Source organism: Gossypium arboreum, chromosome 11, assembly GCF_025698485.1.
Source record: "Gossypium arboreum isolate Shixiya-1 chromosome 11, ASM2569848v2, whole genome shotgun sequence".
Lineage (NCBI taxonomy): Eukaryota > Viridiplantae > Streptophyta > Magnoliopsida > Malvales > Malvaceae > Gossypium > Gossypium arboreum.
The window spans coordinates 55587956-55660044 of NC_069080.1; the positions used below are offsets into that span (position 1 = coordinate 55587956).

The following is a 72089-nucleotide window of genomic DNA, read 5'->3' on the forward strand; positions in this document are numbered from 1 at the left end:
TGGTCCATTAAGGTCCATGTGAAGAAGCTAAAGTGGAGTTTTGATTTGAATATATGCCAATAGTTTCTAGGAATCCTTATGTTGCATCATAACATACCAGTCTTTGCTATCCTTAATAATGAATGTACCTCAATTTCTCATACCACAACTTTAGATCAGCCATTCTTGTTTTGTTGCTCCTAGACGACAAATGAACTTTATAGTAGTTTTCAAAAGCCTTAGAACCTTCTTGGATTTCTTCATTCTATCTTGAGGTTACCACACACTTATCCTGTAACAGTCCAATTTTCAGTGAAATCGGAACAGTTGTTTCAGGACCACAAATTCATTTCGAAAAATAAAATTTATTTTTATTTTTATTTTATTACATGATTCATAATATGCTAGAAATGTCATGTGAAAATTCTGATAATAAAATTTTATCGATTTAGTGCTTAATTATAGGATGGACTAAATCGTATAAAATGTAAAAGTTGAATTCTAGTAGCTAGAAGATTAAATAGCTACGGAATTCATAACTTGAGGTCCTTATGTGGTAATTAGACCATTAATAAAAAGATAGTAGATATTTTTGGATGATTCATCCATGGAAAATTAGAAAAAAGCTAAGGACTAAATTGGAAATCAAAATTATTAAAGATGATAAATTAATTAAATAGAAATAAAAATCATTTTTATCATCTTCTTCTCCAAAATATTCCATGGAAACCCTAGGAGAGAGAGAAGAAACTTTCTTGGCCAAATAGGGTAAGTTTTCTTGTCCCATTTTTAATAATTTTGATATTTTTGAAACTGGGATAGCTTAATCTATATATTTGGGGGATCAATTTGAAGAGTTATCAAAGTATAGAAATTAGTTCATGGATGAATTTGCTAAAAAATTGAAATTTATGGTAGAAAATAAAAGGTTGTTGATAGATAAACAACTTTTACAAAGTGATTTTTGATGAAAACATGATTTAGGGACAAAAATGTAAAGTTGTGAAAATTGATGAAAAATTCTAAAATTTATAGGAAATATGTGCTGTAAATTCTACTTTGAAATTCGGTTAGGCTTGGAATATGGAGTCAATAGCATAAATTTCATTTTCCGAGCCTAAGGATGAAATTGGAATTTATGGAAAGTTAGGGGCAAAACGATAATTTGTCCTAGAACGTAAATTGAGTCCAAATGAATATGAAATGTGTGAAATTTATGATTAAAGTTATTTATATAGATCCAAACAACACAAATTCGAGGTTAGATCGAGGAAAAGAAAAGGTTTCGGATTAAGTTGATTTTATACGCGAACTAATGTTGAGGTAAGTTCGTGTAACTTAATTGAGCTTATAAATATGTTAAATTGAATGTTGTGTTTGTATGGAATATGATTTATATTTATGTGAATTATTTTGGATGTTAGAACAAATAAATGAATACATGCTCGGAATTGTGTAAAAAGAAATTAAATTTCGTTTAAACATTGGATTTCGATGGATATGTGATTCCCGAAATGAATGAGGTCTTGCATTTGTTGCTGACAGGATTTAGCTCAAGAAAGTAATCCTTTGACCTCATTTTGAAAAGGATTTAGCCCGGACGGGTAATCCTAATATAAGTCTTTCGAGCATATGTTATGGAATGGATTTAGCCCGGACATGTAATCCAGATCAAACTCTTTAGAGTATATGTCATAAAAAGGATTTAGCCTGGACTGGTAATCTTGACTAAGCTCTATTGAGTATAAATATTGGAGATAGAATTTAGCCTAGATTGGTAATCCTGTTGTTTAGATGTGGCTCGAGAGTGAGCTCTTTGAAATAGTACCTTACGGTACCATTGGGCATGAATTGATGGATATACTGTTTCGTACACTTTGTGTGTATTACCTTAGTATCCATCGAAATTTCAATGATTTAACGGATAAAATATATGATGTGACATGAGAGATATGGGATGAAAAGAATAATGCCTTGAAGGAATATTGCATGATGAGCTCATCTATGTTTACTAGATTGATATGAAGATTTTGTGACTAACATGTTTGATTGAATGCATGTGTTTAGGCAATTTAGCTAAATGACATGTATAGGTGATATTGGCCATATTGGCATGTAAATGTAAATGATTATTGTAATCTAGCTATTGGAATGACTAGTGATGATTTTGTTTTGGTGCATGTATATATGTATTCAAATTTATTTTATGGAGTTAACATAAGTATTTATTATTGATTGATTGAGAAAGGTTAAGTGAGAATGCTTATAAAAAGTAAGTTTAAAAGCACGAATGCATGTAACAATATATCATGTTAGATGTTATAAATTGCTTGGATTGGTTGGTATTTGGATATAAGTTTGGTGTAGGGATTTGGTATGATTTTCGGTGAGAAATGAAGCTAGGAATGACTTTATTTTGTCCACATGGGCATGTGTCTAAACCAGTGTGACTCATGGCCTGGTACATGGGCGCGTAGTTAGGCTATGTGTCCCTTGCACTTTAAATTTGAGAAAACAGAATACTCAGAATTTAGCACACAGGCAGATTCAAAGGCGTGTGTCTCAGCTGTGTGCTCTATACGACCTGGAACTTAGACGTGTGAAACCTGCACCTAATTTCGAAAAGAATTAATTAACCACACGACCTAGCACACGGGTGTGTGGCATGGCTGTGTGCACCACACGTCCGTGTACACAAGTCAGAGAGTTACACGGGTAAGACACGGCCTGTAGCACGGGTGTGTCCCAGGGTCACACAAGCGTGTCCCTTGGACCACACGAGTGTGTGTGCCTTGTAACTTGAAAATTTTTGGAAATTTTGCGAAAAATTCTTAGAGTTTTTGATTAAGTCCCAACTCGATTCTAATGCTTGTATTGGGCCTCAAGGGTCCATTTAAAGGACGTTATGAATAATCTTAGTTAATGAATAGTAATTTACGTGAATTATCTAAAAAATGTTCTAAAAATTTTTGGTAACGCTCCGTAACCCTGTTCTAGCGAAAAATATGGGTCAGGGGTGTTACATATCCTTTATAAAGGTCACAAGCATTTCCTGATCATAAAGTTGACTAATGCTAACAAGGTTAACTTTTAGGCCATCAACTATAAGTGTCCCTTTGCCACAGATCTTCTCCTTTTTCCTATTACCAAAAGTAAGACTGCCCTCATAGCTTTCAATAAAATTACTTAAGAATGAGAGGTTACCAGTCATATATCATCAGTAACCATTGTTATAGTACCATACATCACAATTGAAGCTTTCAGTGATTGGTGTGCAAAAAATAAACACTATTCATCTTTTTCTTCTCCACACAAGTTTTCCCTTTTTTGGAACAGGTTCAGAAGTAGTGGGTACAAATTGTGGCACCGTTTTGTTCCATTGAAGATCTCTGAGCATTTTGAAGAAACGAGGCCTGATATGGCTTGGAACATGATTGCAATGACAAATAATCCTTCTTCTTAAACTTTGATATGTTTAGAGCATTCTCCAATATAGTGGTTAGTCCCTACTTTGACAAACACTTTAGGAGTTTCTTCAATAGCTTTGCCTTTGTCTATGAAGCCTAGTCCTCCTCTCTTTTGATCATTTTTTTAGTTGCTCATCACATTCAATTTTCTGCCGTGCATCTTTTAGTTTTTTTTCAAGCTTTTCAACCCTTTTTAATTGCTCATCAAGCTTCATGAACTTTGCATCTACTTGTCCTTCAAGCATAAAAGCTTCTTAATTTAGAAAATAATTCTCAATTGAAAGCTTTTAGTTAAATTCGCTAAAAAATTTTGTTTTTCCAACATGAGATTGTAGCTTTGAATAACTCCTCATATGCCTCTTTTTCATTGCAATCCATCAATCCACAATCAGAAAAATCTGATCATGAGTTATGAAAGCAACAAAATTTCTCACCTATTGATCATCAAAATCTGATTCTAAGTTGGTTTCCTAATCACCCTAGGTCACACATAAAAACTTTCTTTTGTTCCTTTTTTAGGGTATTAGCACATTCTACTTGGATATGCCCAAAACCATGACACACATGACATTGAATTCCCTATTTGTTTTCTTAGCAAGTTGATTTGACTCAACTTTGGTTTTGCAATTTTTGTTTCGGGTAGCCTTGGATGACTTGAAATGTTTGTTCCATCTAATTTTCTTCTTGGCCATATTTTTGAACCCTTGAGTAAGTAAATTCAATTGTTTTCTTTGATAACAATGTTTTGGTTAATGGACACAATTTTTAACACTAAAAAGGCAATGTTCTTCTTAGGTCTTGATTTACCAGTCTTGGCCTCTTCCATATTAATCTCAAAAGTTTTGAGGGATCCAATTAACTCACCAGTCCTTATTGCATCAGTATCTTTGACCTCCTTGATGATTGTTACTTTGATGCTAAACCTCTCAAGTAATGACCTAAGAACCTTTCTCATAAGTATGGACCTTGACTACTCACTTCCTAAGGCAAAAGCTTAATTGGCCAGGTCATAGAGTTTTGCATAAAACTCTCCAATGGTTTTTGTTTCTTCCATCCCTAGAGTATCAAATTTAGTAGTCAACATTTGGAGCTTAGATTGTTTCACTATATTGGTTCTTTTATGAGTTGTCTCTAGTATCTCTCATGCCTCTTTGGCTTCAGTACATTTAGAGATTCCCCTGAACTCCTGTGTATCTACTCTACAGAAAATATCATAAAGAGCTTTGGAGTTGCCATCCAGTTCATGTTTCTAACCTGAACTCCTGTGCATCTACTCCTTCAACTTCAGCGAATGGATGAGTCCATCTAGTTAAAATGACTCTCCATTCTCGTTCATTAGTTTAATTAATGAAAGCTTTCATCTTAGCTTTCTAGTAAGCATAATTTACTCCATCGAGCATAAGGGATGTGAGACTGAAGAAAATTTTTTTGCAAGCAAGTAAATCAACTAGGATAATCATTATTCGTGTTAAGTGAGAGGCTCTAATACCAAATGTAGAAACAATGAGATACTTTCTTTATAAAATAGAAATGGTGGTTGCAATAGTGCTTGGAACTGTGGCCACAATTTCAACCATGAAACAAATGTGCAAAAACAATAAAGAACACCAAGATTATTCACATAATTTGACCTTAGTCTATGTCTATTGGGCCTTACCCAAATCAATGATCTACTATCTTTCTTGCAGTACAACCAATGATTTAAGTCCTAGCACTCACCAATTTAGCAACCTCACTTGTTGTACAAAGACTAGATCAGTTTGCCACTAAGCTTCCACCTCGAACGTTGAGCTTTGTGATCTATTGTAATTCGATATAGCAAATTAAACTAGTTTTTGTAATTGAGGAGTTTGAATATAAGCATTTTGATAATATTTTAGTATGTGTTCTTAGTTTAGCTAAAATTTAATAAAAAGTGCATATTGAGTATTATTGACCTTAGGGGTCGAATGAGGCCTAAAGGTGAGCTAATATACTTAGTGATTGTGCAGGAGACCATTCAAGGACGTAGAAACTCAGCACTGGTCGTTATGCTGTAACAAAAAAAGTTTAATGTAGCAACATAAGGAGCAGAATACAAGAATCATGAAACTGCCTTTTGTGTCACAATTTGACCATGAGATGTCACAACACACCCTTGAAGCTACCCTAAAACTGATCATACTGCCTTCGATGTCATGACACAGGCACTAGGGTGTCACAACATTTACCTTGCACGGGAAAAACTTATGGCCAGGGGCGTTTTGGTCTACACAATAAAACGTTAACACGAGAACATTAGCTGACCTAAGGTTGAGGACGGCAAAAACCCTAACACTATAAATAGGCTCTTAAAAAACTTGTTTAGAGGAGCTTTGGGGATATTATCAAATTTTCTTTGTAAAATTTAGTTTTTAGTTTTTCCCTTTTCTTAGGTTTTAGATTTCTTTTCAGTTTATTTTTATTACCGTTCGTCGGAGAATCTGATCTGTATATTCTATCAAACTCTTTGTGGATTCTGCGCTCATCAAGTAAATACAACTAGGATTTCTCTTTACATTCTATTCTTGAGTTACTCTTAATGTCTATTTATTTTTATCAAGTTTATTGTGTTTATAAAATCTATGAGGAACTAATCCTCTTATGGGGGATTAGTGAGTGGAAATGTCATTAATTAATTGCGATGTAGGGTTTTCTTAGCGGGTCAGCTGTTTGGGAGAGGAAAAACTTAAACCCTAGGCTTGACGACCCTAGGAAGTCATTTAGGTAGGAATTAACCTAAAATTCACATGGCCTATCCGTGAACACCTTAGCCCCGAATAGATTTAGCGGTGAGGTCGAGAGATAAGTAGTTCTTACCAACTCGATAGTTTAGTGGAAGATCGAGAGATCCTATTAAGGTAACAACTAGTTGATTGAATAGAAACCCAAAATAGGAATTAGTAATGATCCTTAAAGTAAACTAATCACCCATGCTTGATTTGATTGAGTTCAGAGATTCAGTTTTCTGTCATTCTCATTTTATGCATGTTATTTCCTTCCTTAAGTTAATAGGAAATTTATCCCTTTTGTATTTATTTGTAATATGGTTTATTTAAAATACTAATTAGACCTATTTGCATTTAGGTTAGAATTAATCTAGTACTCGCCTCCCCTGGGTACAATCCTCAAAGTAATCACCCACTCCGTTGTGACTATATTACAACCTGACCTGCATACCTGTGAATACCACCTCTGTATTTTATATATTTTAGTTGTAGTATTCATACTCTAGACGTTAGTACATCTGCAGGCGGTCAAGTTATTGGTGTCGTTGCTAGGAAGGCAATGTCACTAAATTGATTTTAATTTTTTTGTTTTAATAGAATAATTAGAAACCTAATAAATTATAGATATAATCTTTATTTTAATTTTTCTAACATCTTTTATTTTCTTTTGGGTTTCAGCGTATGACTCGTAGTAGGGGCATACCTATCGAGCTGGCCACCAATCCAAAAACAACTAATCTATAGGAATCATTGATAGCAACAACAACAACAGAAGTTGCAAAACCTAACATCCAAGGCATTAGCAAAAAATCTTCCACACGAAAATTCATTATTTAACAACATTAATGAACCAAACATCCAAAAATTACCACCTCCACAACTACCTGTAAACCCACCTATGGTGCAAAAAGAAATAACCCTAAGGGATTATACGTTACCCAGTTTGGAGATGGTTCAGGGAAGTATTACCAGGCCAACCATCACGGCTAACAATTTTAATATAAAACTAGCCATGATCTAGATTATTCAAAATAATTTGTAGTCCAAAAGCATAACGATGGAGGACCCAAATCAGCATCTAAAACGGTTCTTTCCACTTTGTGATACATTTAAATATAACGGGTCACCAACGATGCTATTAGTGTTTGACTATTCCTCTTCTCCTTAATTGATAACGCATTCACTTGATTAGACTCACAGGCACCAGGATCTATTACGACATGGAACAAACTTGTGGAGAAAGTTTTACAAATGTTCTTTCCTATCAGCAAAATAGTCCAACTAAGAAGGGATATCGCGACATTTAAAAAGTTAGAAGGAGAAAGTTTTCACGAATCTTGAGAACATTTTAAAACATTGATATAGAGATTCCTACACCATGAATTACTTGAATGGCTAAGGTTGCAAATGTTCTATAACGGTTTGGATGCACACGCATGTTGAGGACTAGATGGAACCGTAGGAGGAGCCCTAATGACTAGGGCATATGAGGATGCGTATGACCTAATAGAAAATATGGCGATGAATTCTTGCTAGTGACCGAACAAAAGATTTACTTATGGCCAAAGACCATCTAAGGTAAAAGTTGTTTAGGAGAATGATAGATACTAGTAAATTATGGACAGACTCAACTGCATAGAGTCCTCATCCAGTGCATCATCAATATATGGAGGAGATAAACCTCTCTTCTATTACATTAATAAACCAACCGATGATGTCAACTACATCTAGAATAGGGGTGGAAACCCTTATTCAAATACATATAATCCCAGATAGAGAGATCATCCAAACTTGAGATGGGGTGGAAACTAGAGAGGAGGTAATAGTTCTAATCCTATGAAAAATGCAAATTATCAACCTCCTTATTTACAGAAACCTTAGAAAAGGGCAAACCCAAATGACCATACTGTATGTGGTCAATGCTTGGATCGGATCGAGGGGGAGATGCAGTCAATGAAGACTGAAGTGAAACAAGTGCAGTCTGAGTGCACAAATACAACAAAAGCATTGATCAGGTTGGAAGACCAGATGAGCCAATTAATGATCAGGATGGGAGACATCAAAAGATAAATTGGCACTGAAATTTCAAACAACATAGAGAACAATCCTCAGGGAGAAGGGAAGGAGCATATGAAGGCGATCGCACTCACTTCGGTAAAGTACTTAGTAGCCCGATAAAACTAGCCCATGAGAAGAATAAACAGGATTCTGAGGACCTTCAAGAGAACCCCCAAGAAATTGATACTGAACCAGAACCAAAGGAGGAAGCTGAGCAGGAGGACGAACCAATCAAGGAACCTACTCTAACAAGGGTACCATTCCTTTCACTGTTAGAAGAAAAAAAAACATGGGATGAGGCAGAATTTGTAAGTTTTCTAAACTTATTTAAATACCTAAATGTTAACTTTCCTCTAATTGATTTAATTGAAAAAGTTCCTAAATATGTCAAGTATTTAAAAGAAATTATGTCTAGATGTAGGAAAATAAAAACAGGAGAGCAAGTTAACGTAAGCACTTCATGTAGTTTGATTATATCCAAATAGATGCCCCCAAAACTAAAAGACCCGGGGAGTTTTACAATACCTATAAGGATAGGGGATATACATTTTAGCAAGACTTTATGTGATTTAGGAGTCAATATTAATTTAATGTCCTTATCTATATATGAAAAACTTCACACTACAATTAGTTGATAGGTCTTTAGTACAACTGAATGGGGTACTTGAAGATGTGTTGGTTAAAGTGTGAAATTTTATCTTCCTAGTGGATTTATTAATTCTAGATTTTGGAGAGGACCGTGAGATTCCCATTTTATTAGGTAGAACATTTTTAGTTACATCCAGGTCCACCATTTATTTAGAGAAAAAATGAATTAACTATTAGAATTAATGGTGAGATAGAAAATTTTAAGTGTGGTCATCAACAAAATGAGGTAAAAAAGGGGACATTAGGGAAACAATGCTTTAAAATATCTATAAAAGTCCCTAATTACCCTGAACCAGGGGAAGTGTTTTCTGTAATCAGTGCAAGTAGAAAAAGAAAGTTTAAAGAACGTGACAAGTGAAGAAACGTGGAGTGGCATCAAGGATGCTGGACAAACATTGATAGAAACAAAATAAGAAGAGCATCCACATGTACATTACTCGAGCTAACGGATGAATTTGGTAGCAAGACTTGATATTTCAAAATTGAATTTTAACTTTATGTATATCTTTTGTATTTTTAACTAACCAATAGCTTAGACTTTAACTTTTATTTAAGTTTTTTGTTTAATAAGAACTGAAACACTTTGAAAGTTGAGAATCGAGGCTGAAACAGAGTTGATGTTGCAACATGGCACTTCCGTGTCGTAACACCGCTTACAAATTCAAAGAAATCGAGAAAATTGGCTCTCTTTCGCGACAAAATAGGTAGAATACCCTAGGGCTAAAAAATTTAAAAGTGTGTCGCGACATCGGTAAACTGACAGGGGTGTCATGACATGGAACCCTTGTGTCACGACATCGCTGTAATTTTCTGCAAGGTTTAATAGACCCATTCACGCAACCCGTTAGCTTGATCCTAATTTTAACTTAGTTCTAACATTAAAATATCCAAAATTTTAAAACCTAAATCACTTTTAACTCATCTTAAACCTTAATCTCCCCTTAAAACTTATCCTAACCACAAAACCTCTCAAAAATCTCTCATTACACTTAAACCCTAATGTAACACCTCTTACCCATATTCAATGCCGGAACAGGATACAAGGCATTACCAGACTTATATCGTAAGCAAACATACAATTTCGAGTCATAAATTCCAACCAAATTAAAAACAATTTGTATTCAATCATAAAGTCCCTAATACGAGCAGATGAGGCCCAAAATACACTTTGGAAGTGGTTTGGAACTAAACCAAGCACTTAGGAAATTTTTTCCATGTACAGGGGTCACACGCCTATGTGGTTTGGGACACGCTAGTGTGGTCACACACGCCCGTGTCCCTAACCCGTGTAACTCTCTGTTTTGCAAAGCATGAACAAATTGAAGTCACACGGCCAAGTCACACACTTGTGTGCTAGGCTATGTGGTTAATTTAATTTTCATAAAATAGGTGCAGGCTACACATGGTCGGGACACACGCCCGTGGTTAAGGCCGTGTCCCTCACACGGCTGAGACACACGCTCGTGTCTCTGCTAGTGTGCTCAATTCCGAGCATTCTGTTTCTCAAAATTAAGGTGCAGGAAACACACAGCCAAAACACATGCCCATGGGGTTGACCGTGTGTCACACACGGTCTAGACACACGTCCGTATGTCTACCTGTGCAGACAAAATAAAGGCTATTTACCAAGCCATTTATCACCCTCATTTGCACATACACACCCATAATCTTATTGGCAAAAATCACGGCATATTTAGGCAGCCAAAACATTCACAAACAAATCCAAATCATGTCATTTCACTATCCACGCTCAATATTTTTACAATATCACATTTTTCCAATCCAAATCATACCAAACTCACATTCTATAAATTCCAATATAGCTATCAATAACATGCATAATTTTACTTAGTTTTCCTAGCATACCAATGAGCCAATCTTAACCATTCAACAACAAAACCATTAAGCCACATTCAATCGTTTACCAAACATTTATAAAGCACATCACACAAGAGATAATTCAACATGCATGCACATATAAATATATATAAGCTTACAACCAATTCAACCAAAATGAGCCAAGTTACATGGCCAAATACCACATCAAACCTTTGATAATTACAAGTCAATACAGTTGACCAAATTTATAACGACACATATAACAAAATGACCAAGTCCCTATACATGCCATATTCTCAAAATGTTTAAAATATCCATACCCAAAATAACAGTTTGATAGTGTGATGCGAACTCCGATAATCTCTAACCCAAGCTAACTTGGTGACACTATAATACATGGAAAATAAAACAGAGTAAGCTATATAGCTTAGTAAGCTCGTATGAAAGAAATAAGCAAACCTTACCATACATTAACATGCAAGTAATATAACATAAGATAATGTAATTTACCAAAATCTCATGATCATAATTCACTTCCATCACAACGTACCTTGAAATCGTCATTTCACGAATTAATAATCACAAGCTTTAAGTACATACCTGTACCATCTCATAATAATTTCATACTTAGTCTCATCATTGTTATACCCAATGAACCATTCAAAATAATAATATCAAATACTTAAGTAAACCTTGCACACAAGGTGCCACATATGTAGCCATAGCTACCTCTATCTCATAACACATATATGCTCGCTCTCGAGCCATTAACGAACCGGCTCACACAAGCTGTCAGTCAAGACATAGCTACTCGGTACTTCTCATACAAGTTTTTAAGTAACCGCAACATATGTCGGTATACTTAGCCACTGGTAAGACGTAAAGGACTAGCACCTGGATCACATAACATAAAACCCTAGTGACATGTCACTTGTATCCTAATTTATTCCTAAGGTTCGATTAGGATTTCTCGCTTACCAAAATGTCATCAGACGTGTCCATAGTGTAACACCCCTAACCCGTATCCGTCGCCGGATTAGGGTTACGAGGCATTACCTAACCATACACAACTTAAGAAAGTCAATTGTTACTATTCATGTTTATCAAATTCTTGCCAATATATTTATGTAATTTAATAAATAGCAACAAGCCATTACTTTAACTCTACATTTGTGCATATTAGTAACAAATATATCATTACACACCAAGCATTTGTTCAAATGCATAAACAAACTTAATATCACTACTATATGGCAAAACTTGACTTTAGTGCAATTTTTTACATATATATTGGGCATATTTTTAACATACTACAATGAACCATTAAAAGCGTACAAAATACAAACCGTTGAATACCCTGTATACATGCTAAGTATCATACATAAATAGCAATCACATAGCCAAGTACTCATACTTATACCAATGGATATATACTATTATTTTACTTATAACTTATCATTTTAACGAATCAAATGGTCATAATTTCAATCATCAAATATATATATATATACAACAATCCTACTATTCTATCACATAAATTAGGTCATAGAAACACTTCTAGATAGTTTAGTCACATAGTTGAATACAATATACTTATCATACCCCATTACCGAATCATATAACCAATATAACGAACATATGAACTTTGTACTAAGCTTACTAAATTGAACTAATTCATAATACAAATCATATATTTCAAAGAAGCCAATATTAATTTATAACTGAAATATTTACATATAAATATATATCGATCAACCATGCTTACTTCATTTAAGCTAATTCATAAAAATATGCATATACAAAACATACCATTATAACAACCTTGCCAAAATGAATGGTCATAAGTTAACCATATTATTACTGTAAATAATAAGCATATACCAAAGCATATATATATATATATATATATATAACATACATATTTATTTAACAAGGAGATTTATCCACAAAATTTCATATCATACCTAATTTACCTTTCAAATATATTCTGAAACATATTTACCATAATATGCCCTGTTAACATTCCTATGCCAAAACCAAATGCATGAAAGCAATAATATTAAGTCTCATAACAAAACCTTATCAAAGCATATCAACCAAGATTGACATATATAGATATGCATATATTTACATATAGACAATAGCCGAACACCAAAATCAAACATGACCATCACCTGAACGAAGCATTAAATCCAAGCTTAACAAAGTAATAAGCCATTTTCGCATGGCTCATATTTACATAAACCAAAATCCAACATTTCAAAATATAATCTAGCATATACATGCCATAGGTTCGAAAATTCAGCTTATAAAATATTGAAGACAGTCGATAGTGTGATGAACTTTGCTGACGACCCCCAAGCTCATAACTAGATCTCGAAATCTATAAAATAGAGGCAAACATAACACACAGTAAGCTATTAAAGCTTAGTAAGTCATAAGAAAATAACAACTCAATGACATTATCAACTTATTTTAACCAAACCAAGTTATACTATCATAGTCACATTTAATCTCAAGTTTAACATTTCATAATTAACATATGCTTTCATAAACAACCTTATCTTAACCGATTGTACATATATACATATTCCAAGTATCATTCAATTTCAAAGACATAACATCATTATATACCTGAATGTATTTACACACGTATACATATACTCATGAATTAAAATATAACATCACCTTCATAAACATAACATATATCTGAATATACTTTGCAAGTGCACATATGTTTACATTAATAACTTATATAATTTGCATCATATATCAATTGGCCAGCTTACCTTATTTTTGAATAGGTAATCGACTAACTTATACATGATCATTTTAGCTCATTTTACACCTTCGTTCACAACTTATCATTGCCCGTTGAACCATTCGAAATTGAATAGGATACTCGGATAATCACATATATCAAACAATGCCAACGTCCTAGACGTGGTCTTACATGCTATCTCATATCAATGCCATTGTCCCAGACAGGGTCTTACATGTAATCACAGTTCAATGCCAACATCCCAGACGTGGTCTTACATGAGAACACATATCGGAAATCCTATGTCATGACATATGTATCCTAGCTATTCCTAAGGTTCGTACGGGACTTTCAGACGTTGTAATTCGGTCGAATCGAACTCGTAAACTTTGTTTCCATGCATATGTACATTCGACTTTCACATATATAATTTCACATAATTTAATTTCAACATATAAGCTCATACATAATTAAAATTAACAATATCTATTTGCTTATAAACTTACCTCGGCCGATGAAAATCGGAACAGGACGGCTAATTGACAACTTTAGTTTTCCCCCGATCCAAATCCAATTTCTTTGGTTCTTGATCTAAACATATTCAAATTAAACTCATTCAAACATATTTTCACTCAATATAGTCCAAAACCACAAATGGGAAAATTACCGTTGTACCCCTAACATTTTGCACTTTTTACAATTTAATCCAAATTACACAAAACACAAAACATGCAAAATTTGCACATACCATGCCTAGGCCAAATACTACCCATGTTCATACAAGTCCATACATTTCATTTATTTTACATTTTAGTCCCTCAATTTATTATTTTTTCAATTTAGTCCTAATTACTCAAAATCATCAAAAATTCCAATACAAAACATGTTAATCTAAAACATATATTTCATATTTCATCAACTAACATCACAAAACTCAAATATTCATTAATGGCATAACTCAAAATATTCATCAAAATAAAAAATTCAAGCATGGGCTTTGTAGATAACATAGCAACTGTAATAGCCCAAAATTGGGTCTAGTTGGAACAGAGGTTTCGGGACCACAAAATCTGAGATATAAATAATTATTTTATGATTATTTTGAGGTCTATGATATGATTTCATGATTGTGTGAAAATTTCGTGAAGAAATTCTATGCATAAAGTGCTTAATTCGAAGTTAGGGACTAAATTGAATAAGTTGTAAAACTTGCATTCTAGAAGTTTCTAGTATGAAATTGATTTGAAATATTAATTAGGAGGTCTTAAATAGCAATTTGACCAATTTCTAAGTTATGGACAAAATTGGACATGGATGGAATTTTGGAAAGTTTAGTAGTAAGGGTATTTTGGTCATTTAGGGGTAAAATGAATTAAAATACAAAATTAAAAGCCAATTTTGCTCATCTTCTTCACCATGGACGTGTATACCAAGGAGACTCCATGGCTAGGGTTTTCAAGCTTCCCAAGCTCAATTGTAAGTCCGTTCTAACCCCGTTTTCAAGTTCTTTACGTTTTTGGAGTCCGTTAACTTGATTTAGCTTATGCTAGCAATAATTCAACCTAGGGTTCATATTTGGAAAAATACCCATAGGTAAAATTTGTGTATTCTGGTGTTTTATGATACAATATGAGGTTTTAAGTTATGTTAGACAACTTGTGCTACTCGGTTTTAAGTGAAAACGAGCAAAAGGGCTTAATCGGTAAAAATACCTAATAGTCATAAGTATATGTTAGAGTGAGAATTTGATGTTGCCATAGAAGGGAAAAGTGATCATCATGTCATAAAACATAAGAATAAGGGATGAAGTTTAATTCCTGAGCCTAGGGGCAAAAGTGTAAATATGCAAAAGTTTAGGGGCAAAATTGTAATTTTTCCAAAGTTTGAGTTAAGGACTGTTTTGAATAGTACATTAGTTAAATAAGTAAAATATGATGTTTTAGGTCCCGGAAAACGAGATTTGAACCTAGAATGAGAGAAAAATTGAAAATTGGGAAAGTTGGTAAAATGGTCGTTTTAATATCAAGGTAAGTTCATATGTATAATAAGCATTAATTTATGAATGTTTCAATGTAAAATTGATATATTTACTATGATCTCCGAGGTGTTGAAAGTATGTAAGTTGGTATGATAATAATACAACAATAATGCTAGTTAAATTTAGTGAATTAATTGAATTATGTTAAATTAAATGATTATGGTGCCAAGTTTATGAATTGATTTAAAAATATGTCTATGGTACATGAAGTGCATTGAATTATCATACATAAATGTGATTTCTATGATTATGGATATTATGGGAAATTGTAAGTTCATATGATTTTTAATAAGACAATGTGTAATTTAATGTTATTGCGTTGATATTAAATGAGATGTAAGTTTATATGTAAGTAATACATCACTATTACTTGTATTATGATATTTTATAAAAATATTAGAAATATGTTTGTGGATAATTACTTGATTGGTGAAATTTTTGGAAAAGAGAGAGAAATCCCGGTTGAACCTTCGGAAAGATTGGATGATATAGATGGTATGTAGCTAGGTCACATGTATAGTGCTGAGTGCACACCATGTGTACAAGAGAGCTACAAGACATTATGATGTAGCTAGGTCGCATGGGTGATACTATGTGTACACTATGTAGACAAGAGAGCTACGGGATATATGTAGTTAGGTCGCATGCGTGGTTCCAAGTGAAGGACACCATGTAGACAAGAGAGCTACGAGATAAACTGGCTAGGTCACATGGGTGGTACTAAGTGTTCACCATGTGTACAAGAGAGCCGAACTATATGATGGGTGGAGCTATGTGCTGAAACCACCAAGTATCGAGGATTGATCCGAAGTGTTCAACTGGAGACTCTCTATGTATTGCTTTGTGAGTTTTGTGATGAATAAGTGCAGGAACTTGGTTATGTGAATGATGTGTTCATTAAGTGACCAGGATGTGGTAAGGTTATAAACAAGTAAGTTATACATGAGGATGATTTTATGGTGACCTTGTGATCATGGGCCTATACTTGTGATGTATGAAATGTGGTGAAAATGATTTGTGATATGTATGTTAAAATGAGGTTAATACAAAGAAAGTGTGAAAGAGTGAATTAGCAATAAAACTGTTTTGGACAGTAGCAGTGACGTGATTTTGAAAAATCACCAAAAATAGTATCAATTGAATCACAGACTGAATAAGATATAAAATTAAATCTTAATGAGTCTATTTTCATATAAAAGAAATATAGAAAGCAAAGGAGTTCTATATTTTGAGATATTTATGTTTTTGTGAGACTGATTCAGAATGATTACGTGATCCTCTGTTCTGACTTTGGAAAATCACAAAAATTTGGAGAAAAACAATTAGAGGCTCAAAATTATATTTTTAAAATCCATAATGAGTCTATTTGCAAGATAAATCAACAAGAACATTATCCGAGTTCTGTACTGTGAGATAATTATTTTTTAGTGAAGAGAGGTCAGAACTGTCAGAAAGTGAAACAGGGGAAATTTTAATGAATAAACTGTACTAATTGGATAGACCAAAAATTATGAAAATTTTATGGTGGAAAGATATGTGAGTATAGTTTCAGGGGAAATTTATGGATCTTAATTTGGAGCTCTGTAGCTCGAATTATAAATAATTAAGTGACTATGACTCGTGTGGACAGTTTGATGTGAACATTTATTAGTAAATTGTGAAATCGTACTTACAAGAATGCTATATACATTAAGGATGTGGAATGGAGAGGAGGAGGGGGAAAATAAATATATGTGGAATACATGAAAACTATGGTATATGAAATATTGATATAATGAAATAAATGATATGTGTTTATAAGAAAACAAAAAGAGAATGTTATGTATCATGACATGTATATATATATATATATATATATATATATATATATATATATGACTAGTCTCAATGTAATGCTTGTTGGGTATGGAAATGAATTGAAATTGTGACAGCCCAAAATTGACCCTAGTCAGGAAGTGGTTTCGGGACCGCTAAACCGAGTCACCGAAATGTTTGAACGTAATATTTATTGTCTAGAATATGTAATTATGAATGTGTGAAAATTTCAAGCTTCGATTTAGCCGATTGCATGTGAATTCAGTTAGTAGGACTTGTGTGACACTTTTGAAAAGTGATAGGCTAATCTATAAGGACCTAATAGTGCATGTAGTCAAAGGGGAGGACTTGCATGTCAAATTCCCCCAAGTTCTAGTGGCGGCCATGACAAGGAATCATGGGCAAAACATGTCCTAGACATGTTATGTTGGTACATCATGGGAGAAAAGAAATAAACAAATAAGTATGGGTAATAAAGAATGAAAAAAAAAATGTGTGTGAGTGAACCCCCCCTTTTGCCGTGAGTTGAAGAAAAGCAAAGAAAAAAAATTGTTCATCTTTTCTCATTCTTTTTGGCCGAAAATACTAAAGAAGAAGGAAGGAATTTTGCTTCATGCTTGGTTTGGAAGAGGATTAGGAGGAGGCTTGGCCATACTAGTGTCTAGATTAAGGTGTGTTTGATGTTGTGCCATGAGATTCATGCATGTTTTTGGTTGCTAACTTGATGTTGTTATTAGCCCATGGTTCAAATCTTTGTTATATCATGGGGATGGTATTTGGCCAAGGTGGATTTTGTGTAAATGCCATTGCATGTTAAATATGAAGCTTGCTAATGATATATGTGATGGTGGATTGATGGCTCTTGGACTTTCTTTTTAGTATTTTTGAGTAAGACATTAAGTTCTTTGTTTAATCACGACCAAAATTATGGTGTTGTGACGTATTCGGCCATGGTACATTCATAAGTATGATTTATGCTCATTGCATGGAAAGTAAGATTTGTGTTTTGGATTTATGTTCATGTTTAATTATAATCAACTTGAGATTCGGCTCTAGCATATATATATGTATATATGTTTGCACATGATGTATTGGTATGACATATATACTATCTCAAGGTATATACTTACTTATGATGATGTTTGGTTATGAAGGAAATGATAGATGTGTATTGAGTTACAATATGGAATGCATTAGTTAGTAGAATGTATGCTGTTTTTTTTTGTGTGTGGTATTAAGTGTATAATTGGCCTCAACATGGACATGCATATTCGCCACATGAGGGGAATTGGTGTGCATGCATTCGGTTAGAGGCAAACATATTGATGCCTATTCTTGGCTTAGAAAATTCGCTAAGGAGAGTACTAACTAATGTGTTGAGTTGATTCATGATTTCGCACCTCACGTGACTTTAATGTCTAATGAAAATATGTGGGCTAAGTACCTTGAATTCCTCTTCGATGCTCAAATGATTAAATCAATTTATTTGTTAAATTAAGCTCAAGAGCAAAGGGGAGCTAAATCCGATAAAGGGAAGGAAAAAGTAGTTGAATAGCCGTCGAAATTGTTCGACAACATCCGAGGTAAGTCTTCGAGTAATGACCCTACTTGAATTATATTGAAATCATGCTCCTTGTGTGTGGCTATTGAGCCGAAATTGTAAAGGTTTGATAAATATTTTGTGTTTGAGCCTTAGTAACGAAAATGAAATATGGATGTGTCGTGATTATTGATATATGTGTACATGAGCATTTGAATGATATCCGGGCTAAGTCCCGAAGGCATTTATGCTAGTGATTATGTCCGGGCTAAGACCCGAAGGCATTCGTGCGAGTTGTTATATCCGGGCTAAGACCCGAAGGCAATGGTGCAAGTTACCAAATCCGGGTTAAGACCCGAAGGCAATTGTGCTTGTGGTTGTATCCGGTTAAATCCCGAAGGTACGTGACTCGGAAATGAGCAATCTTGCTGTAAAATTTCAGTTTATACACTTGTGAAAATTCCAGCAATGAGGTATGTTCGTATGTGCTTGAATTAGTTGAGTCCTTACAAGTGAGTATTCGCTCAGTTGATAAACGAGCTACCGGCCTTTGGCTAAGTTGTTCTTTTGTGTATGAACATAAGGGTCGGTAATGTGAAGTAAGTATGATTATGAGAATGTGTATTAATAGAGTGATTCATTTAGCTATGTGAATGTAATACTTTAGTCAAAGCTGATTTCATTGCTTGAGACTTACTAAGCATTAAAATGCTTACCCCGTTGCTTTGGCTCTCTGTTTTATAGGTTTCGCTCGTTAGCTATCGGATTCGGGATCATCGAAGTCGAAGTCATCCACACTATCAAAGCCCTCATTTTGGTACAATTTTGGTTGAACTTTGAAATGGCATGTATAGGACTACCCTTTTGTTGTAGGTCATGTACCTTTCAGTTTTGTGTAAACTTGGATAGCCATGCGAAAATGGCTTATATACGTTTTTAGCATAGTACTATAATCGTTTGTATGTTGATCATTACGAGGTATGGAATTGTTTTGAACGATTAGCCATTGGAATGGTTAATCATGATCACACTTTGTGCTATGTATGCAAAAAGGGCCAATTGAATCATGGAAATCATGAAATAGGTAAAGCCTACCTTAAAGGCAGATGCTGACAGCAGCAGTGACGTAGATGTGAAAAATCACTAAAAATAGTAGGAATGGTATTAAATAGTGAATAAATTATGTAAATGAACCTTGACGAATCTACTTTCACATGGAAGAAACGAAACGGTCATATGAGTTATATGTTAAGAGATATTAAAGTTCTCGTGAAACAGGGCCAGAACGGTTTCTGGATCCCCTGTTCCGACTTTGGAAATTCATTTTAAATTAACCAGAGATAATTAGGAGTCATTCCATATATGTATAGATTCCTCTCTGAGTCTAGTTTCTATAGAAACAAACGGCAACAGTATTGAAGACCTGTATAGGAAGATATCCAATTCGTAATGCATAAAGGTCAGTGTAGTCGAACCCTGGAATAGGGGAGACTTTAAATAATAAACTGTACTAATTGGCCCAACCAAAAATTCTAGAAAAAAATCTGTAGATGGACATATGAGTCTAGTTTCGGGGAAAAATTACAAAACTGATTTTCGATTTTTGAAACTCAAGATATGATTTTTAAGGCTACAGTGATGCAGTAACCAGCTTGTCTGGAAATTTTTAAATGGACAGTGGAAATGATTAAGTCAAGTTTGTGTGCACCTTGTGTTCGACTCCAGTAACGGACTCGGGTACGGGGTGTTACAGAAATGTTTCAGGCAAACATGTTATTCTACGCATCTGAATCGTGGTATTTTATAAAGATATGATCTAGCTTTAAATATGAATGCTTGATGATTAAGCTGAAGATATTTGGTAAGATGATAATCTTGGCATAAATGTATAAGTGGTACTATAATAAACAAGGTAAAATGAGTATGAGAGACACATGTATGATGACATACAAATGCTATGTTTGTGGTTTAATTGAGGATGTTTAATCATTAAATGAATACCATGTTATATGCTTTTGATTTTGTATAAGTGTGTAAGAGATCAAGGTTGACCAAAGCTTGGAAAATAGCCTAGGTATATTCCACACAGGCAGAGACACGACCATGTGTCTCAGTCGTGTATGGAACACGACTTTGGGACACGGGCGTGTGGAGCCTTAAAGCATGAAATTTCTAAGATTTTCGTAAGTTCTCGGTTTAGTCCCAAACCCTTTCTAAAGTATGTTTTGAGCTCTGTAGACTCAAATAAGGGACTATGTGTAAGAGAATGAACGCTTTGAAATATGACTAAAATTTTATGGCTCGTATTTTAGTTTAATGTTTGTATGTTTGTCTGGTAACGCCTCGTACCTTAGCCCGGCCTCAGATACGGGTAAGGGGTGTTACAGAAACGATCTCAAAAACGTAAAAATTATCAAAAACCGAACTAAAACTCACCTTGAATCAAGCTTTAATAATGTCGAATGCCCTAAGCTTTAATTTCTTTCCTTTTCTTTTAGGTTTCAGCAAGAACAAAGTATGAACACTTATGTTTTATTTTATGTTTTATATTATTATTACATATTATTCATTTTACTTATTTAACCATAATCTCATGGTCAAATTGCATTTTAGATACCTCAAATTAATAAGACAATAGCAATTCGGCCTTTATACATATAACCATCAAATTTTCATTTTATGCTATTAAGTCTTTTTATTTAATCGGACACTCAAACGAAAAAATTAAACCACGAAAATTTCACACATACAAATTCACACATAATAAACACAGAAAATAATTTTTAAATATTTTTCTTACTCGGATTCATGGTCCCGAAACTACCGTTTCGAATAGGGTCTAAATCGGCCTGTTACACATAGAGACATTTATACAATTCATACAATATTAAAGCATTAAAAATACAATTATAATAAAGCTTATTTAACATACGAACTTACCTTGGTTACAAAAACAGCCAAAGGGATCTATTCATCAATTACTTTATTTTTCCCCCGGTCTAGACCCGAACTTTATTTTTATGATCTATAATACCACATTTAACTTATTTAATCATCACATTATTCAATCCAGACCAAAAACAAATTATGAAAAAATTTACATTTTTACCCCTAACTTTTTGACATTTTACAATTTAGTCCCTAGGCTAGTAAAATAAATTTCTTTCAATTTCATCAATACCCAAGCTTAGACAAATATTATTTGTACTCATAACAGCCCACATGTTTTATTTGTTCACACTTTTCTACACATTTTATAGACTTTTACAAAAAAAGTCCCTATTTAACATTTTTATCAAGAATCACTTTACAAACGTTGTTTAACTAACAACGAACATGCATTTTTTACCATCAAACATCAAAATAAAAATATATTCAACATAATTAAAATTTTATACTTTAACTTTCTTTCAAATTAGTCCTTGAAATAGCTAAATCAAGTTACAACGATCTCAAAAATATAAAAATCATTAAAAATGGGACAAGAACGAACTTACAATCGAGCTTGAAAGCTTGGCCAAACCCTAGCTATTTCTTCCCTTGAAATTTTTGGCTATGGGGGACTAAATTGAAGAAGATGGACACTTTTATTTGTTAATTTTGTCTTTATTAACCAAATTATTAAAATACCCTTAATGCATAACTTTGAAATTTCACCTAACCATGTCTAGTTTTGTCCATCCTAGGTATAATGGTCTAATTGTCATTTAAGGACCTCTAATTAAAGGTTCATAACAATTAGACACCTTTAACTTATAGGATTCACTTTTTGCACATATTGCAATTAAGTCCTTCTAGTCAAATTGGGCACCCAATCTATAAAATTTCTTAACGAAATTTTTACACAATTATTTTATCATACTGTAGACCTTAAAATAAAAATAAAATAAATATTTCTACTTCAGATTGGTGGTCCCGAAGCTACTGTTCTTATTTGACCCAAAAACGAGCTGTTACAACTCTCCCCCTTTTAGGGATTTTCGTCCTCGAAAATCTTACCTGAAAAAAGGTTAGGGTACTGTTTTCTCATAGCTTCCTTGGGTTCCCACGTAGCCTCTTCGACCCGTGTCGTTGCCACAAAACTTTCACTAGAGCTATGTTTTTATTTCTCAACTGTTTAACCTCTCGAGTTAACACTTTGATCGGTTCTTCACCGTATGTCATATCGGGTGTAATCTCAATATCTGTAGGGGAAATTAAATGCAAAAGATCTGATCGGTATCGTCGTAACATCGATACATGAAACACATTGTGGATTCTTTCTAATTCCGATGACAAAGCTAGTCGATATGCCGCTGGCACTATTCTTTCAATAATTTCATATGACCCAATGAAACAAGGACTCAACTTGCCTTTGTGACCAAATCTAAGAATTTTCTTCCATAGAGACACTTTCAGAAACACTTTATCACCAACCTAAAATTTGTTATCCTTCTGTTTCAACAATGTACAATTCAACTAGTTTATCAAGTGAATAATCGGTACGTACTAGAACGAAATGAGCCAATTTTGTCAATCTATCAACAACGACCCATACATTATCATTCTTCTTCGGAGTCAGAGGTAACCTCGTTACGAAATCCATCGTAACTCTATCCCATTTCCACTCGGGTATAGTCACAAACTGAAATAAAACTGAAGGCACTTGATGTTCGGCTTTCACTTGTTGAAAAATCAAGCATCTCGTTACAAACCCTGAAATGTCTCGTTTCATGCCTGACCACCAATACACTTTCTTCAAATCATTATGCATCTTTGTACTTCCAGGATGAATAGATAAACAACCATTATGTGCTTCATAAAGAATTTTCTAAATCAGTTTAGTATCTCTCGGTACACAAATTCTACGTCGGAACCTCAAACAATCATCGAATCCAATTTAATATTTTGAATCACTATTCGATTCGCATTGAACTCTTTTCGCTTGCAACTCATTATCACCTTTCTGAGCTTCGCAAATTTACTGAAGAAACACCGGTCTAGCTTTTAACTCGGCCAGAATTGATCCATCATGAGATAAAGTTAACTAAGTATTCATTTCCCTCGAAGCAAACAAAGTCTTTCTACTTAAAGCGTCTTTGACTACGTTCGCTTTCCCCATGTGATAGTCGATCACTAATTCATAATCTTTCAATAGCTCGAGCCATCTTCGTTGTCGCAAATTCAAATCTTTCTGAGTCATCAAATACTTTAAACTCTTGTGATTAGTAATGAAGTAACACTTCTCACCAAATAAGTGGTGCCTCTAAATTTTTTAAAGTGAACACAATAGCAACCAATTCCAAGTCGTGTGTCGGATAATTCTTTTCATGCGGTTTCAACAATCTCTAGGCATAAGCTATCACTTTATCATCTTGCATCAACACACAACCAAGACTGTTCAAGGATGCGTCACTGAAAATCACAAACTCTTTCCTCGACTCAGGTTGCACTAATACCGGTGCCTCAGTCAACAATGCTTTCAATTGTTCAAAACTCTTTTGACATTTCTCAGACCTCTCAAATTTCACATCACTTTGTAACAATCTGGCCATAGGTGTAGCAATCATCGAAAATCCCTTAACAAAACATAGATAATAACCATCCAAAGCCAAAAAGCTTCTAACTTCGGATACATTCCTCGATGGTTTCAAATCAACAACTGCTGAAATCTTACTCGGATCAACCCGTATACCTTTCCCTGAAACAATGTGTCCCAAATATCTAACTTCTCGGAACCAAAACTCATTTTTGTTGAATTTAACAAACAATTTCTTATCTCTTGAAGTCTGCAATACAATTCTTAAATTTTTGGCATACTCAAACTCATCTCGGGAATAAATCAGGATGTCATCAATAAATACAACCACAAAATTATCTAAATACAGTCAGAAAATTTGATTCATCAAGTCTATAAAAACTGCAGGAGCATTTGTTAATCCAAAAGGCATAACAAGAAATTCATAATGCCCTTACCTCGTTATAAATGCAGTCTTCGACACATTCGACTTTTTAACTCTCAACTGGTAATAGCCTGATCTCAAGTCTATCTTCGAGAACATTGTTGTCCCTTTCAACTGATCGAACAAATTATCAATTCTTGGTAAAGGATACTTGTTCTTGATAGCAACCTTGTTAAGCGAACAATAATCTATACAAAGTCTCATGGATGCGTCTTTCTTTTTGACGAATATCACTGGTGCACCCCAAGGCGAAAAACTCTGTCTCGCAAAACCCTTATCTGTCAACTCTTGCAACTGAAACTTCAATTATTTCAATTTGGTTGGAGCCATTCTATCAGGGGCTATCGATATCGATGAAGTTCGCAATACTAAACAATAGTGAACTAAACCTCTCTGATCAGCGGTAATCCAGGCAACTCTTCCGGAAACACATCCAGGTATGCACAAACTATCGGCACAGATTCGATCTTCAATTCAGACACTTTTGTATTCAATACATACGCAAGATAAGCTTCACAACCCTTTCTCACATACCTCTGAGCTGACATCGACGAAATCACAATAGGAAATTCACCCAACTCATCCGGTTCAATCCGAAGAATTTCATTATTTTGACATTTCAATTCAATAATCTGTCGTCTACAATTCATTACGACATCATGTAGAGTCAACCAATCCATTCCAAGAATAACATTGAACTCATCAAATGATAAAAGCATTAAGTCAGCCGGAAAACAGTTACCCCGAATAACTAAAGGACAATTCTTGCAAACTTTATTAACTAAAACATATTTTCCTAAGGGGTTTGACACTTTAATCACAAAATTAGTAAACTCAATAGGCAAATTCTTACTAGATACCAAATTCATGCAAATATAAGAATGAGTCGATCTAGGATCAATCAATGCAACTACATTAGTATCATAGAGAGAAAATGTATCAGTGATAACATCAGGGGATGACGCATCCTCGCTAGCACGAATAGCGTAGGTTCTAGCAGGTGCTCTAACCTTTGATCTCGTAGTTAAATCTTTTGTTACACCTTTACTATTGTTTTCATTTCCCGTATTTCTCGGTGGCCTCCCTTTAGTGGCAGTGTTGCTCGGTCTTGCATTCTGAAAACTATCTTTTTCAGTCATTTTAGGGAAATCTCGAATAAAGTGATCTTGGGAGCCATATTTAAAGCATCTCAATTATTAATTCTACATTCATCGGGATGTCATCTACCACAGTGTTGACATTTAGGTCTATTAGACCTAGCATTACCAACACTGCCTATTGACGTAGTTTGGGCCTTAGAACCCGAATATTGCTTCCTACGATCCCTGTTAGGATATCCAGTTGAAACACTCGAACCAGTATACAAATCCCTCGATTTCTTTGATAAAGACTGAAATGACTTATTCAGCGATCTCTTTCTCAAATCTCTAGTATCAAGCTCAGCGTTTCTCTTTTCTTTGCTCAACTCTTCAGTTTTACAAGCTCATTCGACTAGCAGAACAAATTCTTTCAACTCTAAAATCCCAACTAGCAGTCTGATATCTTCATTCAACACATTCCCGAGCATAATTACTGAGCCTAACAAACTCTCACTCATATTCAGTCACAGATATACGACCCTGTTTCAGCTCAAAAAACTCTTTGCGCTTCTAATCAATGAACCATTGACTGATATATTTCTTTCTGAACTCATCTTGAAAGAATTCCGAGGTAACCTTTTCTCTCGATACCATTGATATTAAAGTATTCCACCACTAATATGCCAAGTCTCTTAGAAGTGATATAGCACATTTCAAAAACTCATCCGGTGTGTAAGTAAGCTCATTAAATACCCTGATAGAGTTCTCAAGCCAAAGTTCTGCTCTCTCGGGATCATTTTCAACATTTGATCTAAATTCTTCAGCCCCTTATTTTTGAATTTTATCAACTAGAGGCTCGTTCAGTTTTAATAATTCCACACTTTGGGGAGCTATAGGAACCGATTGGGCGTTAGGTAGGGGTGGAGGATGTTAGGCAGTCAGATTCATTTGAACAAACTCGGCAAACCACTGGTTCATCCTTCGACAGAAGCCTCCCCTAGCTTCTCCTCCCTAACTAACAGTTACTGGTCTACTCTCAGATGGCGCTGTCCCTTGGGCGGGAGCCAACACATTACTTTCAACATCAACAGCTACCTCTCGGTTGGGATTTATTTACTAGATGAAAACACAATTTAAATAGTCAGGAGTCATCACACTATCAAATACTATATATGCCATGTATAGATAGACTTTTACACACACTACGTCAGTCTGAGAATCGACTAAACTATAGCTCTAATACCACTAAATGTAACACCCCTTACCCGTATTCAACGCCGGAATAGGATACAAGGCATTACTAAACTTACATCGCAAACAAACATACAATTCTAAGTCATAAATTCCAACCAAATTAAAAATGATTTGTATTCAATCATAAAGTCCCTAATACGAGCCTACAAGGCCTAAAACATACTTTGGAAGTGGTTTGGGACTAAATCGAGCGCTTAGGAAATTTTTTCAAAACTTAAAAAATTTTTACCATGTACAGGAATCATACACCCATGTGGTTTGGGACACGCCCATGTGGGCAGGTCGTGTGGTCACACACGCTTGTGTCCCTAACCTTTGTAACTCTCTGTTCTGCAAAGCATGAACAAATTGAAGTCACAAGGCCAACTCACACACCCGTGTGCTAGGCCGTGTGGTTAGTTTAATTTTCATAAAATAGGTGCAGACTCCACACGGTTGGGACACATGCCCTTGCTTGAGGCCGTGTCCCACACACGGCTAAGACATACGCCCATCTCTTTGCCCATGTGCTCAATTTCGAGCATTCTGTTTCTCAAAATTAAGGTGCAGGGGACATGGCCAAAACACATGCCCATGGGGCAGATCGAGTGTCACACACGGTCTAGACACACGCCTGTGTGTCTACCTGTGTGGGCAAAATAAATGCTATTTACCAAGTCATTTGTCACCCTTATTTGCACATACACATCCACAATCTTAATGGCATAAATCATGGCATATTTAGGTAGCCGAAACATTCACAAACAAATCCAAATCATGTCATTTCATTATCCACGCTCAACATTTTTACAACATCATATTTTTCCAATCCAAATCATACCAAACTCACATTCTAAAAATTCCAATATAGCTACCAATAACATGCATAATTTTACTTAGTTTTCCTAGCATACCAATGAGTCAATCTACCTTTCAACAACAAAACCATTAAGCCACATTCAATTGTTTATCAAACATTTATAAACCACATCACACAAGAGATAATTGCACATGCATGCATATTTAATATATATATATATAAGCTTGCAACCAATTCAACCAAAATGAGCCAAGTTACATGGCCAAATACCACATCAAGCCTTTGATAATTACATGTCAATACATTTGGCCAAATTAATAACGACACATATAACAAAATGACCAAGCCTCCATACATGCCATATTCTCAAAATGTTTAAAATCATTGGTACCCAAAATGAAAAATAAAACGGAGTAAGCTATATAGCTTAGTAAACTCGTATGAAAGAAATAAGCAAACCTTACCACACATTAACATGCAAGTAATATAACATAAGATAATGTAATTTACCAAAATCTCATGATCATAATTCACTTCCAGCACAACATACCTTGAAACCGTCATTTCACGAATTAATAATCACAAGCTTTAAGTACATACCTGTACCACATTTGATACTTAGTCTCCTCATTGTTATACCCAATGAACCACTTGTAATAATAATATCAAATACTCAGGAAAACCTTGCACACAAGGTGCCACATATGTAGCCATAGCTACCTCTATCTCACAACACATATATGCTCACTCTCGAGCCATTAACAGGCTTGCTCACACAAGCTGCCAGTCAAGACGTAGCTACTCGGTGCTGCTCACACAAGCTATCAAGTAATAGCAACATATGATGGTATACTCAGCGACAGGTAGGACGTACAGGACCAGCACCCAGATCACATAACACAAAACCCTAGTGACATGTTACTTGTATCCTAATCTATTCATAAGGTTCAATTGGGATTTCTCGCTTGCCAAAACGTCGTCGGACATGTTTATAGATTCGTTTATACAATTCATACAATATTAAAGTAATAAAAATACAATGGTAATAAAGCCTATTTAACATACGAACTTACCTCGGTTACAAAAACGGCCAAAGGGATCTATTCGTTAATTACTTTATTTTTGCGCCGATCTAGACCTGAACTTCATTTTTCTTGATCTATAATACCACATTTAACTTATTTAATCATCACATCATACAATTCAGCCCAAAAACATATTATGATAAAATTTACATTTTTACCCCTAACTTTTTGACATTTTACAATTTAGTTCCTAGGCTCGTAAAATGAATTTCTTTCAATTTTATCACAACCCAAGCCTAGCTGAATACTATTTGTACTCATAAAAGACCACATTTTTCATTTTTTCACACATTTCTAACATTTTATAGACTTTTACCAAAAAGTCCCTATTTAACGTTTTTATCAAAAATTACTTTACAAACATTGTTTAACTAACAACGAACATGCATTTTCTACCATCAAACATCAAAATAGAAACATATTCAACATGAGTAAAATTGTATACTTTAGCTTTCTTTCAAATTAGTCCTTGAAATACCTAAATCAAGTTACAATGATCTCAAAAATATAAAAATCATTAAAAACGGGACAAGAACGCACTTACAATCGAGCTTGAAAGTTTGGCCAAACCCTAGCTATGTCTTCCTTTAAAATTTTTGGCTATGGGGGACTAAATTGAAGAAGATGGACTTTTTATTTGTTAATTTTGTTTTCCATCCAAAGGTATAATGGTCTAATTTCCATTTAAGAACCTCTAATTAAAGGTTCATAACAATTAGACACCTTTAACTTATAGAATTTAAATTTTGCACCTATTGCAATTTAGTCTTTTTAGTCAAATTGAGCACCCAATCGATAAAATTTCTTAACGAAATTTTTACACAATTATTTTATCATATTGTAGACCTTAAAATAAGAATAAAATAAATATTTCTACTTCAAATTTTTGGTCCTGAAACCATTGTTCTGATTTGACCCAAAAACGGGTTGTTACACCGAATTTGTATTTTCTACTATCTTTTGTGTGCAAGTGGAAAGGACCAACATCCACAATGAGCAAAGCTTTCATAAGGAATTCAAAGAAATTAATTGAGGTTAAGGTTCCTAACTTATTTCTACAGTTTCATTGGTTACATTGCATGATTGGTTGTTAGTTTTTAGAATATGATCAACTGAATATCCCACCTAGGAAATCTAAAAACAAATATACAAGAACCACAAATAGTTTTGAATCCTTTAAAATTTTGAAACCACAATGCCAAAAAATATTTCCTCGAGCTTCAACGTAAAACCTTTATTCAGGAAAGAGGATTCAAACCATCAATGGTTCTGTAATAGGCCATTTTTGGTAAAATCAGAACAGTGGTTTCGGGACCACAGGTCTAAGTTCGAAAATAAAAATTATATTAATATTATTTTATGATCTGTAGTATGATAATAATGTCGTATGAAAATTTTGTAAAGAAATTTTACTGATTACATGTTTAATTTGATAACGGACCAAATTGCACAAAGTGTAAAAGTTGAGTTCTAATAGCTAAAAGGATTAAATAGCTATAGAAATTTAAAGTGAAGGTCCTTATATGGTAATTAGACCCTTAAAAATGCTTAGTTGTTAAGGATGATGATTCATCCATGGAAAATAAAATAAAGAAAAGAATGAAATTGGAAAGATAAAAATAAAAGGTGATAAATTAATTAAATAACAAAATATCATCATTTTATGTCATCTTCTTCCCCAAATTGCATGGAAACCCTAGGAAAGAGAAAGAAAGCTTTCTTGGCTAATTAGGTAAGTATTCAAGTCCCATTTTTCATAATTTTTATATTTTTGAGATCGGGATAACCTAATCTAGCTATTTTGGGGATTAATTTGTAAAGTTATCAAAGTATGAAAATTTTTCCATGGATGAATATGCTGAAATTTTGAAATTTATAGTAGAAAATGAAAGATTGTTGATAGATAAACAACTTTTATGAAGTAAACTTTGATGAAAACATGATTTAATGACTAAATTGAAAAGTTGTAAAATTCATGTAAAAATTTTGAATTTTATGAAATACATGTGCTGTAAATGTTACATGTAAAAATCGTCTAGGCTTGGAACAAGGATTAAATTGCCTGAATTTCATGTTCCGAGCCGAGGGACGAAATCATCATTAATTAAAAGTTTAAGGGCAAACTAGTAATTTTTCCTAAGATGTTACTTGGAATGAATTTAGTTTAAATTTTATTAAATTGATGTTAAATTTTCTCATATAGATCTGGATAGACCAAATTCAGAGTTAAAACGAGGAAAAGAGAAAATGTCAGATTAGTAGATTTTATTTACACGAACATTTGTCGAGGTAAGTTCGTGTAACTAAATTGTGTGTATTTATATGCTTGAATTAAATGTTGTGTATGTGAATTGTATAAATATCATATATGTATGACATTGAAAACATATCCGACAAAATCCGATAATAGATAATGCCCGATAAATGATAAATGATAAAAATGTTACTTTTATGCTTGAAATGTATGAGAAATGTGTTTATTTGAGTATTGTGAATATTATAAATGTATGAAATAATCACATGCCTGATAATGCCTGAAAATGTTAAATCATGTTTGAAAAAATGAAAGTAGATGGATACATTATTTTCCTGTATTAATATTAAGGTCCTGCATATGTTGCGAACGAGATTTAGCTTAGACGAGAATCCTAATAAAATCCCTCTCGAGCATCATATTATATATTTCCTGCGAGCACCTGATCGGTAATGATTTAGCATGTGTTGCGCACTACCATAGCTCTTTTTGAGCGTCTTGATATGCGATCGGTTGTGATCCTGCATATAATGCGAACAGAAACGCAGCTCTTCATGACCACCTTGTTAAGCTCACTTGAACTCTCTGCTACCTTATCCAGTGCTTCCTAATAGTATCTCTTCAGAGATATCTAATAAGCTCTATGAGCTTCCTGAGTAAAACTCTTATGAGTTTCCTAATCAGCTCAGATAAGTGCCCTGTTACATGGTTACATAGCTCATCTGAGCAACCTGATATGTGGCTCGAGAGTGTGCTCTCTGGTTATGTGCCCTAACAGGTACCCCTGATTATGAATTGACGGATCCTGATTTGTACACCTCGAGTGTACTACCTGTGTATCCATCAATATTTCAAATAAATTCAACGGGAAAAAATCCTGACATGAGAAGATATGAATAGGAAATAAACTATTACAAGTATCTGGCAAAAATACATGAAAATGATGATACATGATATATGGAAACATAAGATGATGATATCTGTACATGAAATAAATTTGATGAATACGTTTACATCTTGAGTATACTATTTGTGTGACATTGATATTTCGAATGATTTAATAAGTAAAGTTCTGACATGGAATAATCTGAGCTTGAGATGAATTATTATGAAATTGAACTTGAAATACAGGGATATGATTTGTACATGTTACATGAATACATGATGTGAAAAGCATATGAATAAATTTGATTATTGTTGAGCCTATATATGTTTCTTGATGTTATAGTGGAATGTATAACTAACACGGGTGATGAGGATATGTGTTAGGGCTCGTGATTCAGTTAATTGAATATGCCTTTTATGTTTATATTGAATTTAAATGAATGGTAATTTTATTACCATATTATACGAACTTACTAAGCATAATATGCTTACTCTATTTTATTTTCCCCAGTTCAATAGTAATTCAGAAGCTTGTTGGATTGGAAGCTTGGCAAAGATCACTCACACTATCTATTAGCCCATTTTAGTATAGAGTAAATCAATTATGGTTATAATGGCATGTATAGGTTATTTAGCCAATAATGACATGTAAATGTGTTGAATGAAACTAGCCATTGGAATGGCTTGTGTTTGACATATTTTGATATGTTTATAAGTGGATCTATCATGTTTGAAAATGAATGTGACCATGCATGTGTACATTTGGTAAATAAATAAATATGAAAGATAGATTAACATGATAATAAATGGTTATTTGTGGTAAGGGTACATTGGTTGTATGTGATATTATGTCATGTTTAAGACATGATTTGGACTTGTTTTGAAAGCTTTGAAATGGTTTGTGAATGTGTTTAAGTGTTGGTGTAGGTGTAGGTGAAAGACAAGAAGGATGAGAAATGTGGCTTGGAAAATAGCCTATTTTCGTCCACACAGGTAGAGAAACGGGCATGTGTCTCAGCCGTGTGTGACACACAGCCTAGCACATGGACGTGTGACCCGGCCATGTGTCCCCTGCATCTTTAAAATGTCAAAACAAAATGCTCAGAATTGATCACACGGCCTAGCACACGAGCGTGTGCCTTGGCCGTGTGACCCTTACACCTACACACGGCTTAGCACACAGGGATGTGACTTGGCTGTGCGACCCAAGTCAGAGAGTTACACGGCCTAAGACATGGGCATGTCCCTAGCGGTGTGAGCCATATGACCTGACGACACAGGTGTGCGACCCCTACACCTAGGAAAATTTTTGAAATTTCACGAAAAATTCTCTGAGTACCTGGTTTAGTCCCGACCTAATTCTAATGCATGATTTGGGCCTCGAAGGCTTATGTAAGGGAATATATGATGAAATTTGAATGAAATCTGATATGATTACTAAAGAGTTATGAAATGTCTATTATTTGTTCTTTAAACTCCGGTACTGCTTCGTAACCCTGTTCTGGCGACGGATTCGGGTTAGAGGTGTTACAGGTTCTTTGCAATGAAATTTGGTCTTTAGTACGATATCATAAATAGGAGCATTTCTGCAGAATTCCAAATGAAAACAATGTTATTCCTTTTGAGTAAGAATTTTACGCTGTTCTTAGGGACGAGGAAATTCGGAGACCACATGGTGTCATATGGAAAACGATAACGGTATGAGGTAAGGATGTGTCATTCTCTCCAAAAAGGATTTGTAAATATTACGATGCTCCATATTAGACTCTAATTTTGTTTAGAAAACATTGATCTAATAAGATTTCAAGATATCAATGTGGATAGCATTGTCAAATATTTAACTGAAAATCAAGGTGAATGGAACCTCCAGCCAAACCGAACTTTTGACCAATTTCAATCAAGCTATAATATTCCCATTAGTGAAAATGCAGATGCAATCTATTTGCACTAAAATTACACTTGCTTTTTGATGTTTCTAATGTCAATACGTTCTGAGCTATTTTGTTATATGACATTTTAAAGAAGAAGCAGATATGCATAGGTTAATAGATCCACCAAAGTATGAAGTGTTGTGTTAGTGGCCAAAAGGTCAGGATTTTCTTCCCTCATATTGTGACAACACTTTGCAAAAGTGTAGAGGTTCCAATAGAAGTGAACGAGTAGTTCATGAGCCCAAAAAAAGCTTAATAGGCTATTTTATGTACATTTAGTACGTAGAACTCAATCAAAAGCATATTATAAATTGGAATCAAAGGAGAAAATAAAAGATAGATGTCCTAGATTTGCTTAAAAGAAAAGCAAAACTGACATCTAGACAGGAAAGGAGCAAGAGCAGTGGTGCACAAATAGACGGAATGATAAGATAGATGCAAGAAACAGACCCTATTCTTTAAGAATTTTCAAGGTGAAACAACATGAAAGTACCTAATTATCCGCCAAATATGTTTGGCCCAATGCATAGCTATCATGAGACAAAAGAGCAAGGAAATGAGGAAAGAGATGAGAGTGACGAAGAATGAGAAGAGGAATGAGGGGACATGGATTTTGAGGAAGATAAGGATGATTAGACTAAAATTTTAATTTTTATTTGAAATTGTAATAATCTTGGATAATTTTAATTTTTATCATTTTAAGAGTAGATTAACATTAGGCTTTTATATTTGCTTTGTTTTTTGTTTCAAGTTTTCTGTGTAGGAACCTTACATAAAAGGAGCATAACATTTTCAAACTTATAACGAACAAGGATGGAAGCATCAGCATTAGACCATTGCAATGTCACAATCAATCAGGTAACTTCTTTCCTTATCTATTCAGGGTTGCACATTAGCAACAATGTGATATCTAAAGTGGGGGGGGGTAACATAGGGAATTTTCTTTATTGTCAATTGTGTGCTTGAGCTTGTAGAAATACAAATGATTGGTTAGGAGCATGTAAATAGGTTGATCGCGTTTACTATAAATTTGGCACGATAGTGAATGATTTTAATTTTTTTATTATTAGACTACTAAGTTCTATATATTACGCTATAAATAGGCATTGAGTAATTGAATATACCAAATGATATAGAGAATACAGGGAAATGAGCATGTTAGTATGTATGATAAGCTATTAAATTTATGATTGTTTGATTGATTAAATTTGTAAATATTGAAATACCTAGAGATGACCTAAGGCATTGTTTGGTATACAACTAGAGCCAAAAAGGTAACCTTGTTTATTCATCCTTAGTACCTATTTTTGAGCCAGAAAACACTTCCTGATAAACCTTCATACAAAACCTGAGCTAAAAATGTTAATGTGTATTTACCATTTTTCTTTGGTCCTGAATTGTATGACTATAGATGTCTAGCCATACGTATTGAGGATTAAGTAGATATATTTTTGTAAAAACAGAGTGAAATAAGAAGGATTAGTGTGATATAGTGATTATAGGTTAGCCAATATGTGCAACAAAAAAAAAAGAAAAAGAAAATCAAAACGAATAGAAAAAGAACTTGAAAAGTAAAAGAATTTATGAGTGAAATGTATTGGAAAGAAGAAAAAAAAAAGAAAGTCACAAAAGTAGAAAAACTCGTGAGCTAGCCATAGTTGTTGTATTGGGCTGTGACTTCCTATATGGAGAAATAAGAAAGGTGAGAGAATGAGAAATAAGGTGGTGAGTAGGTACAGGTTACTAAGGGGGGAAGTGTAACACCCCTAACCCGTATCCATCGCCGGACTAGGGTTAAGCGACATTACCAAACATATCAAAACACTTCGCAATCATTTCACAAACTTCATAGCATCATAGTCAAACATCAACATAAGTCCCTTTATTAGGTCAATAAGACCTTAAACATGCATTAGCAAGAGGTTGGGACTAAACCGAACATGTTCACAACTTTCAACACTTAGGAAATTTTTCTATTTTGTTAAGGTCACACGCCCGTGTGACCAGGCCGTGTGCCTTACACGGGTATCAGACACACCTATGTGAACCAGCCGTGCCAAAACAGGGTGATCATACTGACTTTCACCCATGGCCCATAGACACGCTCGTGTACTATGGCCGTGTGATACTTAGCTAGCTACTGACTTATGCCTACGGCCATATGACACACCCGTGTGTCAAAGCCGTGTGATTTTTAAGAGGTTACTGCCAAACAAACACGGCCATAAAGCACGCCGGTGGCTTTTGACTGTGTGGCATAATGCAGGCTTGGTTTAAGCCAACTTGCCACCCCATTATGGGTCACCCTACAAACAAGGAATCAAGCATAAATGTACAACCCAATCGACCATTCTTTAAGCTAAAACATACATCATTCATGCCATAATATTATCAATCATTTACATACTTATAAATCTTACCTTTTTATACTAGAACATAATGTAAGATTATATCAAAAACATCATCCATTCTTATACCATGAACTTTCCAAACTTACCTTCTCCTTTATCTAATTGATACATGCCATAATTCCAAATTAAATCACATATAAAAAGCCATTATCAAATATGAGTTCAAACAGAAATTAGCCAAAACTCATGTCTAACTATATACATCACAAAACTTACTTCACAACTACTAGCCTATACATGCCATACTTCAAATATTTACATTTTTAAAAGTACCAAAATGAGATCGATAGTGTGGTGACAATCCTCGACTATCCCTGAGCCTTCAGTAGCTACGATAACTGTAAACAGACAGAAATCACATAGAGTAAGCTTTCAAAAGCTTAGTAAGCTCGTACTCAAAACATTCATGATATATGAACATAAAATGATAACCTATGACTATTCGCACAATTTCAATCCATATAACTATATCAACTCAATGAGATTCATATACATAACATCATCTACCACTTAGGCAATGTACATACTTGAAGCTTCCCGTACTTATTCACTTTTGTACTTACCTCATGTTGAATGTTATAAGACTTTCCATAAGTTTTTTGTATTTTATATATTAGCACACTTAGTGATATAAGGTTAGCTGAAGCTAAATATTTTCGTACACTTAGTGCCATCTCAAATAACCGAGACTAAGTCGGTATCGCACACTTAGTGCCAAAGCTAGTTTAAATCGAACACTTAGTGCCAAAACTTCCGTTTCATCACCATAATATCCAATTCGATTATATACAACCTATGTATAATACATACATCAAAACATACTTAACATCATATTTTAAGTACGAACTTACCTCGTACTCGAAATTTGTTGACTCAGACTGTCTACTCAATAACCTTCGACTTTCCTCGATCTAAGTCCAAATTCTTCCATTCTTGATCTAAATGTATTCAAAATTAACCCTTTTATTCACCAAATAATTCAATTCAATCCATAAACACATATTTAGGGCATTTTACAAACTAGCCCTCACATTTTCACATTTTGACACTTTAGTCCCTATTTCATAAATTCACAAAATACACAAAATTTGTTTGCACACAAGCTTAGTCGAATTTTCATGGCTCTCATACAAGTCCATACATTTCATTTATTTCACATTTTAGTCCCTCAAAATAACATTATCATAAATTAGTCCAATTTGCTCAAATTCATCTAAAATCCAAAGACAAAACATATAAACCTAACATCATGCTTTCATATTTCATCATTTAACAACACAAAACTCATGAATTCATCCATGACACATTTTCAAATCATTAACAGAATCAGAAATTGAGGCATGGGCTTTATAGTACACTTAGCAACAATCATAAAAACGTAAAAATTATCAAAAACCGAAGCAAAAACATACCCGAATTAAGCTTCCAACTAGCCGAACCCTAGAACTCTTTATCTTTTCTTTTGTTCTTCAATTTTCGGCACAAACAAAGCATAAAATGCCTATTTTCAAGTTTTGTTATAACATATATTAACATATTAAACATTTGACCATTATAACCTTTATTAAACCATTATAATTTCACCTAACACATGCCCTTTTATGTCCATTCAAACTTCCAATGGTCAATTAACCACGTAAGGACCTTTACTCTAGAAAGCCAACTCAAATAAGCACTTAAACATCTAGCACATAGCTTTTATATTTTATGCAATTTGGTCTTTTTTTTGCAAATTAAGCACACAAACAGTTAAACTTTCACTCGAGACTTTCACATGCATCAATCCACTTATCAAATACATGGAAATTAATATTAAAATATTTTTCTAACTCAGATTTGTGGTCTGAAACCACTATTCTGACTAGGATCAAAACCGAGCTGTTACAGGAAGAATAGGGAACAAGATGATATGCCAAACTATTTTCATGCTTGAAACCATTTTGATGCTTCCTGTTTTTAAATTCCATACCTATCTTAAGCTTCAAAATGCTACAAACTAAAAATTTCTATGTGATCTAGGTAGACTTATTCATGAATTGACATCATATTAAGTAATTGCATTAATGATTGTTTGTATTCTTCCAGGATAATCAAAATACATGTATAATTTGTTAATGGACTCATATATTTGAAAACCTTAATGACTGTGTACTTTGTAATATACTGAACTTAGGTGTTTGATATTAAGGGTGGCAAGTCATTTATATATCATGTCAAGATTATGTACAAATATGAAAATGCTTAGTTATGGACTCCAAAACCAATCTTTGTAATCTACTTGCTTAAGGGTCATCTTTTATTTTTATTTTTGTTTTCAATTCGCCTTGCTTTAGGGCAAGCAATGAATTAAGTGTGGGGGAGTTTGATCACTCGTAATTCGTTTTAGCATATTAAACTAGTTTTCGTAGTTAATGAGTTGAAATATAAACATTTTCATTATATTTTAGTATGTTTTCCTAGTTTAGTTTAAATATAATAAAAAGTGCATTTTAAGTCTTTTATTCACCTTAAGGGTCGAATAAGGCCTAAAGGTGAGCTAAAAATATAGTTAGTGTGCAGGAGACCATTCAAGGGCATAAAAACTCAATACTGGTCGTTGTGTTGCAACACGAGAAGTTTAATGTTGCAACAAACGGAGCAAAATGGAATAATCACAAAATTGCCTTTCGTGTCGTGACATAGCCATGGGATGTCGCAACACACCCTTGAAGCTACCCTGAACCTAAGCATACTACTTTTGATATCACGACACAAGCACTAGAGTGTCGCGACATCAACCTTGCATAGAAAATACTTAAGAGCCAGGGGCGTTTTAATCTGCACAATGAAAAGTTAACACGAGAACATTACCTGACCTAGGGTTGAGGACGAAAACAACCCTAACTCTATAAAAGGATTTTAAAACCCTTGTTGAGGGGACCTTTTGGGATATTATCAAATTTTCTTTATAAATTTAGTTTTAAGCTTTTCCCTTAAGTTTTAGATTTATTTTCAGTTTATTTTAATTAGTGTTCGTCAAAGAATCTGATTTGTATATTCAATCAAACTCTTTATGGATTCTGCATTAATCAATTAAATACAATCAGGATTTCTCTTTACACTCTATTCTTGAGTTACTCTTAATGTCTGTTTATTTTATCAAGTTTATTGTGTTTATGAAATCCATATAGAACTAATCCTCTTATGGGGGATTAGTGAGTTGAAGTGTGATTAATTAATTACTATGTAGAGTTTTCTTAGCGGATCAGCTGTTTGGGAGAGGAAGAACTTAAACCCTAGTTTTGACGATCCTAGGAAGTCATTTAGGCTGGAATTATCCCAAAATTGTTATGGCCTATCCGTGAACACCTTAGCCCCAAATCGGTATGAACTGTGAGGTCGAGGGATCAGCAGTTCTTGCTGACTTATTAGTTTAGTAGAAAATTGAGAGATCATGCGAGGGTAACGACTAGTTGATTAAATAGAATCCTGAAATAAGAATTACTTATGATCATCAAAGCAAACTAATCACCAATGCTTAGATTTGATTGAGTTTAGAGATTCAATTTTCTGTCATTCTCATTTTATGCAAGATTCACCTATTTGGCTTCAGTACACTTAGAGATTCCCATTAACTCTTGTGCATCTACTCTACAGAAAATATCATAAAGAGCTTTAGAGTTGCCATTAGTAGTCCATTCTTTTTTAGAGGTCCAAGTTGCCTCGAGCTTGGGGATTTTTACTCCTTTAACTTCAGTGAATGGATGAGTCCATCTAGTTAAAACAACTCTCCATGCTCATTCATTGATTGACTTAATGAAAGCTTTCATCTTAACTTTCTAGTAAACATAATTTACTCCATAGATCATAAGAGATGTGAGACTGAAGAACATTCCACTGCAAGCAAGTAAATCAACTAAGATAATCATTATTCATGTCAAGTGAGAGGCTCTAATACCAAATGTAGAAACAATGGAATACTTGCTTTGAAAAATAGAAATGGTGGTTGCAATAATGCTTGGAACTGTGGCCATAGTTTCAACCACGAAACCAAATGTGCAAAAACAATAAAGAACACCAAGATTATTTACGCAATTTAACCTTAGTCTACGTCTATGGGGCCTTACCCAAAGTAATAATCCACTATCTTTCTCACAATACAACCAATGATTTAAGTCCTAGTACTCACCAATTTAGCAACCTCACCGTTGTACAAAGATTAGATCAGTCTCCCACTAAGCTTCCCCCTCGAAAGCTTAGCTTTGCAATTCAAGAAACTCTCTTGATTGTTTACAAAAACTGCATGTTTCTAACTTGAACAAATTTGTGCTCTATCAAAACTCTCAATCTCTCGATTACTCTCAGTTACCCTTTAACCTAAACAAAACTTAAGTTTATATACTACTCTCAGTTACGTTTTCTTTTTCAATTGTCTAGGTTGCCTCAGGCTTGGGAGTTTTTACTCCTCCAACTTCAGAGAAGGGATGAGTCCATCCAGTAAAAAAAACTCTCAATGCTCGTTCATTAGTTAACTTAATGAAAGCTTTCATCTTAGCTTTCTAGTAAGCATAATTTACTCCATCAAGCGTAAGAAGTGTGAGACTGAAGAAACTTCCATTGCAAGCAAGTAAATTAACCAGGATAATCACTATTCGTGTTAAGTGAGAGGCTCTGACACCAAATGTAGATACAATAGAGTACTTGCTTTGTAAAACAGAAACGATGGTTGCAATAGTGCTTGGAACTGTTGACACAGTTTCAACCACGAAACCAAATGCGCAAAAATAATAAAAAACACCAAGATTATTTACGTAATTCGACCTTAGTCTACGTCTACGAGGCCTTACCCAAAACAATGATCAACTATCTTTCTCACTGTACAACCAATGATTTAGCAACTTCACCATTGTACAAAGACTAAATCAGTTTCCCATTAAGCTTCCTCCTCGAAAGCTTAGCTTTGCAATTCAAAAAACTCTCTTGGTTGCTTACAAAAAATGCATGTTTCTAACTTGAACAAATTTGCTCTCTATCAAACTCTCAATCTCTCGATTACTCTCAATTACCCTTTAACCTAAACAAAACTTAAGTTTATATACTACTTAAGTTTCACTTACATAAGAGTTATAATCTAATTACTTTTCTATGAAGTAAAGCTAAAAATCAACTTGAGATAATACTTCCATAGGAGTTTTTGATTTAATCCAAAATCTTCAAAGATAGAAAATAATTTTACTTTTTCCGCAAGTAACTTGACTTAATCTACAAAAAACCAATCTTCAAGTCTTTAACTTTGACTCAATTGGACTTCATGTGTTGAGCTTTACTCGTCCAATTAACATCAAAACAAATAGCCCAATGATTTTGTTTTAAAATTTGTCAACTCTTCAAATAAGTATATCAATAAAACAGTGACTAAAATTGTGGCTTGGCTACTGTTTCAACCACAAAACAATCACAAAATTAATCTTGCCTTGAAATATGTGATAGATTCTCCATCTGTAACTCTCGAACACAAAATGCAATCTTCAATTAGTAATCGTCCACCAACTCAAACTTATTTCTTCAAGCAAATGCTTGACTCTTGTGCAAACTGCAACAAAATTACTGATTGAATTGCTAAGAGAGCAATGAATCAGATTGCCCCTATAATTCGACTGCTTCTCTCCCTGATAATTATCCTCTTTGTTTGTTAACTTCATTTAATGAAGGAAAACCGTTGCAAAATTTTTAGAAAAAGAGGGATGATGATTGATGTTCAACACATCATTTTCATGACAATGCCAAGCACTCTCCATCTTCAACAACAAGCACCGTAATCATTTTCGCATTTATTGTAAAAGATATAGAAAAGTTACATTGAATGCAACGGCAGTTCATCTTTGTCAACGAATCAGACTTCCATCTTTTGGCACTGCCATTTCTGCAGACCTGAGCTTTCAATAATTCATACAAACATTATTGGACTGACAATGCCAGAATTGGGAAGATAATAATATGCTTAAATCACTCACCATACTTTCAAAGACAAAGCCAGTTCAGCAGGATAATTTGATAGATCTTATAACTTCAGAAAAATACATTGAAGCAATCTGCACGTCAGCTTTAAATTTAGGTTTTCTATTTCCCATATCAGAACATGTAATTAATTAGCTGCCCCTTGCAAATTAAACTAATGCAATGTATAATATACAAACAGATATACCACACCCTTCAAAATTTGATATTAAGAATGTAAAATAAAAAACCTGATAATAGGAGACAAATCCAATTAAATCATGACCTACAGCACATGTTGCTCTTTGCTGGAATTTCTTGCGCTGGACCTGGAATGACTATCTTCTTGCCTGCTAGAGACGTGGGGTTGCCATTCCCCTGATTCTCATCAGCAACCAGGTTCTTCTTGTTCACGATGTTGAAGATCTCCGTAAGCACAGTCATGAAGGCAGTCTCCACATTAGTTGCTTCAAGAGCCGAGGTCTCCAAGAAAAATAGTCCTTCCTTTTGAGCAAATTCTTTGGCATCCTCGGTTGGAACTTCTCGCTGGTTTTCAAGGTCACTTTTGTTCCCGAGCAGGATAATAACAATGTTCTTGTCGGCATGGCCACGCAACTCTTCCAGCCAACGAGGAATGTGATCAAAGGTCTGACGTTTTGTTATGTCATACACCAGCATTGCTCCGACAGCACCCCTATAGTATGCACTCGTAACAGCTCTGTATCTGTTCAACATAAGAGAAGCAAGAGAATTAGGTAAAAAGTATTAGTTGATGGCTAGATTCTTATATGCAGGCTGGACCATTATAACGAAAAAGAATCCCCATAACCAAATAATAAGTGCCCTAGATGGAACCAATGGGGTAACCTGTACCAAAACCAGATATAACTTATTAAACATTACGTCTCAAAAGTCTTGATTCAATACCTACCGGTTGAATGATTAAAAGCTAAACAAATCCAGGCAGTTGATTGACCACTTATTTAACACGAAGGGATTGCAACCAAAATGGCTCAAATTAAAGTTGAATGATGAAATCATTGCCCTGCTTACCAAAATAGCATGCTTAACATGGAACATTAGATATCTACAGTTTCTGTAAAATTTGAATCCTAATCTGTTTATTATACGCATTAAATCCAAGCATTAGTTTCCAAATCTTAATCCCAATTAATTAAATCATCCATCATATTTCTGAATCCACTAAATATCTGCATTTAGTAAGTATAAAAATATTTTTCAAAGAAATGGATAATGGATTTGGATATTATCCGCAAAAATGAAGCCGACTCAAACTATGGATATCAAAAATTAATATCTGAATATTAATTAGAATGTATGAATCTGAATATTATTCAAATTTACAGCAAAAAAGCAAGTTGGATAACTGCAAATATCCAAATCTGCATTATCCATTGCTAAAATTTGAACTTCTACGCCAAGATTTGTAAGAAATGCGATGAGATCGAGGATCTACTAGACTATGATGCTTTTTACCAAACTGTTCCAAGTGACACAATCAAATCGAGCACTAAGATCCAACTAAGCACCATGTAAATTTTTTTATCCAGATCATCATCATAAGTTAAAAATAAATATCAACAGTAACTATATCATTTATCTATCAAACATCCAATCCAATCCTGATCGAAATTGAAAACATTTTCACCTCCGAACTAACACAATCATGGTAACTAACTAAACCATGTCTTGTCGGTGAACAGTAAATCTAGCAAACAAGCGCTCAGTACCAGGATTCTGAAATCCTTTTACATTTTCAAACAGCTTTTCTTTGAAAGCTTATAATTCTGTCCACAAACTACAGATCTATGAAAGAACAAGAGAAAAGAAGACGATCCCTATAGAATGAAAAACCCAAAAAGCTTTCAGCAAAAAGGAGAAATAAACAAATCTTCATGAAAAGTTAAAAAGCTTAGTAGTAGTAGTAGTAGTAGTAGTAGTAGTAGTAAGAAAAAAAGTACCGTTCTTGACCAGCAGTGTCCCAGATCTGAGCCTTGACACTCTTGTGTTCAATAACAAGAGTTCTAGTCTGAAACTCAACTCCAATGGTGGCCTTGGAATCTAAACTAAACTCATTTCTGGAAAACCGAGCAAGAATCTGAGACTTACCGACGGCAGAGTCACCAATCAAGACTACTTTGAAAACGTAGTCAATCTTCTGGCTTGGGTCCCCATACCCTCCTCCACTAGCCATTTTCCCTTCTAATTCTACTTCTAAGTCTTGTTTATTTCACTTGATTTGGTTTTGTTTTGTTTTGTTTCGGCCTGAAATATAGCTAAGAGCCGAAGGACACAGTTGGTAACGTTGAGTTTTAGATTATTGTCTTGTGAAAGGCAAAGTGAAAGTCTAAAATCTAAATAATTGATGAGAAAGACAATTTGTTCATTAGGAAGGAGAGGAGGGATTCGGTGGATCAGGATTTAGACTACATATGAGATGATAATCCAGTGAGTAGCAGACATTAATCCGTTTGCTTTCAACCAACCAAATATAAACCCTTTTTGTAATTTCATACATTTAAGGTGAAGTTTTTAGATTATGTAAGTTCACAATTATATTATAAGATATATTAAAATATTTAAAAAATAAACATTTAAAAAAAGACACATGACGATTTTTTGATAACTTGTAAAATAAAAAATACATTAAACTTTTTATACCATTATTGTATTTTATAATTTAAAATTTTAAATTAATTTAAATTAATACTTTTAAATATAATGAATTTACAAATAATATAAATTAAACCTTTATAAGTAATTGACAAATAATATATTAAAATCGCATATGTTATTAAAATATTTTTAAAATAGTATTAAAATTAATAAATATTAAACTTATACATATATGTTAAAATATAAAATTAATAAGTAAATTATAGATTTAAAGAAATCGAAAAATAAATATCTTTTTCATAAAAGCAATCTAGGAGTTCAATAGTCATATATAAAAATTGACAAAATTATTTCATATTTGAAATTAAAGTTTTATTACATTTTCATATAAATTTAACTGAGAGATAAAGGTAAATAATTTTTAAAAACAAGTAAATGTTAAGCTTACTTTTAATTAATTTTTAAATACATGAGTAAAAATAATGAATTTATTAAATTATAGTTATACTTTTTATATAATATATTAATTTGCATACTTGTGTGATAAACCTATTTGATTGTTTATATAAACATTTCAAAACATATGGTGCTATAAACGTGTGAAAAAAAATTTAAAATGTTTTTCACTTATTGAAATACATTTTCACTTAATATTTCATATACGTAATTTTTAGATAATATTATATTAGGTTTATAATTTTTTAAAAATTACTTCACAATATTTTAAATAAAATTTACAACACATTTTCAAAAAATAATTGTCTAATTATAAAATCAAATGATTTAAAAATCATTAGATATATGTCTATATTAATAAAAAATTATCTATTAAAAATTTGTTTTCATCGTCGTTAGTTACCTTAGATGATTAATCATGCACTAATTAAGTATTGCGTCAATTAATTACAATTTCAATCAGTTTAAATAACTAATTCATTAGTTACCTTACAATTGTAATGAAAGAATAACTTGGTCATGGTTTTACTTAATCAAACATCTTACCAAGGCCCATAACCACACAAACACAATTTTAATAACTCAAGTAGATGAAATGCAATCAACCTAACACAAATTAAATTCAAGCCATATCAAATAAATAAACTATTCAACATGACAAATATTCATAGACATGTTTATCATAACAACAAAAAAATTAAAAGGACAGGGAACAAGAATCAAATCTGGTATTTTCTCATTAGCTTGACTAGTTTGCTCTACTCCTCCTTCTCTGCTTGTTCTTGTCGAACCGGGGCTTCTACAAACACTTGAATACTGCTTGAAATGGTGGTTGATTGACTCTTTTTCAAGAGGTGAAATCAGAAAGGAAACAGGGGAAGAAAATGAAGAACAATGGAAGGGAATTAAGAGAGAAAAATGAGAGAGAAGTGAAGAGATGAGAAGGGTTGAGATGTGTTTGAAGTGAGCAGCCAAGGGGGTATCTATAGGTTGAAAAGGCTGCTAAAAATAGCCAAAATAAGCAGCCAAAGACTCCCCCCATGGCCGGCCACACATGTGGCATGTTTGAAGATTTCAAATATGTTATTTTAAGGTAGAGGCAAATCTAGAAAGGCATAAATAGTGGAGGGGTTTGAATGCAATTTAGAGGAGTCTTTAAGGGCCATTTTGCAAGCCAAATAATCAGCCAAGCAAGCTGATTGGGTCAGCATGTGGACGGTTTTGGGCTTCCCAATGTTCGGTTAGATCGATTTTCTCCGTTCAAATCAACTGGGTCCCTTTTCATAATTAATTAATAATAATTTATTTAATCCAAATTAAATTGGATTAAAATGAAAATTAATTATATTATGAATTAATACACATAATTTGGACCGTCTTAGGTTGAAAAATTAAGTAACCTTGATGCTTCAAAATTGCTTCTCAGTTTTGCGCTTCTAACAGTGTCCGTTGAGCTATTTTTCGCCCTTTGCCCGAATCTGTCGAAAAGAATTAAAATTAATCAAAATTTGATATAAAATTAATTAAAATTAAACATGTTCATATTTTGAGTGTAATTTAATTATTTTATAATAATTATATATTTTTCTACAAGAATTTTATCGAAATTGCATGAATTTGAGTTAAAAAGGGCATGAAAAAATGTGTATATTTTTGTGTTTCCACACCCCCAAACTTAATTCATTGCTCGTCCTGAGTAATGCACAAATTTGAAAAGAATTTATCAGAAAACACCTTTGAAAAATGTGTATATTTTCGTGCTGCAATCATTAAGTTTAATTTATGCCTTCATATATTGAACATAACAATTTCTCTCCACTAATGTAGGTAGCATAGAAACTTGAATCAATAGTTCTTTTAAATAGGTTGTAACATGGCTAAGCTAGGGGTAGGTAAAAGATAGATAAATTTAGGCTAAAAACTCTAGACTCAGCTTGAATCGGACCTTTGAAATAATTACCTTCAACACACCAACTTATTTCGCTTTCACATGCTCTTTTATACATCTATTTCTTTCGAGTACATATGCTCTCTTTTTTTTCTTTTTTTTTTAATTTCACGAGTATTTTGCTGTATGTATTACAATTTTTTGAGCATTTGATACTTCTTTTCAACTCCCCCAAACTTGTTTCAAAGAATATTATGAATAGTACCGAGTCTAGTGTTTGGGACAATTTAAAGATAATTGAGAGAAAAGTGATGGCTAAATATTGCAAAGGTTCAAATAAAATTAGGCTATATAGTCTCAAAGTTGGGTTTCAAAGGATAAAAATTCATCAAGGTAGGCTTGAAAGGCTCAAATGGTCCAAACAAAAGTTGCCTAAATCATTTTCAACATTCCATGCTTCCTAGGATTTCGCCTCAAGAAACTACTAAGTCAATTTTAGAGACTTAAACTTTCATGCATGCTTAACTTTCCTAAGGAACTAAAAATTTTATGGTATGATTTGCATGCTTTATTAAAAATACATTCATGTCATATTTCAGTTAACATAACAATTATTGAAATAATCAAACTTTATTTATATTGAAGTTTAGCATATTTAACAAAATTTCAAATTTTTGAACAAAATATAACCTAATCATAACTGAAAGAAAAATTTATTCTGAGTGGAAATAATTTCAATTTTTTGATCCCCCTGCTTAAGATGAACAATGTCCTCATTCTTAAAAGTGAATAGATACTATACACCAAATAGGATTCTAGAAAAGAGGAGGTGAGTCAATTTGTCTGCTTAAGTACCAAGCTCTCTCTAGATCCAATCGTAGACATGTATATATCTATTGCCACACTTTGTACTTTGTACTTCGCAACTTGTTCATTTTTATTTATGATTTTAACCTCTTGTTTTATTATGTGAAAATAAAAATTACTAATAAAACCTAATCCTATTAAATAACCTAAGAACGGAAATAAAATAAAGTCAAGATCCACCTTTTTTATTTATTTGCAGATCCCTTCGAATTTGACTTATCTTTTGCTCCGTTGTCTTTGTTTTTGCATGAATCACTTCGTTCCCTCTTCGATAGTGGACTCCATGGTTCAAATATGAAATTTGGAAATTCAGTCACAAAAATAAATGGGTCATTGTATATTTTCGTAAGAACACTTCTCATTGAGTCATCCTATTTTTTTGAATATCTCCAGTAAGCTTGTTGCTGCCACTGCATATGTTGCATGATGTCCATCAATTTTGACAACTCATCTTAAAGCTCTGAGCGAGGCGATTGAGTCCTGAAGATTGAAGTTGCGATGTCAAGTTCGGTTACTAGTTCTATTGGTTCTACCTTATCAGGGATTACAACTAACTGCCTTGGTTTGATCTCTGTGGGATCTTCTTCTTCTTTTTCTTCATGATCCTCGCTCTTTTCAACTTGTTGCTGTAGGAGTCTCCAGTTATTCGGTAGAGGTCCCAATGTATGATTGTGCCCTGGCTATAACTTATCTTTTTTACATTTGCAAGAATTTTAGCTTTCAAGAATTTTACATTTGCCAGAACGTCTAGCGACACAATTCTGCATTTCTGTCATGATATTTTTCCCACATCAATGGTTTTTCCATTTAAAATCGAGTATAATAAGACCATTCACTCTAATGAAATTATAGTCCCATGTGAAATGGGCATAAGGCTGAATCGAATGAAATAGAACCATACCTTCGCTAGTGGTGTCAAATATTCTCTGCGACAAGTGTGAATTCCTTGCTTTGACACAGTCCACTTAGAACATGGAACTATAAGTTCCTCAAGAATTTCTTGCAGATTTTCAAACTCAATATTGCCCATCAAGGAAGAATATTTGTCGTCTCCAAAATCAGGTAATTCAAAGAATTCATTAATAGCGCTTGAGGTTATTGGTGCCTTGATTCTGCGAACAGAAATTCTTGTCAATTCGCTTGATGTCAAATTCGTGTACAAATTCACAAACTAACTCCTCATCTACACTAGGTCTTTTCTCACAAAATAACTCCCAATTGAGAGCTTCAACAATTTGTCGAATGTGCGCCATGAAATCAATGTAGTTGCTTTCTTTCAGCGTAAAGCCTTTTTCTGGGTGCATCTGTTGATTCTTGAAAATGCTTTCGTATCTTGCTTTGGCTTATTCAGAGTGAAATTTATTTTGTGATTCGTCAATTTGGGCAAAGACACGAGTTCTCTTGCGAGGCATGATTAACGTGAACATAAGATGGAAACAAATATTTTCTCAAAAATTTAATTAGTATAAAATATTAATAACTCAATAAATTGAAAATTTAAATAATTAAATAAAATAAAAATTTAGGAGAAAAATTTGTCTTACCACATTTTTATAAAAATTAAGAGCTCATAGCAAATAAATATAAAGAAAAAAGGGTTGGCTTAGGGATGGTTGTAGGGTGTCTTGATGATGTGGTGAAATAGGCAAGGGTGTTGGTGCGAGCAGATATGCGGGCAGTAGGCAGCACTGTCAGGGGGATCCTTGCGCGAGCAGCAGGGCATGCCTGTGTCGCGCGAATGCATGGAAGTGGGTAGCAAGAAGGTGCATCGAGCCGGCCTGACTAGCTACTGAAGTTGGATTTGTGGCAAGTGCAGCAACAAAGAGTAGGCTACTGGTGCGCACAGTGTGCATGGAGGTTGCTAGGTGCGTGCGTGAGCTGCTGGTCGAATAGGGCTGTTGCTAGGTGTGAGGGTGATGTACGGAGCTGGGCAGTGTTGTGGCTAGAGAGTTTGGCATTAGGTGATTTGGTACTTGGTGGGTTTTGGATGCTAAGATTGATGGAGGGATAAGTGAAAAAAAAGAGACAAATATGGGTGAAATTTATAGTGAAATGAGTAGGAGTTTAATTAGAATTCTTAGAACAAATTAATAATTAAGATATTCCAAGTTCCAATTCTACATAGATTTAACAACAATTAATAATTAATATAATGCATATTAAATTATTATTTGCTATTAATTTATTAAAATAAAATACTTATTAAATAAAATATTATCAAATTTAAACTAATCCTAATTTATGCAAAGTTGATAATAATTAATATATATTATGATAAATATAATTATATATTAATGATTATCATCTTATTTATTAAATTAAATTAAAAAATTTATTCTTGATGCCTTTTGAAAATAATTACGAGAAGAGAAATCTAATTTTTAGTATTTACAAAAAGAGCAACCAAATTTTGAAAATAGTTCAATTAAGTACTTGACTTAAAAAAAATTTGAAATTGAGTTGCAATTTAAAACTTGGATCAAAATTGACCATTTTATTTAAAAACTTAAAAATTTATTTTTTCGTTTAGGGGATAATTTCTTAGAAGATTATGTTAAAATCAATTCCCAAGAAAGATTGGAGGGGTCACAAGCAGTCCCACTTAAGTTCCAATCTCCTAGACAGAATTTATTTAAACATGCTAATCCCGAAAATATACCCTAAATCATTTATTAAAAAAAGAAAAACAAGAAAAATTAAATATCTGATAAAATGAATGAGATTTTATCTCGTTCAATTTTATCTCCCCAGTAATGTTTTAAGTGCTGATTATTGACTCAAAAATTACCTCCCTTACTTTGAAGTTCGAACACTCCATATGGATAAACTTGGTGAATCATAAATGGACTGGACCAATGTGACTTTAACTTACTTGGAAAGAACCTTAATTTGGAATTGAATAACAAGACTTGCTAACCTGCTTCAAATTCTTGAACCTGAATGTGATTGTCATGCCATCTCTTAAGTCTTTCCTTGAGTAATTTGGCATTCTTGTATGAGAACATTCAGAATTCTTCTAGCTCATTGAGTTGGAACATCTGTTTCTCTTTAGCAAGCTTAAGATCCAAGTTGAGTTGTTGGAGAGCCCAGTAAGCTTTGTATTCTAACTCTAAGGGCAGATGACTGGCGTTCCCAAAGACCAACCTATAGGGTGACATCCCTATAGGTAACTTGTATGCTGTCCTGTAGGCCCATAAAGCATCGTCCAATCTTTTAGGCCAATCTCGTTAGTTCGGGCAAACTGCATCCACAAGTATGCCTTTGATCTCTTTGTTTGCTAGTTTAGCTTGCCCATTTGTCTGCGGGTGGTAAGCTGTGGAAATCTCGTGCTTCACTCCATTCTTGTCGAGTAGCCATTTCAACCACTTGTTCATAAAATGAGACCCTTCATCACTGATGATGGCTCTTGGGGTTCCAAACCTTGTGAACACATACTTCTGCAAAATCTTCATCACAACTTTAGCATCGTCCGTCGAATATGCCTCAGCCTCAACCCACTTAGACACGTAGTCTACTGCTACCAATATGTACTTGTGACCAACAGATGGAGGGAAAGGGCCGAGAAAGTCAATACCCCAAACATCAAATAATTCTACCTCAATGATGTTTGTTTGAGGCGTCTCATTTCTGTTTGTGATGTTTCCAACCTTCTGACATTGATCACAGCTCCTTACATAGCATACACATCTTTAAATAATGTTGGCCAAAAGAATCCTGCTTGTAATACTTTGGCCGCAGTACATGTACATCCGAAGTGTCCCCCACTGGGAGCTGAGTGGTAATGATATAGAATCTTATTTACTTCATCTTCTGATCATTTGATCTGCACTCTTTTTAAACAAGTATGGTTCTTCCTAAAAAAAGTACTTCACATCATGAAGAAACTTTTTCTATTGATGATATGTCTTATCAATCTACATCAAACCACAAGCTAAACAGTTAGCAATATCAACAAGCCAAGGGGTATTATAGGCATGATTTGCCTTTAGTATGTGTTCATCTGGAAATGTCTCCTGAATGGGTACAAGTGGAGCATTCCCTTCTCACAGCTCCAATCTAAACAAGTAGTCTGCTACTTGGTTTTTTACTCCCTTTCGATCTTGAATTTCTAGATCGAACTCTTGAGGTAGAAGTACCCATCAGATCAATCTCGACTTACCTTCTTTCTTGGAAAGTAAATACTTAATTGCCGAGTGGTCCGTATAGATAGTCATTTTGGTACCTACAAGATAAGATCAAAACTTGTCAAAATCAAACACAATAGCAAGTAACTCTTTCTCTATTACCGTATAATTCAGTTAAGCTCCTGTCAGAGTCTGACTTGCGTAGTAGATGGGATGAAAAACTTTGTTCCTTTACTGGCCCATGACAGCTCCTATCGTGAAGTCACTTGCGTCACATATTAATTCAAATGGAAAATCCCAGTCAGGTGTGACGATTATGGGTACCAAAACTAATCGACTCTTCAAATCTTTGAAAGCTCTTAAGCACTCCTCATCAAATTTAAACGTCGTGTCCTTTTCCAATAATTTGCATAAGGGTTTAGCAATTTTGGAGAAGTCCTTGGTAAATCTTCGATAGAAATCGATGTGGCCCAAAAAGCTTCTAACACTCTTTAAATGTTAGAGGTAAGAGTTTTTCAATAATGTCTACCTTTGCTTTATCTACCTCGATTCCATGTCTCGTTATCCGATGCCCTAGAACAATACCTTCTCATACCATGAAATGGCACTTTTCCCAGTTGAGTACGAGGTTTGTTTCTTCGCATCGCCTTAGTACCTTGGCTAGATTGGCTAGACAATCATCATATCTATCTTCAAATACTAAAAAATCATCCATAAAGACTTCCAAGTATTTCTCAACCATATTAGTAAAAATAGACATCATACATATTTGAAATGTAGCAGGTGCATTACATAAACCAAATGGCATGTGTCTAAATGCGAATGTACTGTACGGGCAGGTGAATGTTGTCTTGTGTTAATCTTCCAATGCTACTGTAATCTAATTAGACCCTGAGTATCCATCGAGAAAACAGTCTTACTCATGAGCTGTCTGAGATGGGGTAAATTATACCTGCATCTAACCACTTGATGATATCTTTCTTTACCACGTCCTACATGATGGGGTTCAGTCTTCATTGTCCATCAATTGTCCCTTCCTCTCCATCTTCCAGGATGATCTTGTGCATGCATACAGATGGGCTAATACCGCGAATAACAGTTATGGTCCGTCCAATAACCTTCTTGAATTGTTTCAATACTAGGATGAGTTTCTCTTCTTGCTTAACGGTTAATTCCACTAAAACAATCACAGGCAAAGTATAAGTGTTACCTAAATAAAAATATTTTAAATGTGAGGGAAGTACCTTCAGTTCTGATTTAGGTGGCTCCTCAATTGATGCTTTTGGTTGGGCATAATCCTTATTCTCTAACTCCAAAGATTCAAAATGGGATTGCAGATTAAATCCCCTTTGATTAGCTTCTAGCAAAGCTAAGTATTCATCCTCCTCTTCATTATTTGGAAGGTCTGATGTCAAAATTTGTTCCAATGGGTCCTCAGCACAGTTGAGTTTCTATTCCATGATTAATTCCTATAAATCGAACACTATAGAACAATCATTAATTGTGTCAGGAAATCGCAGAGACTTAAAAACATTAAATGTTACCTGATCGTCCTGAACATGCATAGTAAGCTCGCCCTTCCACTAAGGGTCCTTCCAATTGCTAGGAAAGGCCTTCCTAAGATGATTGGCACTTCTTTTTCTGCTTCAAAGTCTAGAATAACAAAGTCAGTAGGAAAAATAAATTTGTCTACACGTACCAATACATCCTCGATTTTTCCTTCTGGATGTGCTAAAGATTGATATGCTAATTGAAGTGTAACCGGAGTAGGTCTAACTTCACCTATCCCAAACTTCCTAAATATTGACATGGGCATCAAGTTGATACTCACACCCAGATCACATAGTGTCTTACCAAAATATGTTGCTCCAATGTTGTAAGGTATGGTAAAACATCTAGGATCCTTCAACTTTGAGGGTAGTTTGTCTTGAAGATATGCACTGCATTCCTTTGTCAGGGCTACCGTTTCAAATTCTCCAAGTCTTCATTTTTTTGACAGTATATCCTTCATGAATTTGACGTGGTTTGGTATTTGTTCAAGAGCTTCAACCAACGAGATGTTGACATGAAGTTGCTTGAGTACGTCTACGAACTTCTTGAATTGAACTTCCTGCTTCTGCTTCTGAAGTCTTTGAGGGTAGGGTGGTGGAGGCTTCTTTATTGGAACTGGTTGATTCTTCTTCTGTGGCAATTCTAACGAAGTTGTTAGTTTATCAGAATTATAAGGTTTAGAAATTACCTTATCAAATTTTACAGATTCAACTTCTGGTGAAACTGAAATTCCAACAATTGGTTGAACTTCCTCTGAATCTTGAGCATCAGCTAGCTCATTTTCAACTTCGACTGTGTTGGGCTCTAATGTCTTTCTGCTCCTCAATATCAACTCTTTACAATGTTCATTCCCTAGATTCCTCGGATTCTCCGTATCACTAGGTAAAGCACTTTATGGTTGGTTTCTGAGTTCAGTTGCAAGCCGATCCATTTGGTTTTGCAGGTTTCTCAATGTAGCTGTTTGGCTTTGGATTAAAGCATCATTCTTGGCTATATATGCCTTCAAAAAGTTTTCTAAGTTATTAGATGGTTTAGCTTGAGGTTGTTCTGAACTTTTTGGGTAAAAATAGGTGGTTGGGTTGGTCTAGGTTGGGCGTATGTGTTACTGGGTCTAGCCCCTTGGTTACTCTAGGAGAAAATAAGGTGGTTTCGCCACGATGGGTTATAGGAATTGGATCATAATCCTTGCCTTACTCAATTTTGGTTCTAGTTACCCATGTAATACACGAATTCTGGGTTCGATAGACATTCTTTGAACAGATGTCCTTCCCAACAATAGACACTTGCTATATTTTCAAATTGATTCGGTGGCTGTGCTACAAAACTATTAAACCAATTAGTGGTAAAATTTTTAAGCATTGAGGATACCTGAGGTGCAAGTGAAATAAGAGCGTCTACTTCATGTATTCCAGTGACTCGTTTTCCTAACATTGCGTGATTGGTTGGCCATTGATAATTGTTACTGGCAATCCTCTCGATGATTTCATAACCCTCATTATAAGACACCGTTAGTAGAAGGGTCCACTACCATCCTTGTGTGAGCATGGAGACCACTATAAAATGTCTCAAGTTGGATGCAATGTGGGATTCTGTGGTGAGGGCACTTTCGTAATAATTCTTTCTACCTTTCCCATGCCTTACACAAGGACTCATCATCTATTTGTTGGAAAGGGGTGATCTCGTTCCTTAACTTAGCATTCTTGCTAGGCGAGAAATACTTCATGAGGAATATTTTTGCTAACTCTTTCCATGTGAAGTTTGAATTTGGTGGCAATGAGTTCAACCAGGCTCGAGCTTTATCCCTTAGTAAATATGGGAATAGCTTCAATCATAGTGTATCTTTGGGTACTCTGGCTAACTTAAAAGAATCGCTCACATCCATGAACAATCTTAAGTGCAGGTGAGGATCTTCGGTAAGCATTCCTGCAACAATCCTTACCCGTGTCCAATGCTGGGATAGGATACAAGGCATTATCGGACTTAAACATACACATTCATACAAAATCAGGCCATAAAATTTTGACCAAATTAAAACTATTCACTAACATGCATATCATTCCTTATATAGCCTACAAGGCCCCAAACATACTTTGGAAGCAATTCGGGATTAAACTGAGAATTTTGAAAGTATTTGGACGACTAAGAAAATTTTTCTTGTTTTGGAAAGTCACACGTCCGTCTGGGTAGGCCGTGTGCTCACAAACGCCCGTGTGACTTGGGACACGCCCATATCCTCAGCCCGTGTAACTCTTTGACTATGACATCATGTAAAAAATATGGTCACACTGCCAAGACACCCGCCCGTCTCCGTAGACCGTGTGGCAAATTAAATTCCAAAATTAGGTGCAGACTTCACACGGCCTGGGCACACGCCCATGTTTTGAGGCTGTGTCTTTCACACGGCCGTATCTCAGCCCATGTGTTTACCTCTAAGCATTCTGTTTTGCATTAATTAGGATGCAGGGGACACACTGCCAGTTCACACACCCAAGGAGCAAGCCGTGTGTCATACACGGTCTAGACACACGCCCATGTGTCTACCCGTATGGGCCACTTTAAGGCTATTTTCCAAGCCAAATGCCACCCTTATTTGTTCAAACACATAAAAACAAATAAATAATATTGCTTAGACATGTATGCATGCATTTTCATCTCATCTTATACACACACATGACGTTCATCAACATTCAATCATCAATAACCATAGGCCATATCATAATGGAATTGGCACATACATACATAGATAAATAGGTTTGCAACTCAATAATCATTATGAACCATGTCTCATGGTCATACACAAAATGTATCAACTATCATTATAAGCCAACACATTTGGCTAGACCAATATGACATATAACAAAAAGACCAGGTCCCTATATATGCCATACTCAAAATGTTGAGATTAATTATACCCAAATAATCTAATCGATAGTGTGAACGTGCCTCCGGCACACTTGGATTCCCGAGCTAGCTTGACAATACTATATAAAAAAATGGCAAAGAGAAGGGGTAAGCAATAAGCTTAGTAAGCTTGTATGTAATTAATAAGTAATAAGAATATGCATTTCCATATACATACATAACATAACTTGACTCATCTCATTCTCAATAATCATTGTAGTCATACGCTACCTTATTCAATTTACATAATATTCAATAGAACTAAATATCATAATTTCTTTATTCTCCTCTTACCGAGCTTGGTGTACATACCTGTACCCTTTCAACATGATCATACCTCGTCATTTCTCTGACACATCCTTGGACTGCCCGTTGAACCGTTTGGAATACTAATGGATGCTCAGGAAAGCCCGTTCACATAATAAGTTGCCAACGCCATATCCCAGATATGGTCTTACATGTGATCACCACTCGATGCCAATGCCATGTTCCAAACATGGTCTTACATGGAATCTCATATGTCGATGCCAATACCATGTCCCATACATGGTTTTACATGGGATCTCATATCAATGCCATATCCCAGATATGGTCTTACATGATAACACATACCGATTCTGATGCCATATCCCAGATATGGTCTTATACGGGATCTCATCAACCCAAATGTCGTGTTATTTGTACCTTAAGTATTCCTAAGGTTCAACCGGCTTTCATCACCTCAATTCTTTTTCGAAAAATATCAATAATACTCAAAAAGACAAATATCAATTCATGCAACATTAAATGTTAAATACATAATAGAATGCTATACCAATTACACACAAACTTACCTCGGTACAAAATATGGACAACTAATTTGATTTAGTCCAAGATCTTGCTCTTCCCCCGATTTAGGCCCGGACTCCATTTTTCTTGATAAGTAGAGGGTTTATTGTGCTGAAAATTTCAAGCTTCCATGGGGGGTTTTTCTTCTTAAAATTTTAGTGGAAAAAGGAGGAGAAGAAGATGACCATTTGATTTTTATTTTATTCATCTAGCTTTTGTCATCAAAATACCAACCCTACCAACTTTGAATTTTTTACTTTTATTCTCTATGTAGATCCATTCACACATATAATGGTCTATTTACTCATTAAGGACCTTAACTTTTAAGTTCTATAGCTATTTAACACATTTAGCTAATAGAAAACAACTTTTACATCTTACGCGATTTGGCCCTTTTTTACAAATTAAGCATTTAAACGAGTAAAATTTTTTAACTAAACTTTTACACAATCATATCATCGTGCTGTAGACCTCAAAAGAATATTAAATTTTATGACCTCAGATTTGTGGTCTTGAAACCACTGTTCCAACTAGGCCCAAAATCAGGATGTTACATCTCTCCCCCTTTAGGGATTTTCGTCTCCGAAAATCTTACCGGTATAGAGGTTTGGATATTGTGCTCTCATTGTCCTCAGGTTCCCATGTGGCCTCTTTAACCCCATGTCATTGCCATAACACTTTTACAAGGGAAATACTTTTATTTCTTAATTGTTTGACTTCCTAGGCCAAAATCTTAACCGGTTCCTCACCATAAGTCATATCCGGTCATATCTCAACCTCCGTAGGTGTAATCATATGTGAAGGGTCTGATCGGTATCGGCACAACATAGATACATGGAACGAATCATGGATCATTTCCAATTCAGATGGCAAAGCCAATCAATATGCTACCGACCCTATCCTTTAAGTAATCTCATACGGTCTAATATAACGGGAACTGTAACACCCCTTACCCGTACCCGAGGCCAGGATAAGGTACGAGGCGTTACCAGACAAACATACAAACATTAAACTAAAATACGGGCCATAAAATTTCATTCATATTTCAAAACGTTCATTCACTTACATATAGTCCCTTATTTGAGTCTACGAAGCCCAAAACATAATTTAGAAAGGGTTCGGGACTAAACCGAGAACTTACAAAAATCTTGAAAATTTCATGATTTAAGGCTCCACACGCCCGTGTCCCAAAGTCGTGTTCCATACACGGCTGAGACACATTGTCGTGTTTCTGCCTGTGTGGAATATACCTAGGCTATTTTCCAAGCTTTGGTTAACCTTAATCTCTTACACAGTTATACAAAATCAAAAGCATATAACATGGTATTCATTTAATGATTAAATATTCTCAATTAAACCACAAACATAGCATTTGTATGTCATCATACATGTGTCTCTCATACTCATTTTACCTTGTTTATTATAGTACCACTTATACATTTATACCAATATTATCATCTTACCAAATATCTTCAGCTTAATCATCAAGCATTCATATTTAAAACTAGATCATATCTTTATAAAATACCATAATTCAGATGCGCAAAATAACATGTTTTCCTGAAACATTTCAATTCAACTCCATACCCAACAAGCATTACATTGAGACTAGTCATATATATATAGATATACATGTCATGACACATATTACTCTCTTTCTATTTTCTTATAAACACATATCATTTATTTCATTATATCAATATTTCATATACCATAGTTTCCATTTATTCCACATATATTTATTTTCCTCCTCCTCCTCTCCATTCCACATCCTTAATGTAATAGCATCCTTGTAAGTACGATTTCACAATTTACTAATAAATTCTCACATCAAACTGTCCACATGAGTCATAGTCACTTACTTATTTATAATTCGAGCTACAGAGCTCCAAATTAAGATCCGTAAATTACCCCTGAAACTAGACTCATATATCTTTCCACCATAAAATTCTCATAATTTTTGGTTTAGCCAATTAGTACAGTTTATTCATTAAAATTTCCTCTGTTTCACTTTCTGACAGTTCTGACCTCTTTTCACTAAAAATTAATTATCTCACATTATAAAACTTGGATAATGTTCTTGTTGATTTATCTTGAAAATAGACACATTAGGGATTTTAAAAATATAAGTTTAATCCTCTAATTATTTTTATCCAAATTGTTTTGATTTTCCAAAGTTAGAACAGGGGATCACGTAATCATTCTGAACCAGTCTCACAAAAACATAAATATCTCAAAATATAGAACTTCTTTTCTTGCTCTGTTTCTTTTATCTGAAACTCATTAAGCTTTAATTTGATATCTCATTAAGTCTCTGATCCAATTTCTACTATTTTTGGTGATTTTTCAAAATCACATCACTGCTACTGTCCAAAACAGTTTTATTGCTAATTCACTCTTTCACACTTTCTTTGTATTAACCTCATTTTAACATACATATCGCAAATCATTTTCACCACATTTCATACATCACAAGTATAGGCCCATGATCACAAGGTCACCATAAAATCATCCTCATGTATAACTTACTTGTTTATAACATTACCACCTCTTGGTCACTTAATGAACACATCATTCACATAACCAAGTTCCTGCACTTATTCATCACAAAACTCACAAAGCAATACATAGATAGTCTCCCGTTGAACACTTTGGATCAATCCTCGATACTTGGTGGTTTCAGCACATAGCTCCACCCATCATATAGTTCGGCTCTCTTGTACACATGAATACTCAGTACCACCCATGTGACCTAGCCAATTTATCTAGTAGCTCTCTTGTCTACATGGTGTCCTTTACCTGGAACCACGCATGTGACCTAGCTACATATATCCCGTAGCTCTCTTGTCTACATGGTGTACACATAGTATCACTCATGCGACCTAGCTACATCATAATGTCTTGTAGCTCTCTTGTACACATGATGTGCACTCAAAGACCATACATGTGACCTAGCTACATACTATCTCATCATCCAATCTTTCCAAGGTTCAACCGGATTTCTCTCTCTTTCCAACAATTTCACCAATCAAGTAATTATCCACAAACATATTTCCAATATTATTATAAAATATCATAATACAAGTAATATTGATGTATTACTTACATATAAACTTACATCTCATTTAATATCAAGGCAATAACATTAAATTACACATTGCCTTATTAAAATCATATGAACTTACAATTTCCCATAATATCCATAATCATAGAAATCACATTTGTGTATGATAATTCAATGCACTTCATGTACCATAGACATATTTTAAATCAATTCATAAACTTGGCACCATAATCATTTAAATTAACATAATTCAATTAATTCACTAAATTTAACTTTCAAATATAAATTACAAACATTATTAACAGATTATTATCATACCAACTTACATACTTTCAACACCTCGAAATCATAATAAATATATCAATTTTACATTGAAACATGCATAAATTAATTCTTATTATACATATGAACTTACCTCGATACTAAAACGACCATTTTACCAACTTTCCCAATTTTTGATTTTTCTCTCATTCTAGGTTCAAATCTCGTTTTTCGGGATCTAAAACATCATATTTTATTTATTTAATTAATGTAATATTCAAAACAGTCCTTAACTCAAACTTTTGCAAAATTACAATTTTGCCCCTCAACTTTTGCATATTTACACTTTTGCCCCTAGGCTCGGGAATTAAACTTCATCCCTTATTCTTATGTTTTATGACATGCTGATCACTTTTCCCTTCTATGGCAACATCAAATTCTCACTCTAACATATACTTATGACTATTAGGTATTTTTACCGATTAAACCCTTTTACTCGTTTTCACTCAAAACCGAGTAGCACAAGTTGTCTAAGATAATTTAAAACCTCATATTCTATCATAAAACAGCAAAATAAACACATTTCACCTATGGGTATTTTTCCAAATATGAACCCTAGCTTAAATTATTGCTAGAATAAGCTTAATCAAATTAAGGATTCCAAAACGTAAAGAAGCTGGAAAAGCAGGGTTAGAACGGACTTACTATTAAGCTTGGAAAGCTTGAAAACCCTAGCCATGACTTCCCCCATGCTAATTTCGGCCTCTATGAAAAAGATGAGTCAATTTTGGCTTTATTTTCCCTTTTTATTTCTTTTAATTACCAAATGGCCAAAATGCCCTTCCTTACTAAACTTTCAAAAATTCCATCCATGTCCAATTTTTGTCCATCACTTAGAAATTGGTCAAATTTCTATTTAAGACCTCCTAATTAATGTTTCAAAGAAATTTCATACTAGAAACTTCTAGAATGCAAGTTTTGCAACTTATTCAATTTAGTCCCTAACTTCAAATTGAGCACTTTATGCATAGAATTTCTTCATGAAATTTTCACACAATCATGCAATCTATCATAGACCTCAAAATAACCATAAAATAATTATTTCTATCTCGAATTTTGCAGTCCCGAAACCTCTGTTCCAACTAGACCAAATTTTGGGCTATTACAGGAACTCAACTTGCCTTTCTGACCAAATCTGAGAACTTTCTTCCACGGGGACACATTTAGAAATACCTTATCACCGACTTGAAACTTAAATCCTCTTCATTTTAAATCCGTGTACTTTCAAGCAATCTCGAATCACCTTTACTTTCTCCTCGGTTTCTTTGACTAAGTCGACCCCATGAATCTGATTTTTTCTGAGTTCAATCCAATATAATGGTGTTCGACACTTATGCCCATACAATGCCTCAAAAGGAACCATTTTCAAGCTCGACTAAAAATTGTTATTATAGGAAAATTCCACCAGCGACAAGTACTTTTCCCAACTTCCTTGAAATTCAAGAACACAATATCGGAGCATGTCTTCAATCTATATTACTCTCTCTGACTGACCATCAGTTTGCAAATGGAAAGCGTCGGTCTAGCTCTCAACTCTGCTAGTATTGAACCATCATTGGACACAATCAACTGAAGTCAAATAAGGATTTCCTACTCAGTGCATTGGCGACAATGTTCGCCTTACCCAGGTGATAGTCAATCACCAACTAATAATCTTTTATCAAGTCTAGCCACCTTCGTTGCCGCAAATTCAAATCTTTTTGAGTCATCAAGTACTTTAGGCTCCTGTGATCGGTGAATACCCAACACTTCTCACCATACAAGTGATGTCTTCGAATCTTTAATGCAAACACAATGGCGGTTAGCTTTAGGTCATGTGTCGGATAATTTTTCTCATGTGGTTTCAATTGCCTCGAAGCATAGGCTATCACTTTCCCTTCTTGTATAAGCACACAACCTAATCCACTTAAGGACGCATCACTATAAACCACAAATTCTTTTCCTGGCTCGGGTTGCACTAATGCTGGAGCCTCAGTCAACAATGCTTTTAATTTCTCAAAACTCTGTTGGCACTTTTCTGACCATTCGAACTTGATATCTTTTGCAACATTATTTTCATCAGAGAGGCAATCATGGAAAATCCTTTAATGAACCTTCAGTAATAGCTGGCTAAACCTAAAAAGCTTCTAGCCTCAGATACGTTTCTCAGCAGTTTCCGATCAACAATGGCCGAAATCTTACTCGGATCAATTCATATCCCATCACCGATACAATATGCCCCAAAAATCTGACTTCTTTAAACCAGAACTCACTTTTGCTAAACTTAGCAGACAACTACTTATCTCTCAAATGTTAGAAAACAATTCGTAAGTGCTCGGCATGTTCAGACTCATCATGAGAATAAATCAAGATATCATCAATAAACACCACAACAAATTTATCCAAATAAGGTCAGAAAATTCGGTGCATTAAATCCATGAAAATCGCAGGAGCATTCGTTAGGCCAAAAGGCATTACCAAAAATTCATATTGACCATACCTCGTCCGAAATGCGGTTTTCGGCACTTCCAAGTCCTTAACTCTCAACTAATAATAACCAGACCTCAAATCTATCTTGGAAAATACCATGGCTCCCTTCAGTTGATCAAATAAATCATATATCCTCAGTAAGGGGTATATATTCTTTATCATCACCTTGTTGAGTTTTTGGTAATCAATACATAGCCTTATTGAACCATCTTTCTTTTTCACAAATAAAACTGGCGCACTCCACGGTGAATAACTAGGTCTCGCGAAACCTTTCTCTGTCAATTCTTGCAATTGGGATTTCAACTCCTTTAACTCAGTTGGAGCCATCCTATACGGTGCAATAGAAATAGGTATCGTACCCAGAACTAGATCAATGCCAAATTCTACTTCTCTAATCGGAGGCAATCCAGACAATTCTTCCATAAACACGTCCAGATACTCACATACTACCGGTATTGAGTCAACCTTTAACTCTGACTCTATTGTATTCAACACAAAAGCAAGATAAGCTTCGTAACCCTTTCTTACACACTTCTGAGTGGTCATACAAGAAATCACCACAGGCGAGCTATTCGACTCATCTGATTCACCCGGAGAATATTACCATTTTCACATTTCAGTTTAATAAATTTTCTCCCACAATTTACTACTACATCATGAGCAGTTAACCAATCCATATGAAGAATTATGTCAAACGACAAAAGCATAAGGTTAGCCGAAAAATAGTGACTTCTAATCATCAAAAGACAATTTTTACATACTTTATCAACTAACACGTATTTGCCTAATGGGTTGACACTTTTATCACAAATTTTGTAGATTCAACAAGCATGCTCATACTAGACACCAATTTCATACAAATGTAGGAATGGGTAGATCCCGGATCAATCAAAGCAATAACAGTAGCATTATAGATAGAAAATGTACCTGTAATCACATCCAGGGATGAAGCCTCTTCGCAAGCGTGAATGGCATACGTCCTTGCAAGAGCTCTACCCTCAGGTCTCACAGTAGACTCTCTAGGGGAATTCTTACTACTCGTTCCATTACTCAGATTTTTCTGGGTCTACCGCGACTAGCATTGTTACCCGATCTTGCACTTTGATATCTCTCCTTTTTTCCATCCCGGGGCACTCTCTAATAAAGTGGTCTGGGGAACCATACTTGAAACAGGTCCTATCACTCCCTCGACACTCATCGAGGTGACGTCTACCGCATTGGGGACATTTTGGTCTACTTGGTCGTTATTCTTTTCTAGTCTATTAATAACAAAACGGATTCTTCCAATGTATAAAATAAAAATTCCAACATTAGCAATCGAGGTAGTATGGGCATTATTACCCGAAAACTGTTTACCTCTATTTCTATTTGAAAACTCAACAGAAGCATTGAAACGAGGACGGAAGTCCCTCGACTTCTTCAATGTGGACTGAAATGATTTGCCCATAGATCTTTTCTTTCAATCCCTAGCCTCAGACTCCGCCTTTCTCTTCTCTTTGGCCAATTCCTTGACCTTACAAGCTGTCTCAACGAGTATAACGAACTCTTTCAGCTTAAGTATACCAACAAACATTCGAATATCTTCATTTAATTCGTCCTCAAACCTTTTGCGCATTATGGCTTCGGTCGACACACATTCCTGAGCATATTTGCTGAGTCTCACATACTCATGCTCGTATTCAGTTACAGTCATTCTTCCTTACTTCAACTCAAGGAACTCTTTTCTTTTTAGATCCATAAATCTGTAACTGATATACTTTTTTCGAAACTCGACTTGGAAAAATTCCCATGTTACTCTCTCCTTTAGTACAGCCGAGACAAGTGTCTTCCACCAGTGGTAAGCCGAATCACTAAGCAGTGATACAACACATTTCATGCATTCTTCTGGTGTACATGAAAATTCCTCAAAAACCCGAATGGTGTTTTAGAGCCAAACTCTGCTCGTTGCAGATCATCATCAATGTTAGCTCGGAACTCTTCAGCTCTTTGCTTTCAAATTTTATCCACCAGAGGTCTATTCGGTCTCATAAAATTCATACCATGAGGTGCCACTAAGATAGGCTAGGGAATAGGTGGGGGTGGAGGGGGTTGAGCATTCGGGTTCGTCCGAACGAACTCCATGTACCAAGCATTCATCATGTGGAGAAAGGCTTCCTGAGCCCCTTCTCCTCCTCCTTGACTAACTGTGGGAGGTCTACTCTCTTGCGGCACTGTCCTTTCAGTGAGAGCAGGCGTATTACTTTCTACGTCATCGGCTTCAGCTCGATTGGGATCCATTACTATATAAAAACAAATTTAAAAAGGTCAGGAGTCGCCACACTATCACAACATATTTATGGCATGTATATCTAGACTCGTACACACGTTATGTTAGCCCAAGAATCGATTAAATCGTAGCTCTGATACCACTAAATGTAACAACCTTTACCCGTGTTCGATGTAGGGATAGGATTGAGGCATTACCAAACTTAAACATACACATTCATATAAAACCAGACCATAAAATTTTGCCAAAATTAAAACCATTCACTAACATGCATATAGTCCCTTATATGGGCCTACGAGGCCCCAAACATACTTTGGAAGCAATTTGGGATTAAATTCAGAATTTAAAGTATTTGGAAGACTTAGAAAATTTTTCTTATTTTAGAAAGTTACACGTCCGTGTGGGTAGGCCGTGTGGTCACAAACGACCGTGTGACCTGGGACACGCCCGTGTCCTCAGCCCGTGTAACTCTCTAACTATGACGTCATTCACAAAATATGGTCACACGGCCAAGACACATGCTCGTGTCCTTCGACCGTGTGGTGAATTAAATTCCAAAATTAGGTAAAGACTTCACACGGCCTGGGCACACGCCAATGTTCTGAGGCCGTCTCTCTCACACAGCCTAGACACACGGCAGTGTCTCAACCTGTGTTCTTACTCCTGAGCATTCTATTTTGCATTAATTAGGGTGCAGGGGACACATAGCCGAATCACACGCCCATGGGGGAAGTCGTGTGTCACATATGGTCTAGACACATGCCCGTGTATCTACCTGTGTGGGCCACTTTAAGGCTATTTTCCAAGCCAAATGCCACCCTTATTTGTTCAAACACATAAATACAAATAAGCAATATTTCTTAGACTTGCATGCATGCATTTTTCATCTCATCTTATACACACACATGACATTTATCAACATTCAATCATCAATAACCTAGGCCATATCATAATGGAATCGGAACATACATACATAGATGAATAGGTTTGCAACCCAATAATCGTTATGAACCGTGTCTCATGGTCATACATAAAATGAATCAACTATCATTATAAGCCAACACATTTGGATAGACCAATATGACATATAACAAAAAGACCAGGTCCCTATACATGCCATACTCAAAATGTTGAGATTAACTATACCCAAATAATCTAATCGATAGTGTGAACGTGCCTCCGACGTACTTGGATTCCCGAGCTAGCTTAACAATACTATATAAAAAAATGGAAAAGAGAAGGGGTAAGCAATAAGCTTAGTAAGCTTGTATGTAATTAATAAGTAATAAGAATATGCATTTCCATATACATACATAACATAACTTGACTCATCTCATTCTCAATAATCATTGTAGTCATACACTACCTTATTCAATTTACATAATATTCAATAGAACTAAATATCATAATTTCTTTATTCTCCTCTTACCGAGCTTGGTGTACATACCTGTACCCTTTCAACATGATCATACCTCACCATTTCTCTGACACATCCTTGGACTACCCGTTGAACCATTTGGAATACTAACGGATACTCAGGAAAGCCCGTTCACATAATAAGATGCCAACGCCATATCCTAGATATGGTTTTACATGGGATCACCATTCGGTGCCAATGCCATGTCTTAGACATGGTCTTACATATGATCTCATTTCAATGCCATATCCCAGATATGGTCTTACATGATAACACATACCGATGCCGATGTCATATCCCAGATATGGTCTTATACGGGATCTCATCAACCCAAATGTCATGATATTTGTACTTTAAGTATCCCTAAGGTTTGATCACCTCAATTCTTTATCGGACAATATCAATAATACTCACAAAGAAAAATATGCAATTCATGCAACATTAAATGTTAAATACATAATAGAATGCTATACCAATTACACACAAACTTACCTCGGTACAAAACATGGACAACTAATTCGATTTAGTCCAAGATCTTGCTCTTTTCCTGGTCTAGGCCTGGACTCTGTTTTTCTTGATAAGTAGAGGGTTTATTGTGCTAAAAATTTCAAGCTTCCATGGGGGTTTTTCTCCTTAAAATTTCGGTGGAAAAAGATGGAGAAGAAGATGAGCATTTGATTTTTATTTTATTCATCTAGCTTTTGTCATCAAAATACCAACCCTACCAACTTTGACTTTTTGAATTTTGTTCTCCATGTACATCCATTCACACATATAATGGTCTATTTACTCATTAAAGACCTCAACTTTTAAGTTCTATAACTATTTAACACCTTTAGCTAATAGAAAACAACTTTCACATTTTACGTGATTTGGTCATTTTTCACAAATTAAACATTTAAACAGTAAAATTTTCTTAATAAAACATTTACACAATCATATCATCGTGCTGTAGACCTCAAAAGAATATTAGAACAAATTTTATGGCCTTTGATTTGTGGTCTCGAAACCTCTGTTTCGACTAGGCCCAAAATCTGGATGTTACAATTCCACTGATTTGGCCCACTGTCTGAAGCATCTGGAACATGACTGGCTTCAGCTCGAACTATTGTGCCTCGATTTTGGGTCTCCTAATACTCGAATTAAGATCATGAAACACTGGCATGGCATACTTTCATAGAGCTCTATCCCTATCATCAGCAATAAGGATAGGATTTTGAGCAAGGTTTGCTCCGTTTTGTTGATTTGAATTTTCGAAGTTCATCTCTTTGGTCCTTCTCTGACTTGCTTGTCTTTTTTGTTGTCGAAAAGTTCTTTCAATATCAGGGTCTACAGGGAGTAAATCGATAATTCGGTCAATACTCATAAATACTTTTAAAAATAGTCCTCGACAACAGTGCCAAAAACTTGGAACGACGGAAATGTGCAAGTGTACACAATCGCAACAAGTAATAAAGTGACAAGTAAATGTCAAGTTATCGTACCCACAGGAACTGTGAAAAGAATTATTTATGAATGCAATTTTAAAAACACTTTGGTGAAGAAAAATATTTTGATTTGAAGAAGTGATTAAAAACTAGGATTTTAACAAAGTAAAATACATAAAAATAAAATAAAAGTTCCAATGCATGATTTCAAAAGATGATTTTAATCAAAATGGCATAATTGTGTTAAATAAATTGCATTTCTTAACTTAGAATTATTAAACTCATGTTCATGTTGTTACGAATAAATTCACGGAAACTCAGTAATTTGCTAACTTATGAACATATTTACCTACCAAACTCCATTTATCTCTTGACTATATCTCTTTGTTAATTCAACCGATTAAACAAATTCTAATAAGCAAATGTGTTAATGCACATACATACTTATGAACTGAAACTAATCTCTTGTACATATCTCTCTGCCAATTCAAACAATTAATTCAGTCTCATAAGCACATAAAAGATTACGTGAGGTAACAATGTATTTCTAACTTGAAATAGTTTAATCACAATAATCTTGCAAGTTATGAAAGGCTAATGTATCGCTAGATTGTAACACCCTTCACCAATATTCAAAGCTGGAATAGGGTTACAGAGCATTACCAAACTTATTTCGCAAATAACCATACATTTCACATACATTTTCGAATTTCGAATAAACATCATTCAAAATTATTCACATATAATCATAATGTCCCTAATACGAGCCTACGAGGCCCAAAACATGCATTTGGGATGGTTCGAGACTAAACCAATAACTTATGAAATTTTATGGAAACATAGAAAATTTTACAAAATACAGGGGGCACATGCTCGTGTGGTCTGGTTGTGTGTTTCACATGGCCAAAGACACGCCATGTCACAGGCCGTGTGGACATTTGAAATGGGATCACATTGCCATGTCCCAGCCCATGTCCGACCCCATGTAACTCTCTGACTTGGGTCACACGGCCAACCACATGTCCGTGTGACCAGCCCGTGTGCCCTTCAAAATGGCCACACGCGCCCGTGTGCCAGACCATGCTAAACTTGTAGGGTATACTGACTTATGCCTCACAGCCGAGTGCTAGGCCTTGTGGAGCATACTGACTTGATTTTTAATTCAACACCAATGGACACATGGCCATGTAACCTGACTGTATGTCACATACGGTTGAGACACAAGCCCATGTCTCTGTCTGTGTGGACAAAACTAGGCTATTTACCAAGCCTTATTGCCACGTAAATTTTCACACACATATACCAACCCAATTGGCACAAAAACAAGGCATAAATAGCCTTTCAACTAGTCTTAAATATGCTTAAATCATACTATTTCCAACAGCAACAAATACAAGGCACACAATATCATAATATGCCATTCAATTTCATACCAAATTTCACTTTCTCAAATCATCAATATGTTCATTTTCCAAACATGCATTATTTTACCTAAATTCACAACATACCAAACTCAAGTCTCAACCATTTAGTATCCCTAATTAACAATTATCATGAAGCATCGCATATCTATCATTATACACATAATCAAAGCTACATGCACATCTGTATACACAACCAAATCAACCAAATTAAGCCAACTCTTATGGCTATATATATATACACAACCAAAACATTTAACATTTACAAGTCATTTCAAATGACTAAATTCATTACCAAATTATATATCAAAATGCCTATAATTCTATACATGCCATATACTAAAAATACTTAAGTTCAAAAGCACCAAAGTGATAGTTGGATAGTGTGATGAGGTCTTCGATGTTTCCTGAATCCGAACTAGCTTTGATTTCACTATAAAACATGGAAAAATAAATAAATAGAGTAAGCTATAAAGCTTAGTAAGTTCACATAGCAATAAACTCAATTAATCATACATAAACAATACCAATAATTGAATATATCAACACATAACTCATATTAGCTAAAAAACCTTGCAAATAATCAATCATAAGAATAGATGTGAAATTCATAAGTTTCTTCGATTCATATCTTATACGATTCATGTACATACCTGTACCATCACTTATTAGTCTCATACTCATACATGACTTCAATATACCCATTGAACCATTTGGGATACTATAGGATAATCGGGAATCTCTCACTCTAAGTGCCACATACATAGCCGAAGCTATCTCAATCTCGTTGTGACATCCCTAAATCGACCCTAGTCGGAAAGTGGTTTCGGGACCACCAAACCGAGTCATAATAATAATTAACCATCATAATTGATGCTCATTATATGTATATATGCATGTGTGAAAATTTCGTGTTTGGATTTTGTTAATAGTAAGTGAATTTTTATCAAATAGGACTTATGTGAGAAAATTTAGAAATGTGCTAGGCAATTGTAAGGTGGCCTATTAATACATGTGGGAAAATAGTTGTCCTTGCATGTCAAATAACCCACTTCCTAAGGTGAGTGGCCGCCATGACAAGAATATGGGCAAGGAACATGTTTCCAACATGTTTAGTTAGTGGATTATGTAGAAAAAATAAAGAAATGAAAAAAAATGAGCATGGATGCCCCCCTTTGTTGCCGTGAGTAGAGGAAAAGAAAGGAAAAAAATTGTTCATCCATTCTCAAAATCTTGGCTGAAAATACTAAGGGAAAAAGGAAGGATTTTTGCTTCATGCTTGGTTTAGAAGAGAACTAGAAGGAGATTTGGTCATACTTGTGTCAAGATTAAGGTATGTTTGAGGTTGTGTCATGAGATTCATGCATGTTTTAGTTGCTAACTTGATGTTCATGTTAGCCCATGGTTCAAATCCTTGTTATGCCATGGAAATGGTATTTGGCCAAGGTTGATATTGTGTTAAAGCCATTGCATGCTAAATGTGAAGCTTGTTGATGATACATGTAATGATGGATTGACTACTCTTGAAATTTCTTTTAGCATTCTTGAGTAAGACATGGAGTTTTCTTTGTTTAACCATGACCAAAAATTGAAAGGGGATGGTGTGGGATGTATTCGCCATGGCATGCTCATAAGTGCGATTTATGCTTGTTGCATGATAGGTAAAATTTGTGTTTTGATATATGTGTATATGTGTTTGTACATGATGTTACAAATGGATGTGAAAATATATGCTAGATTGGGAAAATTTGATTAAATGTTCATGAGATGAAATTAGGTGATTAAAAGATGTTAGTTGACATTGTACATATATATATATTCGCCATTAAAGTGAGTATGTAGGTAATGTTGAATCAAGTTTTTGGTGCATATTCGGTTAGGTGTATAATCGACCAAATGGGCGATTAGTAAGAATGGTTGCGAATATACAAGCATACATATGCA

The 72089-nt window shown here is 34.6% G+C and overlaps 1 protein-coding gene and 1 non-coding gene across 2 annotated transcripts; one reads left to right on the top strand and one right to left on the bottom strand.

Moving 5' to 3' along the window:
• Window positions 1-42548: 42548 nt before the first annotated feature.
• LOC108464929 (ras-related protein Rab11A) lies at window positions 42549-45024 on the bottom strand. Its single transcript, XM_017765214.2, has 2 exons — window positions 44491-45024; window positions 42549-43232 (listed from the first exon to the last, which is right to left on the bottom strand). The coding sequence occupies exons 1-2, from the start codon at window positions 44721-44723 to the stop codon at window positions 42788-42790; spliced, it is 678 nt and encodes a 225-aa protein (XP_017620703.1). The 5' UTR covers window positions 44724-45024; the 3' UTR covers window positions 42549-42787.
• Window positions 45025-55617: 10593 nt separating this feature from the next.
• Window positions 55618-55724, top strand: LOC128285014 (small nucleolar RNA R71). The gene has a single exon (XR_008275430.1). It is a non-coding gene; the product is annotated as a small nucleolar RNA R71 (small nucleolar RNA).
• Window positions 55725-72089: the final 16365 nt, after the last annotated feature.

Bases quoted from the DNA above. Each gene is read 5' to 3' on its own strand.
- LOC108464929 (XM_017765214.2), bottom strand. From the start codon at position 44,723: ATGGCTAGTGGAGGAGGGTATGGGGACCCAAGCCAGAAGATTGACTAC. The intron at 43,233-44,490 runs GTACTTTTTTTC...TATGTTGAACAG, and splicing joins GACACTGCTGGTCAAGAACG to ATACAGAGCTGTTACGAGTG.